General features: G+C 34.2%; 8 protein-coding genes and 1 pseudogene across 14 annotated transcripts in view; 3 read left to right on the top strand and 6 right to left on the bottom strand.

Annotated features, from left to right (window-relative positions):
- Positions 1-925, bottom strand: part of LOC106753615 (pentatricopeptide repeat-containing protein At5g56310-like) — a 1670-nt gene extending 745 nt beyond the window's left edge. Inside the window, exon 1 of the mRNA XM_014635438.2 lies at positions 1-925. This exon is cut by the window's left edge and continues 745 nt beyond it. Coding sequence (XP_014490924.1) covers positions 1-925 — 925 coding nt within the window.
- A 2865-nt stretch (positions 926-3790) lies between these two features.
- Positions 3791-10432, bottom strand: LOC106753599. The gene is made up of 6 exons (XM_014635420.2): positions 9850-10432; positions 9656-9754; positions 8876-9053; positions 5397-5494; positions 4634-4695; positions 3791-4331 (listed from the first exon to the last, which is right to left on the bottom strand). Exons 1-6 carry the CDS (start codon positions 10420-10422, stop codon positions 4211-4213), a joined length of 1131 nt encoding a protein of 376 aa, XP_014490906.1. The 5' UTR covers positions 10423-10432; the 3' UTR covers positions 3791-4210.
- Positions 10433-13093: 2661 nt separating this feature from the next.
- LOC106753561 (probable uridine nucleosidase 2) lies at positions 13094-17219 on the bottom strand. Of its 2 annotated transcripts, XM_014635382.2 has the most exons (10): positions 17096-17219; positions 16934-16990; positions 16601-16716; positions 16434-16493; positions 15768-15953; positions 15574-15678; positions 15374-15470; positions 14455-14562; positions 14242-14377; positions 13094-13384 (listed from the first exon to the last, which is right to left on the bottom strand). In XM_014635382.2, exons 2-10 carry the CDS (start codon positions 16986-16988, stop codon positions 13276-13278), a joined length of 972 nt encoding a protein of 323 aa, XP_014490868.1. In that variant the 5' UTR covers positions 16989-16990; positions 17096-17219; the 3' UTR covers positions 13094-13275. The 2 variants fall into 2 exon arrangements, with proteins under 2 accessions (XP_014490868.1, XP_014490867.1); XM_014635381.2 differs by lacking the exon at positions 17096-17219 and having other exon boundaries at positions 16934-17089.
- Positions 17220-23490: 6271 nt separating this feature from the next.
- LOC106753645 (phytochrome-associated serine/threonine-protein phosphatase) lies at positions 23491-28551 on the bottom strand. The gene is made up of 10 exons (XM_014635484.2): positions 28298-28551; positions 27822-27968; positions 27644-27711; positions 27351-27408; positions 26569-26679; positions 26388-26438; positions 24710-24853; positions 24528-24623; positions 23958-24029; positions 23491-23754 (listed from the first exon to the last, which is right to left on the bottom strand). The coding sequence occupies exons 1-10, from the start codon at positions 28376-28378 to the stop codon at positions 23671-23673; spliced, it is 912 nt and encodes a 303-aa protein (XP_014490970.1). The 5' UTR covers positions 28379-28551; the 3' UTR covers positions 23491-23670.
- An 11162-nt stretch (positions 28552-39713) lies between these two features.
- On the top strand, positions 39714-42464 carry LOC106753626 (annotated as a pseudogene).
- Positions 42465-46287: 3823 nt separating this feature from the next.
- LOC106753562 (protein ASPARTIC PROTEASE IN GUARD CELL 2-like) lies at positions 46288-48359 on the bottom strand. The gene has a single exon (XM_014635383.2). The coding sequence runs from the start codon at positions 48190-48192 to the stop codon at positions 46795-46797; it is 1398 nt and encodes a 465-aa protein (XP_014490869.1). The 5' UTR covers positions 48193-48359; the 3' UTR covers positions 46288-46794.
- Positions 48360-52882: 4523 nt separating this feature from the next.
- Positions 52883-57913, top strand: LOC106753643 (aminoacylase-1). 2 transcript variants are annotated; one of them, XM_014635479.2, is made up of 4 exons: positions 52883-53884; positions 54093-54230; positions 55514-55762; positions 57464-57913. In XM_014635479.2, exons 1-4 carry the CDS (start codon positions 53024-53026, stop codon positions 57575-57577), a joined length of 1362 nt encoding a protein of 453 aa, XP_014490965.1. In that variant the 5' UTR covers positions 52883-53023; the 3' UTR covers positions 57578-57913. The 2 variants fall into 2 exon arrangements, with proteins under 2 accessions (XP_014490965.1, XP_014490966.1); XM_014635480.2 differs by having other exon boundaries at positions 52885-53884; positions 55523-55762.
- A 3389-nt stretch (positions 57914-61302) lies between these two features.
- On the top strand, positions 61303-64605 carry LOC106753598 (pentatricopeptide repeat-containing protein At5g04780, mitochondrial-like). Of its 4 annotated transcripts, none has more exons than XM_022777585.1 (2): positions 61303-61771; positions 62357-64605. In XM_022777585.1, the coding sequence occupies exons 1-2, from the start codon at positions 61558-61560 to the stop codon at positions 64348-64350; spliced, it is 2208 nt and encodes a 735-aa protein (XP_022633306.1). In that variant the 5' UTR covers positions 61303-61557; the 3' UTR covers positions 64351-64605. The 4 variants fall into 4 exon arrangements, with proteins under 4 accessions (XP_022633306.1, XP_014490905.1, XP_022633307.1 ...); XM_014635419.2 differs by having other exon boundaries at positions 61872-64605; XM_022777586.1 differs by having other exon boundaries at positions 61303-61839.
- A 5569-nt stretch (positions 64606-70174) lies between these two features.
- Positions 70175-71074, bottom strand: part of LOC106753556 (U2 small nuclear ribonucleoprotein A') — a 5203-nt gene continuing 4303 nt past the window's right edge. For both annotated transcript variants that reach the window (XM_014635370.2, XM_014635372.2), the window contains one exon: positions 70175-70355. In XM_014635370.2, the coding sequence (XP_014490856.1) occupies positions 70350-70355 (6 nt within the window). In that variant the 3' untranslated portion in view covers positions 70175-70349. The remainder of the gene's footprint in view (positions 70356-71074) is intronic.

Genomic DNA, 71074 nt, shown 5'->3' with positions numbered 1-71074 from the left:
GTAAAGCAAGTCCAGCAATCATGGTTGTCCAGGTTATAATCGTTTTACGCTCCATACTCTCAAACAGTTGGCGTGCTTTAATTATGTCACCCGATTTGGCATACATGTCTATGAGAGAGTTATAAAGTGATACAATCTTAGGCAGTTTATGCTTTTCAATGTAGTTGTGAATCCACACTCCCAACTGGAGAGCACCCAAGTCGGCACACGCAGAGAGCACAGCCAAAATGGCAATTTTATCCGGCTGCACGTTGTGGAGCAGCATAGTGCGGAAAAGCGTGATAGCCTGCTGAGGACTGTGAGTGTGCGTGTATCCCGAAATAAGAGTAGTCCATGAAACAACACCCCTATCCTTTTCAGGCATAGATTCAAACAGATTGCGGGCATTGTATAGATCACCCAGCTTGGCATAACCGGCTAGCATAGCGTTCCAGAGAGAAACGTGTTTGAAAGCGGCGGCATCAAATAGCTTGCGGGCAGAGGAAGCGTTAGCGCAGGAGGAATACATGTGAATGAGGGAGGTGACGACAGTGGGATGGGTGGCGAAGCCGGAAAGAATGGCTTGAGAATGAATCTGGCGGCCGAGACGGAGGGAAGGTGAAGAAGCAACGGCCTTGAGAGCAAAAGGAAAAGAGTAAGAGTCGGGTCGCAAGCCATGGAGGCGAATGGCGTTGAAGAGAGAAATGGCAAGAGTGGGATTGTGTGAAGATAGAGCAGAGATGAGGTTGTTGTAGAGGAAGATGGTGGGTCTTTCTCGAGAGCTCTGGTAAGCATGAAGGCTTGAGTTTGGTGAAGATGGTTCAGATTGGAGCAACGACAAAGCAGCTGCTATAGCATTTGAATGCTTTGATCTTGGAAGCAAGGAGAATAACCGTTGCAGACATGGCCTTACATCACGCACCTTTCCATGTAATTCCAAAACCATAGATGCCCACTGTTCTTCTCCAGGTTCACCTCTATCATTCTTACCATCAAAACAAATTCATATTACATTGTAATTATTCATTATGAGCAAATTTTAAATATTTTTAAAAAGTTATAAAGTATGGAATTTTCAAACATTATTAATTACATTCGAATTGTTTCCGAAATAATTAGAAAACTATTTGTTAATAAAACTTCAAAATTGTTGTAGGAGTAACATACTATGATATTTATTTTAACTGTGCATACTTTGATATTTAACAAATAAACATATATATATATATATATATATATTATTAAAATAAAAATTATTATATTAAAATATTTATTTTGAAAAATGAAATTATTACATATTTAAATACATGTTAAGAGCAGTTTAAAAAAGTAAATAAAAATATATTAATAGGACTAATTATCTATTGAAGAAGTAATAACAATATAAATAATTTTGATAAAAATAAAAATATGTTTAAAATTAAAAAGAAGAAGATTAAGTTAAGTTTATTATTATTATTATTATTATTATTATTACTATTATATATATATATATATATATATATATATATTATAAAATTCAATCTCACTTTATTAAATATATAAATTTATATTCTATTTTTGATGATTTACTATGAATATCAAAATTTACTTAAGTTAGTAGAAAATTGATATTTCTCACTAAAATTATTAATATAATTAATTAGTTTTCTTGTGAATATTTTAGTGTCTATGTTTGGAAAGTTTAAGTTTAATATATCGTTGAAGAAAAAACAAGAATCATGATGAGGTGTAAGAAAGTATTTACCAAGTAAATGAATATTTAGATAATTTAAAACAAACTAGAAGATTTATAAGTTAAACTTGGAACTATAAGTATATGAGATGTGCTAAATATTGTTAAGGTTAAATAGTAAGTATATATCTTTTAATGTTAATAGATAATTGAGTATTTCTTAATAAAAATATTGATATAATTATAATTAGTTTTTTTATGAATATTAATCTTTGTCAAACCACAAGACATATATTTATTTTTAATCCTGGTCATACTGAGTAGATATAAGATAGATACATACTCATTTTTAATCTTGGCGATACTGAGTAGATATAAGATAGTGACAGATTTGACCTATAAATCTTTACTAATAATAACGATGATGATGATATTAGTACTGATAATAATAATAATAATAACAAAATTAAAATATAATATTTGGATATAAATTTGTTTGTTTTAAATTATAAAATTGACATAATTGATTAGTTATGTTTAGTAAAACAATATTGTTATACGATTGAAATTTAGTATTAAACTTTTAAGTTATATATTATATTAAAATGAAATATGTATGCAAATATTGTTGTTAAAGTAAAATGTAGACATATTGTGCAATATGATCCTATAAAAAATAAATATACAAGTTAATGTTAAATTTTTTAAATAAAAACACATGTTCTAATAACCACTCCTTCCATAGTTAAACTTACCTTTGAACGATTTGACATACCATAATTTCTTCTTCAAGATTCACCAAACTTGTAGTTATTTGGTGTTTAGACTGAGTCTAAACCACTACTTCTCTAATAGCTCCCCCACATACTTCTTTTACTTCCCACTCCCAATAGGAACTATCTATTTAGAAAATATTGACATTGGTTATATTTCAAACACCACAGCAATAGTGAACCTCACCACTCCTAGGTGGTAATTATAGTACCTACTTTGGAACACATATAGAAACTCTTCCACAACTAAGATTTTATACGCCTAATTTTTACTTTCCTTTGTCTGACTACTCTGATTCTCATGACACTTTGCCTTCACTTTTCAACTTAATCCTCACTTGATGCAGAACTACTAACTCACCTTCTTTAAAGAAGGAATGTCTCTTAAAGACCACAATCCACAAGAATAAGACTGGAGAACAATCAAGCCACCCTTGAGATTATGCCTTAAACTTGCAAAGGAAACCATCCATATAGATTTTGAATTTGAATTCTTTGAACACCACGAGACATGCCACATATACAAGTAATCTTCACTTGGCCAACACTCTAGCAAAACTACCAACTTAACTCTAACTCCCTCTTGTAGGCAACCATGACCATTTAGCATACAGATGACCTCACAAGTGATATACGACCCCGAATGAAACCAAAACCCTTAGTCCAAGCACAAAATTCGTAACTCGTATCTTTGAATTAGAGAATATGTGGTAACCACTTCATCACCAGCTATTGCGACCACCCATTCAGCTACTTAAGACTTTTCTTTTCCTTTCCTTATGCAGTGTGCTTCTTCTTCTGGTACTTAAAATCCTCCACCTTAACCTAAGATCAAACCTTCCCCGTGCAAACCATTTTTCTTGAAACATTCTTTTTATTATTGACTTTAATGTTGTCACCTACTAAAAAGATCCAACCGTATACTTGTGATTTTTAAACTTATTATAACTTTTATGATACTTCATTCTTATCAGAGACTATGTTTCCCTAGCTTAGAAACCATCACTCTTCAACTGATCTTTAAGTTCCCTACCTTGTTGAACCTTCCATACAGTTTCCTGCCAACTACCTTGTTGGTCTTGATCAGACCTTTCATACAGGTCTCTGACCGACTACCTTGTCAATCTCGATACAACGTTAACGACACGTGCTTTTCAAAGTAATAAAAAAATATTTTTTTTAAGATTTTGATTTGAAGGTCTGGATCTCCTTTACCACAAGGCTATTTCCCACCCATTCATGAAAGTTTAGAAAGTTAAAGAAAGACTACTCCGTTGAGAATAACTTCAATAACCATCCAAGGAAAAATAGCTCAGCCATATTACATTATATAAGACAGTTCCATGTCCAACGAAGAGGTGACTAATCAAAGAAAGCGGTGCCCAACCACACCATTTGAAACTGAAATCAAGACACGAATTGGCTCTTTGTGTGTCAAAGTGTGATACTAAAGGAACATATATGATTCTATATCTATACCCAAATATATCTCTAAGAATTTTGTTAGCGAATTTCTTGAGAGCCAGTCTAAAACATCAATGCCGCTAAGACTGGCCTATAACAGTTATAAGTTATAACAAAAATATCATGCAAATAATAGATCTTGGAAGTATGTAAGCAGTTGCACTGAAAAGTACAAAAAGTAGAGTCCAAAGTAATGACAATCACTGCATTTCCTCTGAGATCTTATCTTTTGGATGGAGGCCGATGATGTTGTACCATTAATTTTCACATCAAGTATTATTTAGCCATTTCGAATGGTAAACACTGCAATATGATTGCACTAAGAGGCCTCGACGTCGTCACTAGCATCCTCTGAATCTGAACCATCAACCATCTTCTCAAGTGCATCAAGACTCCCAGCTTCAGACACCGTGTGGATTCTGAGTTTGTCAGCATCTTCACTGAGAAAGGAAAACAAAACATTCTCCCTTAGTATGTACAATGGTTTGTCATTACTTCCTATGTTCTTATTTTGATGACAGAGACAGTTTGTTCATAAAATAGAAAGAAAAAAAAAAAACATGTTCAAATGGATTTCTAGCATGCTTCTACACATCCTAGTCATCTGAACTCTTTGATGTTTTGCATAAGAATGCTGATAGAGTTATCAAGTTTGTCAATAGAATTCAAGTGAAAGAGCGGTAAGAAGTAAGATTCTAAATATTGATTGAAACAACCATAAAAGAAAGCGTATAGAGCATACTCTGTAACACCGAAGATTTCCTTTACAACCAAGGAGCTATCTCTTGAACAAAACTCTGGCAGCTGGAAACAGATTAGTAGGAGAAAATTTTAATCAAGTCATACATTAAACTCATAACAGACATAATTACTAGTATGGTCATTCAATGCCTTTTAAATGCACAAGACTATCCACATATGGGACTTGGGTATGATAGATGTAGCCTTACTCCCACCAGTGTAGAGGCTGTTTCCAAGACTTTTAACCATGGCTTCAGTCACAAGGAAACAATCCTACGGTGAACCAAGAATCAGCCTCGGGAGCCTTTTCATTAAAAAATTGATTGACAAAAAATGTTTTCAAAGTCACAAGGCAACAGACTTACCATTGTGCCAAGATTAACCCTGCCATGGGCCTTTTTACATTAAAAAATTGAAAAATATAATATCAAACTTCCGGAACAGTAAGCAATTATTTACTCCAATTTTAAGCTAATACACACCCAAGAATAACATATTTCTTCCTGAAACCATAATTAAACTAGGTGCAACGTTTTAAGAATTTCCCTAACACATTTTAAATTACAAAAAAAATAATTTTTCCTGTAAAAATACAACACTTAATTTCAGTGTCATGGTTTCCAAATATTTGTTCAAGAAATCCTAGAAACAAAATAAAACCAACCATATCCAATGGAACCAAAGACATTTAAAAGTGCTTATTTTATGCTAGATAAACAAATAGACAACAGAATTTCTATCTAATTGATAGTTTGGTCACTTACCTCGGACAGATAGAAGACCTTTCCAAAAAGGGCCTGGACAGCTATTTTTCTCTTGAAACCCTTTTCAGTATAACCTGACTTATCCATCACAATAGGGCCTAAAAATAATTCAAATGTAATTGCAGTCAGCGAATAAAAATAATGGGGTCCCGAATTTAAACAGATTCACGTAATTACATTCGTAAGGCAATATATTTCTCAGACTGAATGAAAAAAAAATAAAAAATTGAAGGGGGAGACAGAGATCAGTTCTCTACTCTCTTATAGTCAATACCTGGTCTTTCTATCTCTCAAGTTACTATTATTTAAAAGCATGTTAGGCTCAAAATAGCTGCTGTCTTAAAAACAGCACTTTATAAAAGTTTTGCAACTTCACAATAAGTGCAGCTATTTCAAATTTAAACTCTGATTCATGCTTCAAGAATTAGAGAATAAATATATATGAAAAGATCATGCAGAAATATACGATGCTAAAGCAAATAAAACAAATTACCACAAATATTGGTAAACTAAGGCAAGCTGCAAGATACTGGTAAAGCAAAGTAAGGAGGAAGAAAGAAAAAGAACGCAAGAGGATCTGCATTACTGCTCTGAGACTTTCTAAGAAGGATTTCCTCCAGTGGAAAGAATGAGATACAACTGTGGGAAACTAAAAAACCCTATCTCTTGAGCAAACTCTCCAACTATCAAAACTGATGCTCTTTCTAATTGGTTATCTCCTCTCTATTGTAACTATCCCCCTTTTCCATATTCTTTATTCAGCTAATACAGCAGCGTCAGAGGTCTCTAATTTGGCCCATGTAGACATTCTACGGTATAGAATTTATTAATTGGGGACATAACAATACACCCCTTCAAAATATTTACTTTGTCCTCAGTGTGAAAGACTGGGAATTGCTTCTGATTCGTAATTCCAAGTCATCTATCAAAGATGAAGGAAGAGGTTTGAATCACAGTGGAAGGGGCAACAACTCTCTTTAATAATGATACAGGGAAACCTGGGTGAACAGAGTTCACACTATTGGCAGGAAGCAGCTATTATTGGCAAATTGCTGCATTTTTCCTTTTAGATTTGATAAGGACCATAGTATGGTACACCCAACTTCTCAAACTTTTTACTCATCAAGTTTTTTATTGAGGGTATAATTTGGTCTATCTTTTGTCAATTTGAGATTGGGATCTTCAACACAAATGGACTTTGATACTATCTTAGAAAATAAACTTTAAACATAACCCAACCATACAAAATTGGCTTGTAAAGTGAAATTTGCCCCCACTTATATACTATAACTTGATCATATTTTTAGCCAATGTGAGATATTGAACACATCTCCTCATGTTAGAGAATGGACATCTCAAGTATAGGATTAGATATTTGTGGGTGGTTCGTTAGTGACCTGACAGTGAATGACATGATAAGCTCAACAACCTTTGTTAGAATAAGCTTTATGGCATCTTAGAAAATGGTTTTCAACCTAACTCAACATCACAAAATCAGCTTGTAAAGTGAAATCTTGACCCACTTGTATACTATAATTTGTTTATATCACTCCCCATAGTCTAATGGATCATATAGATGTCATGTCACTCATGCTTGCATGGGTCAGGTGCGATATGTCTTTGGAATTGGGATAGCTCATTTTAGGGTAGGAATTGTTAATCCCCAAGTGCTCTAGATAGTTTAGAAGAAATAATGTTGGATTGCACATAAGCCAATCAATACCCATATGGATCCAAATGTCAAGTTGCTACCATATCAAAGGGAGTCTTTCTAGATTTGGGAAGATATGGAAGGTTAGTTGGAAACCTAAATTACTTGACCATAATGAGACCAGACATTTCATTTGTAGCAAGTGTTGTTATTTAGTTACTGAATTCTCCCTAAGATTGTCATTGATATTTGGTAGCTAGAATTCCAAGATACAATAAAAGTAATTCTAGGAGAATTCCATCATACAGAAACAGTGACCATCAGGACCTTGGGCAAGTTGCCCAGCTGATAGAAATCCATATCAAGATCTAGACCAAGTGCAGAGATTGAGTATCAAGCTATGATTCTCACTTCATTTGAGCTCATATGGCACAAACACCTTCTCCAAGAGTAGCGTTCCTGTAAAATACAAGCTATAACTCTAATTTGTAATAACCAGGAAATCTTGCATATTGGATCCAATGTAGTCTTCAACAGAAAACCAAGCTTATTGAGATTGATTGTTATTTTAATAATGAGAAGGTAATGTTTGAGGAATTGCTAGCTTATTTGATTGCTGCAATAAACAATTAACAAATGATTCAAGAAGTCTCTATACAGAGCAAGGATAACTAACACATTCGGAAAGCATGGTGCATACAATTATAAGAGGTTGAACTTGAGGGAGAACGTTGAAATGTGACGTAAATTTGGTTGGCTTTAGTATTTGATTTTGATTTTATTTGTATTAATAATGAGAGTTATTCCCTATTTTCTTGTATGATCTTATGACAATCTCTGCAAGGCTTACTCCTTTAGGAGATAGTTAGTTGAAAGAAAGAAACCATGAAAGTCATCAATATGTAAACATACACTCTTTTATGTAATTACAATAGCCAATAACAAGATAAAAGGGCATTTAGATAGTGTCTGTGGAAGGAAAAGATAAAATGGCATTTGCAACTCCGTAGGTTGTTTAGAGTCCTGTCAATATTTTTTGCACAAGTACATTCTCTTACTCCATAACCATCCAGTTATTTACTACTAAAAACTATTCCATTACTTAAGATTAAAAAGAGAGAAAATATATTTTGGAGGGCTTGAAAGACCCTTCTTATGATCTTCTATTTATAATGGAAAATCTTATACAAGAGAGCATGGAAGATCAAAGGTCTGTACTAAACACCAAGGTACATCTGATAGATGTTTCCAACACACTACTTCCTACTTAGACTTAATGATTACTCTATCACACTTAGATTTAATAATTACATCTAATAATTATTTCTAACACCATTTACACCATACAAGAATTATTGTCAATGACAAATTTATACTTCAATTCAATGAAAAATAAGCCAAAGAAAAATTAAAATAACAAAATAATTTTGCCTCTGTTATTACGTGGCCACCTGTATATTAGGCCGGCTTTCAATTAACATCAACTATGGCAAGAAGCCTAGAAGGAAATTACGACAATTTAGATTAGGCTTTCTGTTTTACACTTCTTCTCACATTTAAAAACCATTTGAACTAAGCAAGTGCGTGTGGATTGATCTGTAGAAGCCGGAGGTCACAGGTTCAAATTAACATGCCACCACTGTGAAGTTTAACTTGACACCACATACTGGGATACTAACCCCTTGTGAATATACATAACAAAGAGAAAAATAAATCGTTTGACAGTTTATGAGAATTTGATTACTTTTGCTAGATCTTATCCAAAACATACAGCCATTCACCAAGGGTGATCAACTAAACATCTAGCCCAATGTTAAAAATACATTACCTTTGTCTCGCACAATTCGTCGTGAAATTTCATTCAGAATCTCAGCAACGTGTGAATCACTTAACATAGAAGCTCTTCTTAGCTGAATTAAATCAGCTACCATGTCAGGATTAAATGCTTTCTCATTTAGAGAATAGCGGATATACTTGCGCAAAATTTCTTCCAAACCAAAACCTGTCTGCATGTGATATACACCTGTTACTTAAAATCATATGACACATGCACAAGCACACAAAAGTAGTCAGGGCAAGTAAAAAGAAACTATTTTTTCCCATGAGATTTTCCCCGGCAAGCAAATGGAAGGCAAGGAAATATTTCCTGACCAAGACTGATATTAAGATCCTTTACATTGAAAAACTCCAAACAATTTCACCTTGGCATGTATCATGCTTAGGAATGACACAAGCACCAATATATTTTTTCTAAGGTCATACAAGAAAAATTAGTTAGTCTGTGAAGTATCAAGAATATTATCAGGATAAATTAAAAGTTGTCATTATTTTACATTACAAGAACAGCATTTATGGTCAACCAGAAGGATCATTGTTCACATTAATTTTATAAACTAAAATATAATATCAACTTGTGCAAAGCACAAAAGAGGAAAAAGATAATGTTTGCTTACATAAAAATCCAAAGTTAACCATATGCAGAATCACAAAAAAAAGGCAAATTAATCCAATGATTTCAACCAGAGTTATGAATATGAAATCCCCTGTATGAAATGGTGAAATTGAAGGAGTATAAGTGACTGTAGAAGATAAGAATGATGCACCACACCTTGTTCTGAATTTGGACGAGAGCTTCGTGCGTAATTTGGTCTCTTCCGTTTTGAATTAAATCATCCAACGACTTGCACAAGGTGGCGTTTTTACTGACCTGGAAATGAAGGGAAACATAAAAAAGTTAGTTAAAAGGTGCAAAGATGAGACAGAAAAAACGTTGGATTGGAGGGAATGACGAGTATGAGAGACCAGTCTGCGGCGTTTTGCTTTGGGAGAAGAGAACTTTTTGACGGTCTTGACGAAGGCAATGACGAAAGTGAGAGTAGCGTAAGCGAGAGGAACAGCGAGAATCCAAGGGAGGGAGGTGGGACCCACTCTGGGTCCGGGAATGGCTTGGGTAACGGAGCCGGTAAACTCGACGAGGTCCAAAGCCTTCTCCTGAATCCAGGGAAGCTCCTCCTCCACTTCCACTTCCACTTCCTTCTCTTTCTCATGGTTCTTGATGGAATTGGAAGTAGCGTTGTTGTTTGAGTTTGGCGTTGCTGAGCACGTTGCGGAGGTTGAAGAAAGCGAAAACGGTGGGTGTCGTGGAGTGAGAATAGTGGGAAATGCCCAAGCTGTGCATGTTGTTAAGTGAAAAGGGATTGCGGAGTTTTTTCTGGGAGGGAGAAACCGAGAAGCAATGGAACAAGAAGTAAAAGCCATTGTGGCAAAACTCAATCCTTGTTTTCTGTTCTGCCTTCGGCTACTAGGTTGTTTCCCCTCTGTTGGAGCTGCAGCTGCCCCACCTAGGCTCTTTAGGTTTAATTCTACTTTCCGCATTTTATTAACTTAGCCTCATTCCTCCATTCTCTACTTTTAAATTATAACTAAATTAATAGAAAATTTTTCATGACATATTGATATTTTTCTTATTTATAATAAAGTAAATCACCAAATACTAATCTAAATTAAGATAGAAAAATATAATTAAGAGAAATTCATCTCCCAAGGTCATGTCTTGCACTTTTGTTTCCCACCTCTTGTTTTATTCATAGATACATGTTGGTGGTTGGATTAATAAGAAAAACATAAGAATAAAAATGAAAGAAAACCATTGAAATATATATATATATATATATATATATATATATATATATATATATATATATATATATATATATATATATATATATTATATGTAACTAAAGAAAATGGATGACAAAAATTACTAATTAAGATAAAAGCATTATCTCGAAAGTAGAAGGTATAATTAAACTTAACATTTTTTTTAATAGACACTCTTTTATATTCTTATAATTTAAAATCAATACTTTGTTGTTAAAATAAAAAAGAAAAAGATAGGATGAATTTGTTGTTCAGCATATAAAGTCATGCATTTATAAACAAGAAAATATAAAAAAAATGAGTCTAAGCTTATTACATCCAAAATTAACAAGTAATTAATAATATCTAATAATATCTTAATTATATCTAACCTTCTACATCAAATTAATGCATATAAATCAAAGGTATTGAGTTTATTATAAATATAATTAATTATAAGTCTTCGTAAAGACTTAATAAAAATATTTGCTAATTGATCACTTTTTAGTCTTAATGTCTATATATAATCTTTTCTCAAATAAAATGACAACCAATATGTTAATATGAAGAAGAGTATAATAGTCACATATAAGTATCATTTAAGTGACATATGAAATTACAACTCTTTAAGTAATTTTTTAAACCAAATAAGTTCCTAAGTGGTTGAAGACATAACTTTATACTCTATTTCTACATTAGATCTTCCCACAACGATTTGATTTTACTCTTGAAAGAGATTAAGTTGTTACCAATGGATACACAATATCTAAAAGTAAACATTTTTTTAAAAGAGATATTGTTCAATCAACATCTGAATAACATACATCTTTAGTATGATTATTGTGATCATATAGCAAACCTTTCCGAATGATAGTATTCCATTTATCTACACATGGGAAGTTGAAAATTTGACTCACCGTGCTAACTACAAAAGAAATGTCAAAACGATTAATAGTAAGATAGTTCATTTTTCAACTAATCTTTTGTACCTCTAAGGATCTGAGAGATGTCTTCTAGATTAAGTCGGAGTTTGGTATTATGATCCATGGGTGTGTCAACAAATTTTAAGTTCATCAACCCAGTTTCTCCCAAAATATCCAATGCATACTTCCTTTGAAATATAATAATATCATTATTGGATTGTGTAACCTCAATTCCCAAGAAATATCTAAGTTTACAAAATCTTTGGTATGAAAGATTTGGCAAAGGTGTTGTTTCATTTAGGAGATGTCATGGTAGTCACTATCTATAAGAATAATGTTATCAACATATACTATTAAATAAATACACGCAACACTTAAGTGATGGTAAAAGATTGAATGATCTGCCTCACTAGTCATACCAAATTGTTGAACAACACAACTAAATTTTCCAAGCCAAGCCTACAAGACTGCTTCAGGCCATATACAGATTTGCAAAAACAGCACATCGATTTAGAAAGCTTCCCCTAAGTAACAAAACCTAAAGGTTGCTTCATATAAATTTTTGCCAACAAATTTTCATTAAGAAAAGCACTTTTGACATCCAAGTGATAAAAAGTCATTGTAGAAAAGCAACCATGACTATAAATAAGCAAACAAAAGCCATCTTTTTTACTAGAAAAAAAGTATTACCATAATATAATTCAAAAATTTGTGTATAACCTTTAGTCACAATGCGAGCTTTAAGATGATTAATATGATTAATAGTGTCATCAAGACCAACTTTGATAACGAAAATCTACCTATAACTAGTAATAGATTTCCTAGATGGTAATGGAATGCACTCCTAAACTTCACCGTTATACATAGCACTTATTTTAGGGATGCATGGTTGATCAGTAAATATAGACGTTATAATAAATATGTTTGATAAGGATTAATTACTGCTTACCTACTTTATTTTACGTTTTATATATATATTTCAAGGTTGAATTTGTTTTGATAATGAAATTTGGAGGTGCAAGCCTAAAAATCAAATGAACAAGCATGCAAGCTTCTAAAGATCCTTTAATGGACGTTCATAAATAAAAGTCATTCCATGCATAAAAGACTAATGTTCTACGCATGATTCTAAGTGAATTGAATATGTTACATTTAAAAGAATAAAAAGACTTCTAAGTCTTGAAATATAATTGGACGGCTTTAAGAGAGAAAGTTTTCTTTGTAAATCATAAATTAGCCTCTTGAACAAGGAACGGTACTTTTTGTGAGAATTTTCTTCTAATCTTTAAACAAATTTTATTTTATTACCAAGAATGAGATTGTGTATTGAACCAATAGTTGACGTAATAATCACATTTTATCTTAGGACAACACAAAGAAAATTACCATGTTTAACTTTGTGTACTTTTAATCAATTTGATTAGTGGAACTATTTACAGTTTGTACAAAAGAACTAGATATAATGTAACTTAGAATTCAACAAGTAAGATACAAGTGCTGCTCATATATTATAATTGGAAGTCAAATGAAAATTTAACCAATTAAGTAATAGAACTTTTCCTTTCACACTGAAATTGAAATGAAATTCAAGGTAGAGCTCAAGAGCTACAAAACACAAATATAAGAAGGATAAACTAAAGAGCTTTTTGAATGCTTCATAGCTACTTCAAGAGTCCAAAAGGCGATCCATTACCAGTTTCATAACTCTAGGAGCATCAACTGTCACAGCTACCTTTACTGTTGGCTTATTGGACCATTCATGGATCTCACCAAACCTGGCAATGAATGGAACAAAAATGCAAAAGTTGACTGAGTTTGAAGTACATGGTGAAGAAATAAACATTCAAAAAACGGATTGTGTGTAACTCCATTTCAAAAATCATCCATTACATTGTTCTTTTCATTGTTGCAAGCCTTTAATCAAAAAGACCTTCTACTTGGTCCTACAAAGGTTAGCATGCCTCCTCGTTATTTCTTTAAAGTGTTTGTCACTAAATTATTCCCAAAAAAAAATCTAAAACACCAGTATTCATCCTTGTGGAGACTGAATTGGTGATACAAAGCAGTGATATGGTGACGGCTTAATCTTTGGATGAACAAGTAAAGGGTTCATTCAGAGAATTAGCAGAGTATAAAGGAAAAGGAAAGGAAGAGATTTTAGAACAATGGCTTAAAACATGAGAAGACTAGAGTTTTTCTTGAAACTAAGAATAGAAGCTCAAAAGGTAATGCTACGAGCCTAAGAATCCTGATGAAAGATGAGAAGGGAACATATAGAAAAGTTCATTTCTGCACTATTTTGATGTTCTTGAGAAAAAAATTCCGGACAAAAAGAACTCTAATACTATCTTAACAAGCTATTTTGCATGATTTAAGTATTAGAACTATCAACAAAGTCAAAGGTAGCAAGCAGACAAACACAATTAACTTAAATTATACTTTTTTTCCATAACAAAAAGGTGTGCAAAAACATCACTACACAAGTCTAAGATCTTAACTAGGTCAGCATCTTCGCACGTATCAATCATTTTGCAACAAACCATGAAACCCATATATAGAAATAACAAAACAAAACGCATGAAAATTAGACTTAATTCTATAGGAACTTGATCCATTTTCAGGTGGTTTCTACCTTTTCTGTTTGTTGAAGAGTACTGTGAGTCCCCTTGTAATGCCACTCGTTTGGACTCTGACAACACCTTCTATACAAGTTACAAGTGAAGGATCAACAGCTGCAAGAACCACAGTTGGATCATGAAGATAAACCCCTGTATACAAAGTAACAATAGTTAGTAAGATAGATTATTAGATTTCTACCAATTCTGCAAGCACTATGAAGACAAACCTTTGGTATTGTATGACTCCAGATGGTAAGAGAAATATACATCTAAGATTTTGTGCAGGTATTGAGCATATTTTCCATTTGAATTTGCCAAAATTTCTCGATCAGAACCTAGTAATTTTTGTTTTTTAGATGAGTAAACCAGAACAGTGGTCAGTCTGCTGCCACAGAAAGTTAAATGACATACAACATAATTAAAATAGAACCATGCTGATGCTGTTTAACCTATGCTAACTTCTAATCAATTCTAAAAAGTGAAAGTAACACAACAGCAAATTTCAGAGTAGGTTTCACAAAACCATGGTTTCCAAATGTTGTGGATGAACATCATTGATGAACCTTCAGCAAAAAGTTTAAACCTTTGCAAGAGTTGGCCATTGATGACTATCAAAGGAGAAAAAGAGGTTGTTGAACTTAGTCACAGCTTTTGGATTGTCATAAGAACCTTAGGAGAACTATACCACGAAACCTAGCTATTGTAGTTCAAGAGCCTAAGGCCCTATAAGCCCCATACTAGAATCTCATACTTTAAATAAGGGACACCCTCCTATGCCCGGGGTAAACACAACATGCTTGAATAGAAAAAAACTCTTATCCTCCAAAATGTTTTTTGGGGTGTGATAGACAGTAAATGTACTATACAGTAATCTATTTCACTATTTATCCAGCGACATTTCTGTGGATTAGGCTGAGCTAAACTTTATATGAGGAAAGTTATTAAATAATAAACTAAAAGTATTCCTACAAAATGTTGCTAGATCAACTGTGCGTGAACTTTGAAACAAAAATCAAATAAAATCACTATAAATTGAAGAAATAGTAAACTACACAAGACTTAAAACGGAAAGTTATTTCTTTAACTTGGATAAAATGACTACACAAGTATAGCAAATAGGAGGCAAGGAATTTGTGAAAGGGGTACTTGTCAGTATAACTTGATGGGTAACATTTATCCCAACTGCAAGTATATCTGCCCCACTTGTAAATACAACATCTGCAGCATCTGGATCACCAAATATCTAGAACCAAATCCAACCAATGAGTTAGACAGATTGAGTTGTGAATGATATAATATTTTTATGGAAGTTATTAAGAATTTGAATACAGGATGGAAATACTAACATTGGCTTCGGCTGCTGGATTCACATTGCCATTTACTGCAAAAGCTCCTCCAAGAATAACAATCTGGGCAATGTTCTTTGCAAATTCTGGATCCATCTGTACAGCCTGCAAAAATATAACATTGTCATGAAATGAAACTCAGAATGAAGAGTAACATGAAAATGCCTTATGGGGAAATTGTAGATATATTATACCAAAGCAATATTTGTAAGCGGGCCCAATGCCACCACAGTGACTTTCCCAGGATTAAGTTTTGCTTGACGAACCAAAAAAGCAACAGCTGACTCTTCAATGGGCTTCCCCTTTGGTGGAGGAAAATTTTGGTTGCCAAGCCCATCTGCACCATGGACAAAATCTGCAATACGAAGTTTTGTTCCTTTCTGCACAAAGAGACAAGGATGACAACAATTAGCAGAGTCAAATGCAATGAAATACTGCAGAAGAAGAACTTTCAATTTCATGCTGCTAACATGGTTCAACTTTTTCAATGAGGCAATAAACTACAACGCATTCTAAAAGAAATAAAACAGATTTCAAATGACAGCAAAAATAGTTTACTTATCTGCAGTAAGTATGCAAAGTGATAAAATTTTGCCGCTCATTCAGGTTGAAATGAGAAAAATAATAGCTTGTTGACTGTAAAAAATTAGTACTACGCATTTGTTCTTAACTGAAAATTTCAAATGTGCAGAGAATATAATAAAAATAGCATAAACTACCGAAATTATATGATTTTTGTATAGGCATTCAATTAAAGATCAAATATACCTATTCGTTCTAAATGCTCATATATTCAAAACAATACCTAAAACAAAAGCGATAAAGTAAAAGCGATAAAGATCAAAGTATGACAGATTTACAGTTAATGTCAGATGTGATCCTTCTGCCACGGGTATATCTGTCCTTCCAGCAACCTCCAACTGCATATGCAAGTAAAGTAAGAGGCTTTTACCATTATTAAGTCAAGGGTCAATTTCATTCACCATAGAGAACAAACCCTTTTGGGAAACAGTCCCAATGTTCTTACCAAATGCAAGGCATTTCTGGTTGCCAGAGTGGTGTAAACATTTCCATAGATGGTTGTGAGTCCAATAACTTCAACCTCTGGTGAATTTAGAGCAACGAATATTGCCATGGCATCATCTACAGAAACCGGTGGAAATTCTCAGATAAACAAGGAATTGCAGAAATCAAGCAGACAAAGTGTCCAATTGATAAAAGAAAAGAGTCAGTTTTTTTCTGAGATCAGAGCTGAGAAACAGAAACTTACGACTTCAAATTGATTTGGATCAGCAAAACAATAACAAAGTTAAAAGGAAAAAATAAACAAATTGAAAGACTGATATTTGTGTTACGTTACCGATGCCAGGGTCGGTATCAATTATGATCTTCTTTGGTTCCATATCAGGTGCCATATCTGTCAGAACTAATTACTTGAGTTCTTTCAGAACCAAATCAGATTCAGAATTGAAATTGATGCTGTTATCTCTTATTGGAGTGGGGAATACAAAGATAAACATACCCTTGATTACTTATTCTAATTAACAAGGCAATCCACGTGCGATGGTAAAGACGCATGACGTTACGGGAATGTGTTTGTTTGGTCTCATAAACATAAAAAATAATGTCGTACACTGCAATGAGCAATCAACACCAATATTTAAAATCAAAAGAGATTAACCTTTGGTGGAATGCTGGGTTGGTCTTGTTTTGTTTTGTAGTGAAAATTGAGGTAGTGAGAGAAAAGGACTCAAAACTTTGCCCTTTGTACTTTCTCTAATGCCTATGTACCAAACTTTTATTTATGTCGCCTATCCAACCAAAATCAATCTTCCTTTCTTAGGCAAATAAACAAAAGAATATAAATGACAATCCTAATATATTTAATTTGTAATTACACTCTTAATACAAAAAATGTTAATTTTGTTAATTTTATTTAAATATGATTAATAATCAAAATTAATAATTAAAGTAATTAAATATGTATTTTATCTTTAATAATTATCATGTTTATTAAAAAATAATAATTTTAATATATAATAAACATTATGAAAAATCTTTTACTTTTTATTTTTCTTCTTTATAAATTTAAAATCTTGGTATTAATGTTAAACTTCTAAATAAATACATATAGCAAATATTAAATATCAAACCGAACGTAATTATATTAATTATTAATGAATTAAATTTTAAATATTATTAATAGAAATAAAACCATTGTATTAATAATATAATTTTTATTATATTAAGAATAAAATACGTCTACACTTATTCTTATTATGTAGAGACGAAAACATGATAGCATATCTCTTCCTCTACCAAATACAACTTTTCTATACATATTTTCTGAACATATGTTTTTCTAAAAGTTACATCTTTGTCACTCTTCTTTCAAAACTCTCCTAGTTAAGAATGAAACTTTTTCAAAACTCTCCTAATTAAGAATGAAAAATTTATTTGATATAGTTATAAATATGAACCCTTTATTTTATCAAAACACTTTCCATTCTTAATACTTTCTTAAACAATCACTATAATCTAAAATTAAACTCTTATACATGCAAAACATGACAAATCCATAACTCTTAGGTTATCCTAATGATGAATTACTCTAATACCATAAATGAAACATCTCATTTTAATTACATGATACTACTAAAATAACTATTTTTATCATAAATATTTAGAAGATAGATAATCCAATGTACACTGTATGTTAGTACAATTTTATAAGATAAGACTACTATAATATAACTCATAAACATTTTCAAGCTACTATACTATAATTCTATTACAAGACTATACCTAAAATGTATTAAAACAAGATCGTTTATAAGACTGAAATGTCTAAAACTCTCTCATATATTTTGAAGTTTATAAAACAACATTAAACGAAATGAACATATGACAGAGTGTTATCATTAGAAAAGCAATACAACTAAAATATAGGTGGTTTACGAAAAAGCTTTATGAAATCTAAATATCTTAAGAAAAACTTTAATAAACACACCAATACGGGAACAGACGCACCACTAAACGATTTCTCTATTAAATGCGTAAAAAAAAGTCTTGGTGAATGCAACTAGTGTTATACATTTTCAAGCAATGATCAAACAAACTCTCAACATGTCTTGATAGATAAAAGTGTCAAAAGATGTTTTTGAAAAATACGCTAAAAGACTTATACGATGATCCAAAAACTTGTGTTGAAAAACACTTTTTTAAAAGCGCTTTCGAACTAAACAGAGACAACTTAAAGCAACATTTACACAAGTTAGACGATATCATCTGTCAAACGATCTTCTTCATCCAACGATGAAGTCTTCATCAACTACTTGGTATCTTACTAAACACTTTTTTTTTATAACTGTATGTTTATTGTTTTAATCTTACTAAACATTTTTTTATAAACTTTGCAGTTGCACACTATCTTGACCATTATAAAAGCTCTTGTTATCAAATATTTTTTTAAGAGGTAACTTTATCAAAATGTTGTAGTAAACTTGTTTAATCCATTGAAAAATATTTGTTTAAAAACTTTTACATACCATTCCATCTACTCACACAAATAAAATGATCATTACAAAAGAACACACAATATAATAGACAAGAAAATAAGAGAGGATAAGCTAATGTATAAAAAGAATATTATATATAAATAAACCATATTGTAAATTGAGTTCTAATTAATCAAATTTCCTCTTTGAATTTTAATTAAGTAATTTGATACTCTTTGAATTAATCATCATTTAACAAACCTTCTAATACTTAAAAATTTTACATTCCTAATTCGAGTAATGTCAAATTAATGCAATTAAAAAATCTGACAGAGACATCTACAAAACAGTCAGAACCAAAGTTTCCAAATTTCTCATAATTCAAAATTTAGCCAAAACTTGTTAAACCATTTACCTAAGCTGAATTATCAAGATCACCCAAATATATTCTCATACCAATTCTAATATCAGCTTAGACGTATCAAGACGAATTTATGTTCAAATTTCAACTGCTTACAACTATCAATCATGCCAATTGATCAAGAGGAATTCATATCTTTTGACAAACAAATTCTTTTCGAGATATGTTTCTTGCAATCAAAGAGTAAACATATATACTTTTAGTGTTAAATAAGGTTAACTTGTTTCTATGAATTTTAATTGTCCGAGAGATTTCTCACTTCAGCAAACCTAAACTAAGACTGTATAGTGTACATTGTTGTATAATTTGTTTGACAGAACACCTGTATGATTGTATCTTACATAATTTATTTGTTTAGTTTGTTATCTATCAAACAAATATTGATCATGTTTATACTTTGTTGATTTTAACACTTAATCACAATCATGAGTCATTGAGTGTTTTTTCTCCAACAATATGTTTTTATGTTAATTGGTTCTTATGATAGATAAACCAAAATAATCTAATGCTGATGTTGGTGTCCAAATTTAAAATGCAATTAACACAAACAAAAATCTCATAAAAAATACGATAAAATGTGAAGTGAAATTTAAATTTAAAATTTGAAAATATTATATAAACATATTTTTATAATATACTTTCTATGATAATTCACTGATTTGGACGTAAATAAAATAAAATAAAACTTGTGAATGTGAATTTTAAATTTCATAGAATTTAAAAAACTAAAAAATAATATAAAGTTTAACCATTAACTTTATTTAATATTGTTAGAAAACGTTATGAATACAAACTATATAGTATAAATTTGTCTAAAGTATAAGAGTTGGATTTGTCTTTTTATTATGAACATTATTATTATTATTGAAATATTTTTTATTAGAATGATAAAGCACAATACTCTTATTTCTTGCTAATAAAATAAAATAAATGAGAAGAAAATATTGGTTTAAAAGAATTGATAAGAGAAAAATGGATCTATATATATCTTCGTTACCTTTGCCACTAGATTGAAATTTTTTCATAGCAAGAAGTTTATTATTATCTTCATTTGAAAGTGAAAATGAATAGAAATAAAGGAAGTTGCACTTATAAAATTATTATTTTTAATAGAATTGAAGAAAAAACATTTTTGGAACTAAATTATAAATAGATAAATAAGAGTAATATAAACCCAATGAGACATTACCTATAAAAGATTGGATTGAAAAGAATCCTTGATAATAGTAATTTGATGAACTATCATCTGGATTCAACTATCCGAATCTCAAATCCAATTTTGAAAAGACAGTTGCAGCATGCAATTAATCAATTATCTCATCCACTATAGGATGGGAAAACAATCCTTGACAGTAGTGTCATTAAGAGTTTTACAATCGGTGCAAGCCCACAAAGAACCACAAAGTTACCATCTACCAATTTCTGGAATTTTCTCCTTCTGACAAATGGGATACCTGTAAGGTTTAACCTTAACAGGTTCTCAACCTTCAACCAATGGTATGGAATGATCAGGGTTATAGGGAGTGAAACACTTGAAGGAGTACTTTAAAAAGGGTGCAGGTTCGATAGGTTATTTAAAAAACTTGGCTACCCATGGCTGCAAAAACATATATGAGGAACCCATAATATTCCTTAACTCCTTATGTCCAAAATCTTAAATAGGTCACTTTTCTTTTTGGCATATCAATTGAGTCTTTTTTGTGTAAAATTGAAATAATTAGGAGTCTTTCGTTAAATTCAATAAATGACCGTTTAAGTTAGGTCTACTGGTATGGTAAGAGTTCATTAATCTGACGTTTAATTAAGAGTCTTTTGTTAAATTCAATAAATGACGTCTCTCCCTTCAACCTCCAATGCGGTCGTCCCTACCTGTCGCGCCTTCCTTCGTCGGTCAAGAGTGTCGCCGACGACGCCACCCACGTCGGATGGAACAGCCCAAACTTCATCCTCCTTTTCGTGCGCGAGAGAGAAATCTCATATCTCCCTGTGACGTCGCCAGCACGAACTAGGATCACCACCGCCAACGTCGTACTCAATAACCGATCAGAGTCGTGAGGACTGATCTCCTCTCCCACTGTTAAGACTATGCCTTTTTGCTAAATGGATGTGCGTTTGAAAGATCTCACTTTCACCCTCAAAAAGTTGAACCCTTTTGTCCCCTTTTTGTGAGACGGCTTTTGCAGACAGTGAGTAATTGGTGGATGATATGTACTGTGATACATGTTACAACTTCAATGGCAAAATTACCACTAATGCTTATGGTTTCGACCGAGAGTGCTAGATTTAGAGTTTTGATTTATTTGAGATTTGGCACTGACATGTGTGGCTGGATTCCTCAGATGTTAAGCTGTTGAACTTGAAGTGCTTGAGCTTTGTGGAAATTGGAGGTAGCAATTAGTTGAATGATTCGTCTTTCTATTCTTTCTCTGCTTGTCTTTTCCTATTTCATGATTCATTAGTTGAATGATTTCAAGAGCTAGTTTTTTTTTTTTTTTCTGTAGAGGCAACACCCAAAGCGGTAATGAAACTCATGGGAATTTTGGGACTTACTTTGTATCAACTCAAGAGCCATCTTTAGGTAAAAATCATTCGTTTTCTGATTAGGTTTCCCTAGTTTTTGATTTGGGAATTTTTGTAGTGGTGAAAATGTTGGACAAACTCGTGATTGGGTTCCTGCAATTTGCAATTTTGTCTATGGTGGATGCCATGGAAGTGTGATTTAGTTATCGGAGAAGATGAAAGATGGCATTCCAGGAGCAAAAAAGGATGATTTAATTATTCCCATTTTGCCCTTCAAAAAAGCTTATTACATCTCTCTGCATTCAAATTTTTTAATACAAAATTCGTTTGTAATGTCATGTATGATTAATGTACACTCTGACTATGCAACTTTACCAAATATTAAATGGCCGTATGGTGAATTTGACGGCAGACTTCCAATTAAATCAAATTTATAATAAAAGGAACCCAATTGATATGCCAATTAATACGGACTTCTGTGATATTAAACCCAGAATAAACAATAACATTACTAGGATCAACTTTCTCAGGTATCTTAGTCACTCTTTAGTCACACTAGAGTGAGAGTTCTTCTCTTCAAATTGCCAGAAAAGATATTCTCTATTTGGGCACTGATGGCTAAATGTGAACTTATATAGTCACAAATATAGCAAAGTATTATATCCGTATGAAGATGCATCTCTGCAGGACTAATTCTTTTCACATTGTTAGGTCAGGTTGGTGGTATAGTGGGCAATTAAGGAGGTAATGTTTGTTTGGAAACTGATCTAGTGCTTGTATTAGCACAAATCAATGCAGAAGATACAGGTGAAAATTAATATAAGTATTAGGATGCCAAACAATTGGGTATATTTCTCCTCATACAACCTACCCAACGCTACAGCTTTTGAGGTTATAATCAGAGACCAACCTGAAAGTTGCAATTTGAACAAATTGCCCATTGGAGAGTCGAAAGGTGAAAGTCCAAATTGAGCTTCTAACGTGCGAGTAAGCTTAGCACCACAACTTACCAGTCAAATGTAGCAGCATCTGAAACCATGTAACCACCTCTTTATCAAAATGAATGGTAACTGTATGAACTTGCACTACATCGGAAGTGTTATAGCAATTCAAGAACTTCTCAACCTTAGAAATCCACTCAAGAACTGGAGTGTGACAAAAAAAGTGAGGAAAACCAATCCTTGTCACGGACAATCGTAGAAGAAATCGAACCACCATGTGGCTAAGAGTGATTTTGAATCAAAGAATCTAACTGCATTTGAAATTGATCCATACGCACATTCACGTAATCTAGACTTTATTAGTATAATTATTAAGCTGCATTTATCCTGTCGCTCTAACAAATTAATCAATCGAAACAACTTCTAACTTTGAGATTACACTTCATTTTATAAATCCCATAGCATTCTCAATCATGGGGGTAAGTGAAAACACCAACGAAAGAGTAGTTCATTTTTTACCTTAAGAACACAGATCATAGATGGTGAATAGTGGTATTTCCGATGCAACACATCGCACACAAGATTGTGAAATCTTATGCCAAAAATAAAGATCCATCTTTTAGAAAAGCTCCACGATACAATACTATAAACGTTCAATCATAATAGCAAGGCACTTACTATATAATTTTACAATAAATTCAAGAAAAACATTTTCAAGTTATAAGAAATATGGAACGCCTGTCCTGGGGCCTCTCATCTGGTTGTTCTCCTCTGTTTCAGTGAAAAATTTAACTTCTCGCTCCTGTTTCAAGAAAAAAAAGCAAGTCTATGAACAAAATGCTGTGACTTATAAGCAAGATGACAGCCACGAAATCCAAGCATCCTAACAACTGTTTCAACCCTCATAAGCTATAAATAAAAGCCCCGCATAATCATAAGGCAGAATGATGCAGCAACTGAGTTAATCCAGAAAACATTTAATAAGACGAGTTTCAGTTGACTCACCATACTTTCATTGAAACTAAGAATAGAAGCTACATTTCCACAACGGTAACAGTAATTAGGTGCAGACCATACCTGCAAAATTAAAATGAATTACTCAAATGGTCTTGTAAGTCTCAAATAAAACTGTAGTTTATTTTTTTACTCGAAAGTTAAAATGATAGGAACTTGGATATTATGGGACGTGTAAGTTCCATATGAAGTGGTATGGGATGCTCAGTGAAACATTTATGTGTTCAGTTATCTCCCCTTAATAGCTAGCTTTTGAAGACAGGTACTGCAAGAGTTTGGATACTTATCAATTGGTATCAGAGTCACGTTGTTAGTGTTGACATTAAGTGTCACTGAGTGAAGTGTTGTAGAGTGAAAGCCACATCGAGTAGTATGAGATGCTCGATAGAGTTTTTAAGTGCTTGGTTGCTTCCTTAATATCTAGCTTTTGAGGGTTGTTACACCAGTGGTTGGATACTTATCATAAAGACAAATCCTTGCTCAAGGTATTGGCACTGCCCATCCCAATAATTAATTAAAAAAATGAATAATATTAAATTTTGAAAAGAAACAGTTACGTACAGTTACAAGGCCTTTATCCTGGAACATATACTTAAGACCTTCTTGAACAAGTTGGTGTGCTCGACAAACAAGATCAAGATTGTTTATGTGATTGAACTGCACGAAAATAACGCCCTCGTAAAATTTACAGGTAATGTTCAACACTTCAATTCAATAAGTGATTCACTATTGAATTACATTACCTCAGAAGTGACGCGGGATCCAAAAAGCCAACCAGCTCCACGGGGACTGACTGCCCATGTTTCAATATCTTCAGGATCACTCCACATCAGATCACAAAATGGCCCCTCATGAGGAATTTCACAATTCCTTTCAATGATCCTTATCTGTCAAATGGATACTCATTGTTATATTCATCTATATCTATATCTATCCATCCATCTATCTATCTATGTCTATCTGTGTGTGTGTGTATATATGTGTGTGTGTGTGTAAAGATTCACCAATACGAAGCAACACAGATTCAGTTAAAGACATACATGGTTGTCAAAGTCACAAGTCAACTTGTCAACTAGGCCAATAACATTGCTACCCAAGGAAAACAGAGTTGATATCCATGATATGGAAATGTGGCGAGTAGAGTTGGGTGGAAATGGGAAGAGACCCGTAGACTTCTACACTCATGGGCATTTTGTTTCTTGTCTTCACTGTTTGGTTAATTGGGAGGTGATGTACCCTTTGTTGATTGGTTAGTTAGTTTTATGATACTGTGTTTTTCAAGATTGATTGGCTAACTGTGTTGAGTGGTTACTGTGGTTGATTTGCTAATGTTGAACATAAAATATATTAGTATACTATAATGGGTTATAGGGGTTTTAAATGTTTTCTTCTATTGGTTAACCTTTCAAGTTTACTAATCTACCGAGGCACCACAAGTTTGTGTAGACAGTTGAGTTTGACAACCTTGAAAATAATAGTAAATGAACACAACAACCTATGAAATGCCTGTTGATTATATTGCTGAAAAAACAACTTCAATAATTTAGACAATTATCATCAAGAATTATTTATCAGTACTGTTAAATATTAAACTAATAACAAAATGAAATAAGAAAGACCACAGTATTTCTAATTCAAACAAAAATAGATCACATTATTAATTGATTAGTAAAAAGTAGGGAAAATGGAACACAAATGTATCCAACTCGACAAAAAAAATACTAAATTGTTCAAATAGTGATATTTTATTTTCTGAATAAGCTGTGGGAGCGGGAAGCATGAGACATAAGGGAGAATCAGCAAGCTAACTTAAAAGTTTAAATCCACTTTCAGTCCCCATAGTTTCACCAATGCATAATATTGATTCCTCTAAAAATTTAATAGCATGGTTGGTTCTCCAAGTTTTCAAAATTGAGCAATTTTAGTCCAACATGATATATCATCTAATTACTAACAAAAACTGTAACATATCTTTTGTGATAACAATACTAAATCTTAGAATCAAATGTTTTCATTATTATTTTACATAAGTAACTAATATTGTTATCGTTGACGGACATGTAAACATTTTCTGTTAGAAATTGAAAAACATGGTAGCAGTGGACTAGAATTGCTTAATTTTATAAAACTAAAGAGCCAAATGTACAATTAAACTTTTATAGGCACCAAAATTGCAAATTCACAAATTAAAAATTTGAGTTAAGCCAAATCTGAATTAACACTTCACACTATGTAACAAGTCAAGCGGTAACTTACAAGAACATCACAACACATACATCATCCCTAAATATCATGTATCCAAATACAGAAAAGGCGAGGATAGACATATTCGCATAAACAACGTAACAAATTTAAATGAACCTTAAACTAAGACAATATTGAGCTCGACCAGCAACTGAGAGCAAAGGGTAGAGAGAGAACCTGATCAATTGTTCGAATGTCTGGAGAAAGACCACCATGAACACAAAGCACCTGAGTCAACCAAAGCAAATTAAAGACTTATTTTTTTTCAAACAGAATTTGCAATATAAAACCTGGAGCACTGCCTACATGTGCATTTGGAAAATAGAAGGACTGACGGAGAGAGTAAAAAGTGATTTACAGTTCCATCTATGATTGCAGAAAGTGTAAGATAGTCAAAGACATCTGTACAATATCGCCAAGCATTAGCATTTCCGTACTTCCTCTGGCATTCATCATAAAATCCATAGACCTAGTACAACATAAAATTACAATATTAACATAAAATGGCATGAAAGAATTCAACATTTCTAATTTTGAACCTTAGCACTTCCACAATTCGCACCTTATCTTTATGATCCATAAACAGAAATTCATAAAATTTGACATTTTTCACTACAGAAGAAGTTAAAAGGAAAAACTAGGATATAACTCCTAAGTCCCTAAACCACTTGATGAATTATACAATCAATGGAATCCTAATCATTTGAACAGAGCAAAATATCCCATTTTTATCATTTACCTATCCCGTCCATACAGAATCTAATTACATAAGGTAGATAGATATATAACATAAGACAATCCAGTATGATAGGCTCCCACCTAAGGGGGTCAGAGAAGGGTAGATGTACGCAGGTCTTCCATGATCTGAACCCATCAAAGACACAACTTTACCAATATGTTAAGGTTCATCCTCAGAAATAAAAATTGCAGACACAAGCCAAAGTATACTGAATAAACAAAACACCATTAGACATCATGGCTTGTTTGGTTTTAGAAAATGTTTTCTATTTTAACTTTCTATTTATTTTGTATTTTCATTTTCTGAAAACAATTTTCATTTTCATATTGTCAAGATTTAGAAACATATCTGTTATCATGCCAGGTACAAATAGACAAACTTGTGATAGAATAAAAACATACCTGTGTTAGTTGTCTACTTTCATGGTTTCCCCGTAGAAGGGTAATATTAGCTGGGTATCTATAAAGTTAAACAAAAATAAAAGATGCATGAATAAAAAAAAAGGAATTTATAAAATCACAATAATTCTAATTCTAATTTATAACGTTAGAGGTCCAAACATGTTCACTAAATTACTACCATGACTCCAAGAGGAAGCAGAAAACAATCTCCTTAAACGTAAAGATAGTATAACCACAAGCCATGTGTCGTGAGCAAGTTAAGGCAGATGCAAGCATACATGGAAACCGCATACCTAGCTTTTAGAAGTAAAAGGATGGTGAATACTTCAAGACTATTGTAGCCCCTATCAACAAAGTCCCCCTGCCACACATTCAGGGAAGATATAGCACATAAAGGATATGTTGTAAACATGGTTATCCAGTTCCAAAAGATAATCGTACTAGTACATACATACATAAATACATACATACCATAAAAATGTAATTTGTCTCCGGCACATGACCCCCAGTCTGGAAAAGTTTCATCAGATCATGAAACTGACCGTGAATATCACCACAAACCGTCACTGGGCTATTCACCGGCTGCACATTTGACTCCTCAATAAGGATCTCTTTAACCTGACAGGTGAACACTCACTCGTCAGTTCAATTTAAAACTTAAACTGAAAACTAAAGCTGCAACGAGGAATAGCAAAAGTTAATGATAGACCTAGCACCGTAGTTACACAAAGAACACAGTAATAGAAGTGCACATAAAACACGAGCAGAACGCAAACCGGGGGGCAGACAGCGCCAGCCCTAAAGATCGTCTATTATGCATATCGGGTCCTCCGATATGAAAATTGGGTTATGAATGGAGGAAAAGAACATATGATTGATGCAATTGATTTGAAGATTTGAAAGAGAAACCCTAAAAGGTGAAAGAGAGTGTTTGTGTGTGTACATACATATTCGCAAAGAAGTTGAAGCTCGTCTTCAAGAAGGTGCTGGCCATCCTTGACCTTGGAGATCCACTGGTCCAAATCCATTTCACACTTTCTGGCTCCTCCTTCCGCTGCCAAACACAACTCAATCACACTGCTCCCACTTCCCTTCCCACCGGTCAACAATAAACAACTTTTTAGGATCTTCTAATTTTCTTCCTCTTTCCTACACCAAATGAAATCCTCTGACCAATAACAAACCTCACCTGTTCTTGTTCTTATTATTATTTGAATCAATCAATCGTTATAAATATTAAAAAATACTAAGCTAACTAAAAGTAAGGTAATATTGGAATAAAATTATAAATTACTGGGAAAAACAAAAGCCTGGATAAAAAAGTTCCATGCAAAAGTTAGGAAACTAAATTATCATGCATTTAGGGTAAAATCCGTGACTTGGAGCAAGAGAAATTTCTCCATTTTCAAAAATTACGACTCCACTGATCGTGATTAAAGTTTGTTTAAATTTGTATAAATGCTTTGAAGCATATTTATATCATCTTTTTAATAAATGAAGTGGCACGATATTTATACTTAATATCTTAATTATTATTGTTAAATAATTTAATAAAAAATGTAATATAATAATTTTATAGTAAAAAACATTTTTTAAATATAAAAAAGGGATAGATTATCGTATTTTTTGCATAAACTATTTTACATGAAAATACACAAAAGAACATGACAATCAAATATGATGTATTTGAAATCACAAGCAAACTTAAAAAATGGATTTGGATAAAGTTTGAAATTTTGTTCTTAAATTAGTATTAAAGACTCTTGCAAGAATTAGATGATTTGCAAAGAGTGTTAACACTTGAGAATTTTAGAGAACATTTAGAAAGTTAGTAAAATGATAATAAGAAGAATATATTTTATATTGGTTAACTCCAATTAAGTTATTCTCGTGTTCTCTCTTAAACACTCTTAAGGATTTTATTATCTTTGAATAGATATAAAAAGTTTTATTACTCCTAGTTTACAACAAATATAACCACTCTTAGTATAAGATAGTCTAACTGACTATGACGTTTAACTTCCTCTAAGTTAAACAACAAGTGTTTTAAAAACAATTACAGATTGAGAAGCTCTTTTAGAGAGGATTTTAAATCAATACAAAGTTTATCTNAAAACTTGTTACAAAGAGTTTTATTTTTCAAAGAGTTAGACAATGCAAGAGAAAATGAATATTGACAACATAAGAGTATGTGCAATTCATATTCTTCTCTTCGTGTAGTATTCTTTATATAGGTAACTTCAAGAAAGATTTGTTACTCATAAGTATTGACTTTGATGTAGGTTTTGTAGCCTTTTGTACTAGGTTAGATGTTACTTTTCTTTTGCAGAAGCAATTGTGTTGCTTGTACGGATTGGATAGACAGAAGGCATTAAAGAAACATTCCTAGAATGTCTTTGCATCTCTTAACGTTTTTCTAAACCAGCATAAAATACTTGAATAAAGCATTTGTCCTTTATGTATCTACACAGATAAAGAGAAACGACACAACAGGAAAAGAAGTATTATTTGTACATTTGGATTTAAAACGTTAGAAGTTCATAATAACTTTTAGCTTAGTCCTTGTACTATAGTATTTAATCTATTATGTTTATCAAGTCGTTGTGATTAGTGTAATCTATTATGTTTATGCTAGACTTTTCTCTTTAGTCGTTGTGATTAAAGTAATCTATTGTGTTTATGATAGACTTTTCTCTTTAGCATTTATGATAGGCAATGTGTTCAACATATTGTTTAACATATATAGCATTTGGCTTATTATCCTAGATGATCATTTTTATAAACTATTTTCTTATACACTTTTGTTAAACTTCAAAATAAAGGATTCCTAAACAATTTTGTTTTAACAATCTCTCCTTTTTTATGTTTAACAAATACTTATGCTAACGCGAAATAGGCAACAAAGAAAGAAAAGAAATATATACCAGAGCAACTTTATCATGCTAGTCATTTTTCTAGCCTTTTCATACATTTGATATATAAGAAGATTTATTGTAAGACCCTAGTTGTATATTGTAACGCCTTAAATACCGTGATGCCACAGGTTATTACAAAAATCGGTGATTTTCAAAACTTTCTTATATCGCAAAAACGTATTTTCAAAAACCTCAACATTTATACTTGCATCGCATAATAGTTCCAAAATACTTGTCCAATTGCATTATTTAAATAAAACAAAATAACGAAGGAAATAAAATAACTCAATTACATTGTCTTAAAAACTCAATTGCAATAGCTTTAAATTTTGTCCTCCGTCATCTCACAAATCTATCATGTTTTACCTTCATCTATAGTATCATATGCTCCCGTATAACATCACTATATGATCATCGCATTCACATGCACAAACACAAACATGTATGGGGTAAGCTACCAATAAAACAATCATAACAATAAGATACATACATATTGATTGTATCAACCATAATCAAACACACAACAAGATACATACCTTCTGATTATATATATCACCCATAATCAAACAAACAACAAGCTACATACCTTCTTATTATATCAACCATAATCAAACACCCTATACATAGAAGTAATAATAATATGATTCTTAATCCTCTAACATAAACGATTCAATCCTTATTAATTACTCGATCTTCGATCCCCGATCCTCAAACCTTGATCCTTGATCCTTAATGTCATCACTAACAACTCACACATAGACCTTTGGTATTTCACTCATTAGCACTTATGCTAACTATTACTATAACCATTATGGTAACACCACTATCAACATAACATAACTTTGAGCATGTCAAATACCATGATCATCATAATAGACACCACCATCATGATTATCTCAATCATAAATCACACCATGAACATCACCAAACCATGAACTCCATCATGAAAAGACTTAGTCACACTTTTGAACCTTACCTCATTGACTGTAATAGCTCCTACAGCCCCATCTATAGCTTCCTCACACAGATACACTCGAGTCATCCTTCTTCTGGCTTTGGACTTGTTCTCGTATCACACAAGGTAGAACATTTATCCCCCTCACTAAAGAAGATTCAACACTCGAACATCATTCTCTTTTCTACAACTATTTGTCAAAGAGAATGTAGCTCTCTTTTCAACAACCAATGTCAAAGAGAGTCATCCCCTTTTCAACGACCAATGCCAAAGGGAATATCTCTCCCTTTTCAACAACCAATGCCAAAGAGAGCTATTATCCGTAGATAGAACTAGGATTCACTAGGTACAACAAGTAGATTAATCCCTCATCCTCATGCTCATTATCCACACACACTCTTGTGCATTCCAACTTCCACTCATGCTTCAATCTCAACCACAAGTCAATCCTGACCCTAAACAGAAATCCCAAACTCATTCTCCGATTCTCATCACGTTCTACAACTTCTCCAAAATAGAGTTGCTGATGCGAGGTTGTTTTCTCCCAAATTAGACCTCTAGATGACAACCCAAACGGTCAAAATGAAGAACCATATGTCTGGAAGCTACTGTCCAAAATTCAACCTAATCCTATGGTGAACAACTTCACAACGACGAAAACATGAATGTGGATTTTATGAAATTCTCCAAAATAGAGTTGTTGATGTGAGGCTGTTTTCTTCCAAATTAGACCTCTGATTGGAGATCCGAACAGTAAGAATGAAGAATCATATGCTAGGAACCCACTATTCAAAAATTGGCCCGATTCAACGGTGAACGACTTCACAACAACGAAAACACCAATGTAGGTTTTATGTTATGCGGGAATGACTTCTTTCTTCCTTTCTCTTTCACTTGACTTTTTCCTCTCTTCAAATGACTCTAATGTGCCCTGCTAATCTAACTCACCTCCACTAAAACAAAGTGAGACATAATGGTCTACATTATTTTGCCTATTTTCCACATAGGAAGAGATCCCAATAACCCAAAACTTACAACATATATTTGCATGGAAACCCTCAAGCATCATAAATTTGTTCTCCCTTAGCATCAAACCCTTTGTTGAGATAATACAACAAAAACATACATAATACATTCATAGGGAAAACCCAACACAAATATTACATAAAACCTATGCCCATGCATACACAAACTCTTACCCAATAATAATCTTAGATAATCATATAAACATGTATAAAATAAGGAATATCAATCAAGATAATCAATAACACACATAACATACAACAACAAGCAAACAAAGGTAAGCTTCCCCATACCTTGGTCAATCCTAGGGCTTTGTCTAACTTCAAACTACCACAAGTCCTCCCTTGCACCAAGGTTTTCTGCAGCTCTTCCTCTTTTCTCCTAGAAAATGTCTTTTCTCTCCTTTAACTCTCTAATTTTCATTTTCAGGAATTAGGTTAACAATGTGCAAACCTCTTTTACTCTTTTCCTTATTATCTTCCTCTATTTTATCTCTATCTTTTTAATTAAAATCATATTTCTCACTTAATCTATAAAATCACTAAGATTTCCTCTTATTCTCTCTTAACTACTTTTTAAAATATCAACAACCACTAAATCTTTCTAAAATCACTAAATCTTTTAAATTTCAGATTTATTTTATTCACTTACTTCCTACACCCCTTATATTAATTCTACACCAATTAATAAAGATAAAAGACATTTTTGCCCTTGGATCAAAAAATACAAATTAAACATAAGTTTACCTTAACTATTTTGCTTTCTAGAATTTGGTCCACACACATACAAATCATCATATTAACAACATACCAATCATGTGTTCCACTTAATCAACAATAACATTAAATAATTAACATAATAATAATAATTCTAAAAAAGACTCAATCACCAAACATTAATTTCCAAACAAAATATCAAAGTCTTAAAATTACTTTATCTCTAAGACTCCTATTTTTTTAGTCTTACATATATGTCATTGAATGTTTGAGTTGAATGAAAAGCTTGATTGCCTTATATTAAATTAATAAAAGTTCCTTGTTATTTAATAAGTTAGAGATTAATATGGTGAGCTAAAGGTCTTGGAATGTGGTGAAAATAAAGTAAAATAATTAAGTTTTGGATTAAAATGGGAAAAATATGAAATAGACGATAAAGAATGACTTAAAGGAATAATAAATGGTTAATATATCAACGAAATAAGCTTGGCCTAATAAGATGTGTATTGGTTGTGTACATGGCTGAAGGGTGCGATTTTGAATCCGAAAGAGAACAAAAGTGTGTTTTATTTTGCTTTAACTCCTTTTATTTTATAGTGTTACTCCCTGCACCTTCCCATACCTAATTTACCCTTCTGTATCATTTAATCATTGTAGTAAATTTTCATCATTTTACGAACAAAAATTAGTTTGACATGAATTTTTTTTTTACACTCATATAACACGCATGGCCCCACCTTTTTAAATAAAAATTAAAAGTAAAAGGTTAATTTCGGAACAAAAATTTGAAAAATAGCGTGTAATTTGAATGTATTTGTCAGTTGGGCGTGTCAATCTACCAGAGCCCTTTCACGAATGTGAAAATCTGTTGACAAATATCATAATCTGTTAAAAGATAAACAGATGTCTACATCCGTTTCTTAACAGGGGGTGTTCTGATTGATTTTCTGCGCTTTTGTACAATGAAACAGAGAGTGGAAAGGCTTTGGAAAGAAGGAAGGATGGCTTTGGGAAGGTGTTGCGAACGTGTATATCCCAATAACGTGAGATGTAAGCCTTTGGGGTGAAGGGGTTTTGATCTTGTGATTTCCCCACCATAAGCAACCTACATTTGCGATAATAGACCTAAAAATGATGATGATGATTGGATGAAGCAGTGAGAATGAAGGAGAAGTATTATACATCTATGCTTACAATAAGCGTTAAAAGGAGGTTGAAGAGAAAGATTGTACTTATTTTTTCTCTTTGCTTCTTCCTCATTATTGTTGCTTTAATTTTTAATGGTGAAAATCACAAGCACTGGTTAAATTAGCTCTGGAAAAATATTTAGTTACTATTTAGTTATTGATGTAGATACATCCTGTAAAAGGGAGTTTAAGACAACTTACTTCATTTAAAATATTGCTTTTATATTAAACTATAGAAAAAAATTAAAATTGTTTACTGTTGACTAAAATTAGAAAAAGAGCAAAGTGACACTTGGGACGGGAAGAAACGGATATCAAGAAAGCAAAAGAGAGAAAAGAGTGAGAGTTGGGGGGAGGAGGGTGGGAGAGCGTTAAAGTGAAAATGAGATACGATTTAGAATTTCAAAAAAAGATAAATGAACAAGGTTAAAGTAAAAAAATTAAAGTTTAAAGAATATTTTTGTAATTAAAAAAATTGTGAGGAGGTACAGGAAGGAAGTATTGGTGGAGGCGAAGGGAGCAACACTTTTTTTTTACTTCAAGCTTGCTTTGTTGGTCAGATTAAGCCCATAAGCCATCTAGGACAAAAAAGTCCATACATTCAGAAAAGAAATCGCCTTTACTTCTTGATAAAAAATGCGTGAGAGAAGAAATGCAAAAACGCTAGTCGAATAACGGTTGAGATAACCGTCGACATTACAGGAGATGAGAAAACTGTGAAACGTTCTTCTCTTCTCAGATTGTCCTCCATATCATTATTTCTATTTTTTAAAATTTATTTGAAGTACATCTTAGCGCAAAAGCCAATTATGCAGCAAACGTGAATTATGCAGACAGAGCGTATTATGCAGAGAGTGAGGGAAATTGAAAGTAAACTGTAATTCTCATTAGTCAAAGATGAATGTAAGTACAAGGTATATAAACTGGAAAATAGTGAGCTAACTGTCTAAAGAGAAACAGTTATTACAGTTGAAAGGAAAAACTCATTAACTACAATACACCCTCCTTAATTTGAGTTTTCCATTAGTTTAACACCAAGCAAGTCTCGCAGCTTCTCAAGTCTGTTTTGACTCAGTGGTTTAGTGAAAACGTCCGCCACTTGATCTTATGTGCAGCAATGAATCAGCTCAAGTCTATCTTTATTAACTTGATCCCTCAAAAAGTGATACTTTGTCTCGATGTGTTTACTTCTTCCATGAAAAACAGGGTTTTTAGACAAGCTTATGGCATATCTGTTGTCAACTAGCAACTGAACTGGTTTCCTGTAATCGAGTCTTAGCTCATCCAGTATTGTTTCAAGCCAAACAATTTGACAAGTCGTTTCTGCTGCTGAAATATATTCAGCCTCACAGGAGGATAAAACAACTACATTCTGTTTTTTGGAGCACCATGAGATTGTCAATCCCATGTATTTAATCAAATAGCCGAATGTGCTTCTTCTATCGTCCTTGTCCCCACTCCAGTCAGAGTCACACCATACCTCCAATGCTTCTCTTGTACTGTCAGACTTCTTTGGAAAGAAAAGTCCAAAATCAATTGTCTCCTTTAGATAGCGTAAGATGTGCTTGGCAGCAGCTAGGTGTGGCTGCCTAGGATCATTCATAAATCTACTTGTTATCCCAACTCCATAGTTAATATCTGGCCTACTGTTGCAAATGTATCTTAGAGAACCTACTATCTGCTTATAGAGAGTAGCATCCACCTTCTTTTCATCAGTTTGATTGGAAAGTTTCAGATTTGCCATCATTGGGACTGCAGCACCATTGCATCCTGTCATATTAAATCTCTTAAGAACTTCGGATATATATTTTCTCTGGTGGAGAAACATTCCATCTTCCTTCTGCATAAATTCCAACCCCAAAAAATAACAAAGACTGCCGAGATCAGTCATCTCATATTCCTCTTTCATTCTCTCCTTAAACTTTCCAACTTCATCCTCTGGAGCACCAGTTATGAGCAGATCATCAACATATAGGCAAAGTAGTATCATACCTTGCTGTCCAATAACTTTCACATAAACGCCAAATTCAACACTGCATCTCTGGAAGCCTAGTCTGTTGAGTAGAGCGTCAATGTGACTATTCCAGGCTCGAGGTGCCTGTCTAAGACCGTATAAGGCTTTGTTTAGCATATACACTTTTTGCTCTTGACCTTCCTTTTCAAACCCCGGAGGTTGTTTTACATAGACCTCTTCTTCCAATGGTCCATTTAAAAACGCAGATTTAACATCCATTTGCCAAATTCTCCATTTTCTGAAGTTTGCAACAACAACTGCTAATCTCACAGTCTCAAGCCATGCAACTGGTGCAAAGACATATGTGAAATCAACTCCTGGTTTCTGCAAGAAACCCTTCACTACTAGTCTAGCCTTGAATTTTGCAATATCACCATTCGGTTTATATTTAGTCTTGAACACCCATCTCCCAGGTTCTGTTTTTCTCAATATCCTTCAGCTCCTTTACCATAGCTTCCTTCCATTCTTTCCTATCAATAGCTTGTCTCCAGTTGATAGGCTCTGCATCAACTAGAAACGCTTGATGCACCAAGTCTCCCGAATCTGTTATATCACAATCTGCAAACACCTCATGGTCATTCAATCTTGTGGAGGGAAACCTCACTCTTTGAGACCTTCTATTACTTCCTTCTCTTTGAGATCTTCTATTACTCTCTTCATCATCACCATCAATCTGTTTTGCAGAAATACTACCATCTTCCAGCCAACCATATACAGCTTCAGATTTATCATTTGCTCTCTGCCAATCAAACACGACCTCTTCATCAACAATTACATCTCTGGTGATGATCACTTGCTTCTTCTCTAGACTGAACAACATGTATCCTCCTATTGAATGATACCCCACAAGAATAAAGATTTCACTTCTATCATCGAGCTTTTTTCTCTTCTCCTCTGGAACGTGTTTATAGCACACAGATCCAAAAACTTGTAGATGATTCACAGTTGGTTTGTCCCCTGACCAAGCTTCCTCAGGAGTGCAATCAGACAATGATCTTGTTGGAAATCTATTTAGTAAATATGTTGTTGTAGACACGGCTTCACCCCATAAGTAGTGTGGTAGTCCTTTTGCTTTAAGTAAACATCTGGTCATATCAAGCAATGTCTTATTCCTCCTTTCAGCCATGCCATTATGTTGCGGTGTATACGGTGCTATCACCTCATGTACGATGCCATTCTTAATGCAAAAATTGTCCATCTCATGAGAGTTACACTCTCCACCACCGTTTGTCCTGAGAGTCTTGATCTGCAAACCAGATTGCCTCTCCACCATGGCAGCAAATTTCACAAAACATGAGTACATCTTTCTTTTCTTTAATCAGATAAATCCAAACTTTCCTAGTCAACTCATCTACAAAAAGCAGGAAATATTTGTTACCTCCTATTGATTCCACATTGAAAGGTCCACACACATCTGAGTAGACAACAACAAGAGGTTGTTTGGCTCTCTTGAATGTGGTTTTCTTGAATTCGGTTCTGGTTTGCTTTCCAACAACACATCCTTCACATACCCTGTCAGGTTTTTGAATTGTTGGAACCCCTTTCACAAGATTCTTGGATTTCAGCAAGCTCAAACTTCGAAAGTTTAGATGGCCGAAACGATAATGCCATAGCCAAGCTTCCTCCTTCAAATCTACTGCAGTTAAACATTGCACGGCAACAACATCTAACCTTACTTTAAACGTTCTGTTCTTTGCAATTGGGGCTTTGAGTATGAGTCGTTGCCTTTCGTCAAACACCTCCATGTGCTTCTTATGCATATTTATTGTATACCCTTTCTCCATAAGTTGTCCCAAACTCAACAAATTACTCTTCATGTTTGGGACATATAGCACGTTGTTCATATACGCAGATCTTCCATCCTTCTGTTTGATCAAGATCTTTCCAGCCCCTTCAGCCATGATAACACTATTATCAGCGAATCGCACTCTACTTTTGACTTTCGGATCAAGATCCAACAGCCAGTCCCTTTTTCCCGTCATGTGATTAGAGCATGCTGTATCTAAATACCAGCAAGCCTCGTCTTCTGCATGGTCTGTTTCATTGGCCATCGACACGTGTACCTCTTTTGCATGACACCTGTCTTCGTTGAATGTTTTGTTTGCCTTATCTTCGTGACACTTGACTCTGCTGCATGTTACCACATTGCACGCATTCACATCATTCTTTTGCACCAAATTCAATTGCTGCATTTCTTCATTTGAATCGATAACATTCATTAATAGCACGTGATCTGAGTCAGAACTTTCTGCATTTTCAACAAGATTTGCTTCTTGTTTTCCTTTATTCTTCATTGCCTCTTCATTATGCCAGCATTCGGATGAGTAGTGTCCGAACTTACTGCATGTGTAACATTGAATGTTACTTTTATCAGTCTTGCTTCTTCCTCTGCCTCTTGAACTCTTTCCACCTCTCTTGTTTTCACTGCTTTCACCTCCATCGTTTTGATCGACACCATTTGAATTTCTGCCTCTAGCTCGACCTCCTCGAGCACGACCTCTTCCTCTACCACGGCCTCTTGCTTTGTAATCATTTCTTGCTTGTAAAGCTTGACTCACACCTTGAGAAGCTTTTTCAGCATTCCTTCTTTCAACCAATCTCTACTCAAACGCTTTTAAGGAATTCTGCAATTCCTCCACCCTCATCTGTTCGAGATCCTTGGTTGCTTCTATGGTCACAGTTATATGATCAAATTGAGGGGTTAGTGTCCGGAGTATTTTTTTTCAATGATTTTCTTGTCTTTCACTACCTTGTTGCATCCTCTCATTGCATTCACGATCAATTGGATTCTTCCAATATATTCTACAACTATTTCTTGTTCCCCCATAGCGAGAAGCTCAAATTGCCTCTGGAGTGACTGCAATCTAACTTTCTTGACTATCCCAGAATTGCCATAGCCATCCTGTAAGATGTCCCAAATCTCTTTTGCCGTAGTAGCCTTTGAAATCTTCTGGAAAATTGTTGCGGATACGCACTGATGTAGTAGCATTCGCGCTTTACAATCCAATTTCTGATTCTCTTTGTATTGCTTCTTGACTGCTTCTATGTCATCCTTGGAGGGTTCTTTGAAACCTTTTCTTACGATCTCATCCACTTCTTGGAAACTGAGTATCGCATCCATCTTGATACACCAGTCGTCGAAACCTTTGCCATCAAAGACAGGTAGATTGTTATGCATCATCCCAGCCATTACGTACGAACGCTATTCTTCTTGACACGTCTTGAACTGTCCTCGCCCGATTTCGAACCTTGCTCTCGATACCACTCTTAATGCAAAAGCCAATTATGCAGAAAGTGAGGGAAATTGAAAGTAAATTGTAATTCTCATTAGTCAGAGATGAATGTAAGTACAAGGTATATAAACTGGAAGAGAGTTAGCTAACGGTGTAAAGAGAAACACTTATTACAATTGAAAGGAAAAACTCATATTAACTACAGTACATGAATCAGTACATGAATCAAATACTGACACCTACCATTATAAAAAAGTTGTGGCCAGTTAAAAGAAATTATTTCCTTTATAATGAGAAAGACGAATAATAGGTTTTTGATTTTTGGACGATATATCAGTAATAGCATGATGTGAAGCAGCAGAGTATGGGATGATAAGATTGCTCACACACGTCTCTTAATCTTTCGAATGTCATTCTCTTTTATTTTGTTTCTTTCTCGCCTTCTCTTCACTCCTCACCATAAGCACAACCATGCCGTCTTCAACCAAAACTCTCCTAGAACGTGCTCGTCCCTTCCTCCGCGGGGAGCTCCAATCCATCGATGAAAACCTCCCTTCGCTTGTCGGCGTCCTGCAGAGCGTGGGCGCCGGAGAGTGCTGGCACAAACATGGCAACTTCCTTCACCACCTTCTTGACATATATCGCATTCTCACCCTTTAGAAAGCCCCTCACTCCGTCTGCCTCTGCGATCTCTTCCACTCAGCCTACTCCAACTCCTACGTCAACCTCGCCATCTTCGACCCTTCAACTGGCCGTGAAGTCATTCGTCGCCACGTGGGCCACCAAGCCGAGGCTCTCATCCACCTGTTCTGTGTAGTTCCCCGGCAGCCCCTCATCCACGACAACCTTCTCTTTCATTACTCCGATCAAGAACTCGTGCAACACCTTGCCGAGTCAGAAATATCTCTCAGGAACACGAAGGAGAAGGGTGTCTTCGATGGGGAAGAAGGATGGAGGATGAAACTGCAGGGTCTTGTTTCGGCGGAGGGGGTTGAGTTGAAGCACATTTGAACGGGTGAAGGGGTGCATGTTTCTCGGAGGATAGTTGTTGTTTTCGTGATGATGACCATGGCCGATTTCTGTGACCAGTTATTTGGTTTTCAGGATGTGCTGTTTGATGACCGAAACGGTAGGCTTGAGTTTTCTGGGAACAATTTGGGGGCTCTGTGGCCGGGAGATGGGAAGCCGGGTCTGTGGCTGAATTCAATTTCAAGGATGGGAGCAGTGTACAACTTGATTGCAAGGGAAGAAGAGATTTTGATTGAAGAGAAGAGAAGGAAGGTTGGTGGGGTGGTGGTGGATGTGGAGAGAAATAAAGATATTGAGCTGGTGTTGCCGCCAGTGTTTGATGACTGCACAAAGGTTTTGGAGGCGGAAGATCAAATAGTTGCAAGAGATTTGTACTGGGAAGCTGTGTGTGAGAGGGGGCTTGGGAAGGTTGAAGATTTGCTTGTGGGGTGTATAAGCAAAAACCCTTTCGTTGGAGAGCCATATGTGGTGTTGAGTGATAACTTTTTGGCAAGTATACCAAATCGTTACAAGTAATACAGTGATAAGTAAAGTATCGTTCTCCCAAGGGACTTGTGCAACACCTGACAGTTCTTCCTTTTATAACTCAATTAGACATCAAACTACACAAAACAATACAAGAAACACAGTTGGTGTGCCAGGAATTGGTCTTTGACTAACATTACAGTAACATCCTGGATAAAATACGTTCTCTGTTCAAGCATTCACATAAGCGTATCTTGATTTAATTCCTTAAAGCAAGTTCTAAAATTATCTATTAAATTATTAATTCCTTAATTAATTCAACAGATAATTTTGCATTAAAATCAGATGTTTAGAATGACCAAAAGTACATAAACTATTCCTAGCATCGTTCCTTTTCGTTTCTTTTCTTACGTTTCTGGTTCTAAAAATACTTCCCAGTACAAAAGAACCTTTTAAAAAAATTATACTTCCGTATACTCTAAAGCAAGTCAAGAAAAGAACAAGAACAGAGACATATATTGCACAGGAAATTTACATTACTGTATTGTCATACAACCAATTCCAATAAACAGAAAAACTAGCCTCTCCTAGACATCTAAAACGTACTCTTTACAGCAATTCCTTGCAGAAAGTGAAGTCTTGATGTCTTGAAGGGTCTCCTGATGGTCTTCTCCAGTTTCCCAGAGCGTTTTTCTATTTTTCGTGTCAGGATCTCCTTTCTGCCTTTTCTGTCACGTCTTTTAAGAGCCACTTAACTTCCTTAATTCGCTCAGCGCATAAGAGTGTGTGCGCTGTGCGAATTTATTTTAATTGTTGCAATGTTATTCGCTGAGCGCACAAGTATGTGTGCGCTAAGCGAATTCCAAAATTTCTTTTTTTCAACTTCTCTTATTCGCTCAGCGCACAAGTCTTGGTGCGCTATGCGAATCTATTTTTTCTGGCTCTGCGAATTTGGCTTGCGCTCTGCGAGAATTGGTTGATATATTCCCATTTATACATCTTTTCCTGCACAATAATTTACGTAACAATCTACTTCCTATTACAACTTTTCACTGAGTAATAACATAAATAATTATAAAATTGAGATCATTTATAAGTGTAAAAATAACTCATTTTCACACTTATCCCCAGGTTTTTTTGGCAAAGGAAAGGTTTGAGGAGGGTGAGAAACATGCAGAGAAAGGACTGAGACTTTTGCTGGAATGGGGATGTCCCTGGGATAAGAGAACTTCTTGGGAAGGTTGGGTTGCGTGGACAAGGGTGTTGCTGATGAAGGCTAAGGAGAAGTCTTGGCCTAAGACTTCATGGGGAATCCTTAATTTGGGTCTTGTAAAGTAGTGTTAATTCACCTTCAGTTCAGATATCTCATTGCTAGTTTTATGTCTTCTATTTTAGCAGAAAGGATTTGTGATCGTTACTGTTATGAGAAATTGGGTTGTAATCGAAAGAGTGTGGATAAGAAGAGCAGACAGAAACCTCTATAACTATTATAAAAATATTCCAATCATGTCTTTTCTTTCTTTTCGTTACAGGGAAATGATATTTTAACAAAATTTAACATTTTCACCATGTTATTAAACTTACGTGTTAACTCTCGGACGAGTTTACTCATTAATTCATGAGTTTACGTGTTCACTTATGATTTTAATTAACTCGAAAATAATTTTTTTTTTTGTGAATTTGGTAAAATCGGTAAACTCGTATGAAATAGTAAGTTAGGAACGTGTGTGCAAGTGTATGAACTTATCGGATTAGAGTTTGTGTTTAATCTCTTTTTCCTCTTAATTTTGTCGCACATTTCCTTACCGTACATTGCATCACTATTTTTGGCTTTGTCACTTGTTATCTCCGTCAACCGTCGTAGTTGTTGTTGTCGAAGATAGTTGTCGCTTGCCATGGGTCACCGTTGCTCGTCATGGGTCGTTGTTGCTCGCTGTGGGACGTCGCGGTTCATTGTGGGACATCCTGCCTCGCCTTTGCTCGTAGTGGCTTCCGTTTGCCCTAGTTATGTTTGTCATGGCCGCTGGCCTTGTTTCGCACTCACCTCTTTTGTTTAAGTAAAAACGAAAACATTTCTTTGATAATTTGTCAACTTTTTTACAACACCAGGTGGTGATTGTCAATTGGAGCATTTCAAATTGAATATTTATAATGTGAAATGTAACGATGGGGTATTTTTGGAAGGCAGAGAGAAAGATTCAATTCCTTTTCACGGTTTTTTTTGTCTCTTCGTGGTTTCTCCTCTTCTCCTCTCCTTTTATGATTTGTTTCTTTTTTTTTTTTCGAAGGTTGCGGCTCTTGACAGTATCATTATTTCTCTTTGGCGTTCTTGCACACTTTCTCCAACAAATCACATAATGTCTCGCATTCTCTCACACTTTTGCGTTCTTCCACTCTCGCGTTCTTCCCACACTGTTTTTCCCGCTTTCCATCAACAACTAAAGGTATGTCTTTTTTTTCAAGGTGAGGCTTTTGACAGTGTTGTGGTTAGAAAGAATTTTTTTTTTGTCGTTTGTAGTTTTTCTCAGTGATATTGTTCTTGATGCTGTGATTTTTCATTTACTACAGTATTGTTATTGTTTTGATTCATCAATGGAAGGAGGAAATAGAAATGTAAGTATAATTGTATTGAAAATAACTTTTTTGATATTTTTTTTATTGAAGAATGGTAGTTTTTGATAATGTTTTATGGATATTATATAGTGGCGTCTGCGAATATAGATGGATACATCCTACATTGTGGATATGAATGTCTTACTACGAGTCTGACATGAAAGGCGCATCTCTACCATTCCATTTAGGTGGTGTTTGGACATTGTTAGTCCGTTAGAGGTATTTGTTGAAGGAGATGGTTTACCTGTGGGTTTGGCACCATCAATCTTTTAGAGTTAGCCAACTGATGGTGTCATTCAATGTGGTGGATATATTCATAACTTTAGGTTTATGAGTAGGGGGTTTAGAAGTGTCCTAAGATGAATCTGTAGTTGGTATTATAAGTGAAATGTTTAACCGAAAAACAACAACTTTGAAAGACCTGATAAATATGTTTAATATGATTGTACATAATGATGATATTGAGGTAGATGTGATTTGTCATTTGTATATATTAGTATGTTTTGTGGTATTCTATTTTCCTAGGAAGTTTAAGTTTATTTCTAACATATCTTGCTCAGAATTAAATGACTTAGACAGTTTGTGTAATTACGATTGGGCTACTGTTATACATAATTATATTGTACATAGTCTAAATTAATGTAGTAAGAAAATACTCTTTAGAGCGATAGCTGAATCATTGAGTATCAATGGCAACACGACTGTGTTGCAAGTAATATGATTTATTGATTAGGTTAGTGGTAACTTTTGTCATTCTTCTTGTGCTTCTTATTCTTGCTCCATAGAAATCCACCATTATCCTATTTCTTCATTATTTTATTGTGTCTGCAATTGAACGAAGCAAAAGAAAAAACCTAAAAGTCTTTTGCGAGTAAAAGCGGCAAAGCAGGCCTCCTTATTTTTTTTCCACCATTATCCACTTGTAATAAAAAATAACTTTCTACAATTATTTTTGCATATGTTTTTAAATTCATACTCTCTTAACTCATAAAAATATAGATTAAACATTATTTAAAAGTTCATTCCAACAAAGGAAATTTGGACCACAAATGTTGTGGTTCTTTTCTATGGTCTAGGTTACCACAATTCACAAATAACAACACTGAGTACTTTCATTGAGTCCCTTTTGTGAAAAAAAAAATTAAATTAGGATTGATACATAAGTAGGAAGCAAAACAACTTTTTAATGAGGTTTAACAAAATTTCATCTAATGAACCAATGGGATGTAATTCATATCTACCATAAAGGTCATCATAGTGGTCATACAAGAACACAAAATGGTTGAATGTGGTGACTATTTTTCAAAAAAATTTGTCAAACCAGACATGAAACAAAACTAAGTGAAGACTCTCACTGAACATTAAGATAACAAGCTATCTAGATGTGAAGATTCACTTTAAGAAGTTATGGAGAGGTGGATAGTTTATTTAAGCAAAACAGCAAAAAGAAGGTAGCCTTCAAAACACAATAGATTTTGAAACAACAAGTAAATGGGAAAGAATGGAAAGACATGAAATTATAAATGGGAGAGGGGATAACACGCCACGTGAAAGGGCCCTAAGAGTGGTGAAGTGTCACCAGTTGAGCTTGCTAAAGATAAGGCAAGGGAAGCTTCGTTCCAAAGGAGAAACCTCACACCAAAGGTTGAATAAAAGGTCTGTATTTCTTCAAATTGATTAACCCTTTTACAAGTTAAGTAGAACCCCTTAAATAGGTGAGTTGAGAGGTTTCTAAGCAAGGAAAATATGACCTAGGAATATCTATACAAATAACAAAAATTAGTTTCTAGAAACTAGGTTAAACTTTAGGTTTAAAGAAGACAACTTTAGTGTGGAAGAATTGTGGCTCCATGTTGATTTTTGTCCCAATAAGTGGTGGTTGTGAAAGGTACATGTAACATTGTGAAGTTGCTTTATGTTTTATACTTCATGCTTTCCTCTTTCCTCCACCTCATATGTAGTTCATATTTGTTGTGTCCCGTAGAAACACCATAAATCATCTTAGTTAGTGTCATTCTTTTCCTGATTGAGCTCAACTTAACTTGTCAAGTTTCTATATTGTCGACTCTCAAATGATCTTGATGTTAAGTTGTCTAAACTGAAACCTTTAAAGAAATTTTACGAAAACAAATTAAAATGAGAAAAGTTCATATCAACTATAATAAACCCATTCATACCTACTTAAGGAACTTAATATAAAACTAAATCAAAAAGTGAGAAAAACTTCCTTCTCAAGGTGTTTATTATCCTTAAACATATAGCATGTGCTTCCACCCTCAGGGATTAGGGACTCATCACAAAGGGTTAAAAAAGGGTTTCTAACCATGCTTAAAAAGGGGTTAAAAAAGGGTTTCTAATCATACTTAAAAAAAGGTTATTCAGTCTTTGCATTTGTTTAAACATCCAGTGTTGATTTCACATTAGTTTTTGTTTTCTCAGCTGCCTTCTTCTTTCTTCCCGTCGTCTTGCAAGGTTCTCTTCTCTTTAGTAAGTCACTTTACTCTCTCATTTTCAAGTGTATATTCAACAACTTGTTACCTTCTTCACTTAGTTGACATTTTTTTTTAAGATCTCTTTCAGGTCCATACTTAAAAAGCTTGTTAATTGGAGGATGATAAGATATGTTCTCTTCGAGAAAAAAAAATCACCCCCTTTTATATGAAATAATAACCTGGTTAGTAAAAACACATACATGCTTAAATTTCAAAATAAACTTAAAAACAAAGAAGGTAAATCCGAAGTCCAGAATCACTATTTGAAAGGGATTGATTAAATAAGAAATTAAGCTACCAAAAAGTCTGCATGCATTCAAAAATTATAGAAGTGACGGTTTCAAACATCTCAAACGATGGTGAACGGTGATTATTCAATTGCTGCACCCAGCACCTTTATCTCTCTCTCTCTCTTAGAAGCTCACTCCTAAACCAACAACATCAACATCAAAGCAACCTTTTTTCTATGTACACTGTTTTCTGCGTCGACCGAAAAAGCAAACTTTTTTTCTACTATACTTTTTCCATGATTCTTTTGACCACATTATTACTGCGGCGGGAAGAGTAACTAGATTCCCCGGCGATGCAGCTCTGCTGAATTGCACTGGCTAGCATTACACTAGAATTAAAGAAGTGGGAAAAACTGGCAGTGACATTGAGGAGTTTAGTTATTTTGAGAGGTATAATACATGAATGAAGTTATGAAATGAAATGAAAGGAGATGAGATGGGTAGGAGAAAGGAAAGGCGAAGACTTAGCAAAACTCGGATGGTGGGTGCTCAAGAATATTTGTTTCCCTAAATCAACAGACATTGGGTCCAAACCCCACAAAACCATTGTCACCATCAATCGAAATCTGGATCCCCTCTTGCTGAATATTCCCTATAATGGAAAGCCCCGAAGGCGAAGCCGCAAAGGCAAAACAGAAAGTTCCGGCATCATCTGCCGGAATTAGAAAGTTTCTGGCCGGAAGGGTCAAGATCTGTCCACCGGAAAAGTAAAAGGAGACGGTGGGCACCCGAACCGTAACAAAGCCGTTCAAATCGTAGCAGGTGTCGAAAATGGAGAGTCCTGGTGCCCGGGGCAGGTTGGTGGTCTGGGCAAGAAAAGCGTCCCGGAAGGCATGATACGCCACCGTGGGAAGCCTGGTGACGGCGGTGCCGGTGTCCATCACGGCCCCTCCGTCGCCCAGATCAGTTACCCGGAAAACATCCTCCGATATGTTCAGCCGCGAGCCCCCAACTCCGAGACCCGAGAGCCCAACGTAGTAGAAGCTGGGAAAGAAGGGGTTGGGAATGAGTGGGACCCACGCCGCTCCCAGGGGCAATGCCTGCCGGCCGAACTGGAGCGAGCCAGAGGAGGCGCTGCCGCGAGAGAGCAGACAGTATGCGAAGGCGCCGCCTGTTTGGCCACCGAGCTGACCCACGAAGGACATGGGCCCGGCTCCCAGGCCCAAAAGCCCAGCCGCTCCCACGAACATACCTTGGTTCCATGTGCCGCAGCCGATGGCCGTGTTCCGGATGAGAGTCCGCCCCAGCGTGATTGTTTCGAGCGCGAGCGTGCCTCGGGTGTAGGAGCCGTCGCCGTAGGCCACCTCGTAGCGACACCTTCCCTGGTGGCAGCCGGCATCGTCGAGCTGGTCGCAGACAGAGGAGGAGCAGGAAACGCCGGTGAAGGAGGCGGAGAGGGCGGGGTTGAATATTGGATCGGACTGGTTGTAGCAGTGGTCGCATGGCTGGCACTGGACCCAGACGATGTCACTGCCCGAGTCTATGACCATGTACTGGTAAGTTGCAGGGCTTCCAATTCCTATTCTCACAAAATACTCTCCGCTACCTTCCTCCGTTCCCGAAACGACGTCGGATCCAAAGGACGCTTCTTCCGCTGCTTCCGTGTAAGCATGGCTGTTACTGTTAACGATAGAGGATACCCTTTTGAAGTCACGTTTCATTCGTTGGTTGAAACGGGTGGTGTGATCCTTGGCAGGGGCGGTGCTGATTTTATCTCTGTGAACAATCTGAACTTTCCAATTTCCCTGCTTTTCTTCTAAATCCTCTGTTTCTTTTGGTGGGTTCTTAAGTTTTGTCGCTGCCATTTCTTCCTCCACGTTGAGCTGTTCGAAGTGGGAAGCCAAGGAGCTGCAGGTGGTTGTGGTTATGGTTAGAAACAGGAAGAAGAGCAGAGTTTTGACAACGGTCATGATTGTTAGTTGGTTGGTGAGGAAGGACTCAGAGCTCCACGTTCACTTTCCGTTTTTCCTTCATTATATTGGTGTTTGGTTTTGGGGGAAAATGGTCCATTCAGAGAGAGAGAGAGAGAGAGAGAGAGAGAGGGTACTGTTATAATTGAAACCAAAAGTACACACAAATCTAATGTAGAGTCCCACGTTAATTAATGTTAGAAAAATGTTAATATGTGTTTTCAAAAGATGGTTGATAAAACAATAAACTGTGATTGATTAATAAGCCGACAGGAAAATCCTCTGCTACACGTGTTTGTTTTGTGTTTGTGATTTCCAGCAAGATGCCACAGAAATACCTCGTAAACCATGCTGCTTTTTTATTGTTTGGTTAAACCACTCGATTTGAAAGAGTGGTTTGGTAGAGTGAAGGATGAATATGCAATGAGAGTGAAAACGACAAAAATGTAGTACACAATACAAGTGTGAAGAAAAGTCCATCCTCTTTCTAATTCCATGTAGATTACACATTAATGTGTAGTGAGAGCAGAGGAATGGAAAATGATTTGGGTACTTTCGGTGGGATGGTTCATTAGAATGGAATATATAAAAATAAAGAGAAATAGGAACAGAGGTTAACGTTGTGCTAGGATTTCAAAAAGCACGACAGCGTGCGGATTTTCTGCATTGTTTGTTGGGGATAATGCCTTCTCCTCGTGCACCATCATCACTATTTCTTTCACTTACTTTTCTTCATTTATGTTATTTTTCTATTAATTTACACATAATTTAAATATTTATTTTTTATTCTTTGAATTTTTACAAATATAATAGTGATAAATCAAACAATATTTTGAATACACAATTCTCAATCTTAATTATGATTGACAAATTTAGAATCAAAATATTAACATTTATTGTGGAATTGATAACGAAATTTTAAAACAGTCATGTTTCTCTTAAGTTTTTCATTAAAAATAAACAATGAAACTGTCATTTCTCTTACTAAGAAATTTATATTTCTATCACAACCAATAAATTTATGTTGCTTAAGAGTTAAAGATAGTTTAAATATAATATATTTTTTATAAACACAATTATGAGAGAACACCCTAATTTTAAAAAGAACGATATTTTAGATGCGTGATAATTGATTTTACGATATCTAGCTTCAGTATAATAACAAATATAATAGTACTTAAAAGATAGAAGATGTGTCTTTCGAAGTCGAAAAATAATTGACATCTTAAACAAACATCTTTCTAGGTGCACTAATTCCAAAGTAATACAGATAAAAAGAAGAGGAGTTTCAGAGTCATTGTGGGTAAGGAAAAGAGTTTATATATAATTATAGTTTCGATTGATAAGTATATTTACAAATTTGCTAACAGCTTAATCTCTAATCACAATTCCGCATTTTAATTCAAATATAGATATTACAATTTAAAATAGATTATAATCTGGATATTTGAAATATTTTATAACATTTTTCTAATGTATCAACAAATATAATGACGTATAATATCTACGATAATTAATAAAATATTAGTGATAATGTGATATTATACTTAATTTACTAAATATTTTATAAATATATGATATTAAAATATATTATGATATGATTATTGAGATTTGATCATATATAACAATGATGTATGAATATAATATATACATCAACAAATATATTTTAAAATGTTTTTTAACTATTTTAAGTTAGTATAGTTGAATTAACTTTATTAAATTATATGACTTATCATATTTTTTAGACTAGATATACACAAAGCTCCTAGTTTCGGGAGTTTAATTATTGTGTGAGGGATGTTTATTGTAGTTATGAATGCATTTTTTTTTTTCTTTAATTCGTGACATGAAAACAATACTTGTCCGTTTGGGAAAATTTCAAATTAGAAAAGCGCATGCTCTGTTCATACAGTTTTAGTTTATCTTGATCTGATTTTGACTCTTTTTTTTCTACCTCTCTGTATTTCTTATTACATAATTATCATGTGTGTTAGTGTTTTCCCCTCTTTTAGGGGATTTTTTTTTCGATTTAATAATATAGTAATGAGGAGTTTAAATAGTTCGTAAGGAATTTTATAAATTGAAAAACTTTCTTCGATCTTAAATTCCAAAAGAATAAATCTATGAGAAATTCTCCTTATTGGCTAAGGCAAAAATGTCCTTTACATATATATATTATCAGTTTGCTGAACATAATGATTGAAACAGATAAGGGTTGGGATGATGGAGGTGCTTAAGGACACAAGGATGTGGTCCTAAGTTCAAGCGTGAAGTGTTAAAGGTGAAGTGAGCAAACTAAGAAACATGTACGTATATGAGATACAAAGTGCGAATTTGTGGACAAAATTTGGACAGCAAATGACAAAGAATTGCAATACCCTTCATTGAGTGGTGTAGGATGCAACTGCATTACTTTATGTGAAGATGTGGAACAAATGAAATTTAGGTTTCCTATGTATCCAGAATTCAGTTTCCGAAACGAATTTTCAACAATTCCAGAAACTAAACTCCAAAGCATATTTCTGGTTAATAGTATATGCACCACGATCTAGTTTCTAAAATCTTGGAAACTAAATTTCAAAGCTTTAATCATAAAACTTCCTTTACTCCGCAAAAATAAGATCCTGAAACTATAGTAGTCTAAGCTTCCGGATTATTTTGCGGGAGAAAGAGAAAGAGTAATGATAGTGTTTCGATATGTAGGGTAAAGTTCAACTATCTAACCTTAAGTGATTTGTCTCAAGTATAAAATTTGTTTTGAAGTTTAAGATTTTCTTTAACAGTTTGTTCAACGAAGGAATTCTATATCAAAGTCAATTCAATATAATAGTTCAAAGTATTAATAGTGTACTATATTTATAATATTTGAAGTGAGTTTTTTATTAACATCGTCGATTTAATTCTAATCCAATTGTGGATAATCTTACTTTATTTTTAAGTTGGTCAGAATTAAAGTTAATTGTTCTCACCCATGATTGAGCAGTTCACTTTCTTAACCATCTTCGCTCACGAATTTAAGTGTAGGTTGATCATTCACTATGTGGCTGACCAGATGGTCATATGGTACATAGACCTCCAAGCTCGAGCCTAAAATGACTGACAAAGGGGTTTAAAGTTGGTTAAACGTTTGTCGTCGTCAATGTAGATCGAGGGTGGTTAAGATCCTTCTGTCGTCATTCATTCAGGAAACCTTTAGATCGTTCGATGTGTTGGTTGATTACCCATCGAAGTGTTTGAAAATATGACCGTAGGGGTGATCGCACGTGGTGCTTCGAATCCCGTGCCTACAATAATTCAAAGAGTTATATGCTTTGAGTCGTTAGATTTGGCTTGAACCAATAATTGAGGGTGATTGGTAGTTGAGGCCTTCACGATTATAAATAGGGGTGAGCCTCACCTATCATTTTCACCTTTACTCTTGTACTCTCCTCTACATGCCAATTGTTCAACTTACTTCAAGTAATAATGCCGACGTCCAATTGTCTTCGCTTAAGGAGTCCTTAGGAGGGGGTGATCATGGGTCGATCAATGTTTTTTCATCATCGTTGTCACTGTCAATCTTTTTGCCCATTTTAGGATCAATCGAGCTGGACACGGACTCTGTCTACAACTATAGATAAAAGTAAGGTCGCACATGACGATGATTTTGGTCAACGTGGTGTTGGAAATCAACACGTACAATAAGGGGGATGAGGTTGCTTAATCTCTTTGATCATTTCGAGTTATGATTGGACGTTTCTCGAAGTTGAGGAATATGTAACTTGCTTCGAGATGGAATTTTAGTTAAGGTGTGGCCCGAGTGAACCCACTTTGTTGAGTCCAACGAAAGTGCCAAAACCTGATTATTTGCATGGGAAACGAAAGGGTATTTCATGAAAAGGGAAGTTGTCCTATGAACTTCTTCTTCATGTACACCTGTCTCTTCAACGATTTGGTCGTTCATCTTCCCTTTGAAGATTTTCAGATGGGCCTATTGCAGGAGCTTAACGTGACATCCATGTTAAGATAATATCGTCTAGAAACACTGGACTATTTAATAACTCTAATTTTAAACAATAAACATTAACGAAATATCTTTTCAAAAAAAATAGTGTCTACTTGATTTGAAGTGTCTTAGCGTTTGATCAATCAAATGAACCGAAACAATAAATCCTAAAAATTTCCCTTCAAAACTTAATGTTTCAACTCACAACCTTTTAAAGAAAGTTTTTATGGCTTTAATTCTATCTAGAATCGAGACAATAAATCTTTTTCTAAAATTATCAGTTGATACATCATATTTGTGATACATCATATTTGCAAGGGATAAATGGGATTCTCCAATGTCTATAACATCAGTTCCTTTAGAACCAAGACAATAGAGCAATTCCCAGAAGGTTGATAACTGAAACATCATATTTGCAGAATAATAAGTGGAATTTGCAGAGTTAATGAGTTCAATTGTGGAAGAAACTGAGACTATAAATCCTTTTCGAAAAAATAATCAATTGAAAAGTCAAATTTATCGAGATTTTACAAGATAGGTTACTCTTATAACAAAACCATAGACCTTTTAAGCATTAATTCTTTTTCAATAATAAGTTGTATAATTTCGTTAAAATTTCAAAAATATCACCGCAATTCCTTCTAAACCGTGACCTAATGAGCGTTAAAAAGCTATTTCTACATATGAATTATAAGCAGTGATGTCTAGTATTTTCGGACGGAATGTAACTATTTACTGTCTCATTTAAAACAAAATCTTGTTGATAAGTTATATACTGAAGTGAGGGCACACATAGAAGCCAACCGAACAGAAGAGAAGACGGTGAAGGCGAAGTAGTGAGCAGCGATGATGGAGTTGTTGAGTTGCAGAAACATCACGTTCATCTTCCTCACAGTTTTGATATTAACTGCAGAAGCGTCAGAGTCAGAATCAGATTCAGAAGAAAGCAGCATCATATCAAGATTCCAGCAGTACCTGAAAATCAACACTGCCCAACCCAGCCCGCGATACAAGGAAGCAGCGGAATTTCTGATATCGGAAGGGAAAAGGCTCTCTCTGGAATCCCAAAGCATAGAGTTTGTTGAAGGGAAGCCTCTGGTTCTTCTGAAATGGGAGGGCACAAATCCCCACCTTCCCTCCATCCTCCTCTACTCCCACACCGACGTCGTTCCCTCCGAGCACTCCAAGTGGACTCACCACCCCTTCAGCGCCCACCTCGATTCCCAAGGCCGCATCTTCGCCCGCGGCTCTCAAGACATGAAGTGCGTCGGTATGCAGTACCTCGAAGCCCTCCGCCGTCTCAAGGCCCGAAACTTCCACCCCCTCCGCTCTATCTATCTCGCCTTCGCACCCGACGAGGAGATCGGCGGCCACGACGGCGCTGAGAAGTTAGCCCAATCAGAGATCTTCCAACGGATGAATGTGGGCGTGGTGCTTGACGAAGGGCTGGCTTCCCCCGACGCCCATTATAGGGCCTTCTACGCTGAGAGAAGCCCCTGGTGGTTGGTCATCAAGGCCGTTGGGGCTCCCGGCCATGGATCCAAGCTTTATGATAACTCTGCCATGGAGAATCTCCTCAAGAGCATTGAAGCTATCAGAAGGTTTCGCGCCTCCCAGTTCGACCTCATCAAAGCCGGCTTCAAGGCCGAAGGCGAAGTTGTTTCTGTTAACATGGTCTTTCTCAAGGCTGGAACTCCATCTCCCACTGTAAATTCACCACTAACTTTTCTTCTTCTCATACAATACATACACTGCAACACACAGCAATGTTCCCTAACATTTGACTGTGTTTCCTCAACATGGTTACAATTTGATTAGTCGACACATTCCACATGTCTCACAAACCATCATCATCATGGTTGAGTGAATGGCAGTATCTGATGATTGTATTCTATTTTGCCTTTTGCTTTGCCAGGGTTTTGTCATGAATTTGCAGCCGTCTGAAGCAGAAGCTGGATTCGACGTTCGAGTGCCACCTACTGCTGATCCGGAATCCTTGGAGAGACGCATTGCTGAAGAATGGGCACCTTCGTCCCGCAATATGTCATTCTCTGTAATTAGCTAATTATCCACTCTTTCCTCTATATATTTCTTCCGTCTAGTGTATTTTTTTAATGCACCCAGCTTAGTAGATTCACTGCTTGACTTTTTGACCTTTGAAATTTGCACTCAGGAACCTTATCTTCTTTCTTACAGAACTTATGCACTAGAACATATTAGATATGACCTTCACCTTCTGCAACATTTTTTCACCTTATACAGATATGATCAAATTATAGGATATCGACTAGTGATATAAGATCAAATTATAGGATATTGACTAGATATATGATCAAGTAATAGGATATAAGTAGTTGCAAACTTCTTTGCAAATTTTGTGGTAATGAGATATTGAGTTATGTTTAAAGTTCACTTTATCAATGTGTATCCTAGTAACCTTTCATTTCATCAACTATTGTTTTGTGACTTTAAGTTAAACTTAAAGTTCCCTTTGTAGAGAACCTTTTCAACTAGGAAAAGAATAAGAGAAAGTCAAGGGTAATGCTTGCTGTCTAGTGCTTAGATCTAGAACAAAGAAAACAGAAAGAAAGAAAACTAAACGACAGAAAAGCATTGAAAATTCTGGGGACCTAAGCATTGAAAACAAATAGTAGATAAACCTCTATTTTCATTACCAAGTATATACAAGCACTAAGGAAAGGTAGATATGTGCCTCTTACTTCTTTATATGGCTAGATATTCTGGTATCTAATCATTCTTTTGTGTGGTTTGTGTCTAGTGAAGTATGGTGTACTCGGTTCATTAAAAGTTTATTTTGTATCAGTTGTTTCAGTTTTGTTCTGGTCCTTACTTTCTGATCATTTCAAGTTTTTTTCCCGGTGATCACACAACTCGTACTTGCATATGTATATGGAATGTAAAGCTTATGCTCGAAACAAATGAAACAAAATGAGTTGAAATTGATAAATAAATTTAGATTGTTATAGTATTCAAACAAAGGCTGAAGACATGAAAGTATTTGTTTGCTTGTAGGATGGAGTTTAATTTTGAATTGAAGTATAACTTATTTAAAATGGGTGTTCAATTTTTCCCAAATTGACCTGCCTTTATGAAGGTCGTTGTGATGATGGTTATGACATGGATATATGTTGTTTTTGGAATAAACTGACTTTTAAAAGGATGGGTATATAGTGCCATGCTGTTGTCTTTGTGATGGTATGGGTGATCACTTTTGTTCAAATTCTCATCTGCATACCACATGATTGACCATTAGACTTTCCTCATTTTTAGAGTAGATCACCCGCCTTAACGGATTCTTCATCTAATTTAAATTAGCTTGGGCAGTTCAAACAAAAGGCTTCCACTCACAGCAAGTCTGGGAAACCACTCCTCACAAAAACTGATAGTTCCAATCCTTGGTGGAGCCTTCTTGAAAAGGGTGTCGAAATGGCTGGTGGTAAACTTGGTAAGCCGGAGGTCTTTCCTGCAGCTACAGATTCACGCTACTTCCGTGACCTTGGATTACCAGCTATTGGATTCTCACCTATGGCAAACACCCCTCTTCTACTCCATGACCATAATGAGGTGATGCCTTTAATTTATTGTATGCGTAATTGCTTGTTTTGTCAGTGAGCTTATTTGCATAAGAGTTATCATTGTCTTTAGAATCATATATCTGATTTGTTATTTAGAACTGAAGCTTGCATTAGACCTCATACACTGGCATCCTGGGGTTGACTTTAGCCTCTTGCAAAACCCCTGTCTGCCAGATCAGAGCATAGTTTTGGTAAAGAAAGTGTAACCATAAACATGTAAGAGTCGGTGAATATATCTGCTTGATTCTAAAACAATAGTCTTTTCAGGTTCAATTCTATTAATTCGAATTTAGTCAAAAGTACCCTTAACTTTTCCAACTATTGTTTTTGTTAATTTTTTTTTCAATGTAAGTATTCTTTATTGCTTACTCTTAATTATATGTAGAAATATTGTTGTGAAAGATAACTTAAAAACTAAAAGTACTATTGTCTTGGAATAGAGGGAATCATAAGAGAAGGTAGGTGTTTAAACAAAACTGTCAGAATTTAAGGACAATGAGATAGCCCAATCCAAAAGACTAGTCCATTAGGTGAGAGAACTTCAAGATCTAGTACTACGTCGAGTAATTCATTATGCTTTATGTGAATCTTCTAACATGTCACTTCCTTTAAATGCTGACATCAACAACAGCTTTCACTTTTCTCTTTGACAACTTCACTCATATATCATGTGATAGCAATCAGCACATAGTAGGAGAAAAGATAAAAGAGATTCTTATATTATTCGTCACTCTGTCCAAACACTACAGAGGAGAAGATCCACTCACTATACGTGATACAATGACCTCAGTCCCAAGTCCCAAATTCCATGTCCCTGCCTACCCCCAACAGACGTTCCCCTCCCCTCTATATTCTTCCCTTCTCTCTCTTCAAAACAGAAAATATTCCTCACTAGATCCTCCCATCTCCAGCCCACCTGCCATTCAACAATTCTGTTAAGATCCCGATCATTGGATGTGTACTAGTGGATTCCATGAAATAGGTTTCCACTTCTTCCTTTCGTACACCATACACCTTACTAAACTTCCCACGTTGCGTTTTTTCCTTTAAACTTATACTTGTATCATCATATATTTTGGTTTGCACTTTAATCCAATTTACTCTGTTCTCAAGTGAATATCGTACATTAAATATCTGAAGATGAAGAAGGAAAAAGTAAGAAACTATTATAAAAATGGGAGGTTGATTTGAGAGTTTTCAATTTTCTCATGTAAAAATTGCATGTTGAATAATAAAATATTTTTTGAGTGTTCGTGAATGGAAGTTGAGGTGTCAAAATTACCTAAACTGACTGTAGAATTACCTAAAACTGGTTGTGTATTTGTCTGAGCGTGCTTCAATTAGTAGAAATTACTTCTTATTGATTCCCAAGGTAACCTAACACCCAAATGAATATAGAAAACATCAATTATCAATACTTGAACATAAAATAAGAATGTAACCCGAATTATTTCTGTAAAGTGGGAGAGCCTCAGATCTTAAGTACGACATGGCGGGACTCAACAAAACCAACTTTGTTTTGAAAGATTGTCTCACATATCACTGAGATAGGAATTGACATTGTTTTTTTTTTTCTTCTTTTTGGGCATGAATTGCACTGATGTCCTTCTATCAGCATCTCTGAATTTGTTAACTGTATTTAGTTTGGAGTTCAAATTTGACATGATTTTTTTTTTTCTCCTTTACGCAGTTTCTACACAAAGATGAATACTTGAAAGGGATTGAAATTTACGAGTCAATAATCAAGGCATATGCATCATTCAATGACCATGTAAGAGATGGAGCATCCAAAGATGAGTTATGAGTATTAAACGATCATGCAAGAGATAAGTTACGAGCAAATGGTGCGGCACCAACAAATCTAGTTCACACTTTCTGCCTTTTCTCGATCCATGTAACAATGCAGAGGAAAAATAAACTTAGAATTGACTGAGTAGATTCTGACACGTGGCATTAAAGAGGAATCGAATGAGATGGTCACAAACTTAGCTCAGAGCAACTTGGCACTTCCATGAATGCATTCGTAGAAAACATTTCTGTGCATAATATTGTTAAAAGTCACTCCTACGATTCACTGCATTGTTAACTACTTTTTTCTTAAAAAAATAATTATGTTCTTTTAAAGTTTTTCGTTTCTTGACCTTTTGAGTTAAACATAAACTTGTTACTTTTTATTTTGTAAATTATTTTTCATAGGTTGATTGAAAACTTTTTCGTTTTAATTAAAGGTGAATTGGAGAGAAAGAGTGTATAACATTTCAAGAATAATATACGTGTAATTTAAGTATTAATGAAGTGTTTATTTTTGCGAATAATATACGTGTAACTTAGATATTAATGAAGTCTTTTTTTTTTTTGTTAATAACTTAGTTATGTTGTTTTATTGCAATAATATGTTTTATGTTTAGTTTTTTTTTTTTCTTTTTATCATTAGCTTACATAAGTTATTTAGAGATAAATTTCACCCTCATCTCATTTCAAGAATACAAAAATTATATATATATATATATATATATATATATATATATATATATATATATATATATATATATTTTTTTTTTTTCACTGGAACATGAGCACAAACATGTCAACTAGTAAAAAAGATATACAATATTATTACATATATTTAAGAGAGACTATTGTAAAATTGATCAATTAGTGACATTAATGATTATCAATGACATTTTTTAAATAAAAATAATTTTTTTGTTTAATTTTTTATGATCAGATATAAAAAGTTTCATGTTAGAGTATAAGAGTGTAATGTAAATGAATATTTTCAAGTTTGATCGTATAAGATTCATCCTAAGTGATATTTTAAAAAGTTGTGTGAAACTTTACTTTCTCACTTAATTTTTTAAAACATGTGTGCATAACTTTTCTCTTCATTTATAACTGTCCTAGACATAACGAAGACTTCATCATTTTCATAACACCATTCAACAAAAATCATTAAAGGAGAATTGCAAAACTTTAATATTACCTTCTATGAATATAATATTCCTTATAGAAAAAACGCATTTTATTGACAAATATTTATCGATAATCTTAAATCCGTGAATAAATACAAATTATCAATAGAATTATTGACGGATACATGTGTTATTTGTGGACAGACATTTTTTGTTGTAATTTATATTTATCGACGAATTTACTAACAGATCTGTCCATTAGTAAGGTATTATTGATTTAATTTTTTGATAAATATAAATTCTTCAATATGTTTTGTGATTAAATAAGGTCAAAATTTGATATTTATGTAACATTCCAATTTTTGGATGCTACAATTATGAGTTAAAATTTAAAATTTTTAAAATCATAATACCTTTGGAGAAACTAAATTAATAAGTCTTTATAATTCAAGAAAACTAAACCAAAATTGCAATTTAATTATAAAATAAAATTCCGTATAAAATAGTTTATTCAAACAACCATAAATTTTCCAACTCTCTCAATCCACTTGTCGCATTCTACAAGATCAAACTAACTGCATGATCATCTCCTCCCGTATAAAAATGATCGCAAATGGAAACCACAATCACAACATGCAAGGGTGAACTAACACAAAAAAGTCATATAAACATACATACTAATTATATCAACCACAATAAATTACACAACAAAATACAAATCTTCAAATTATATCAACCATAATCAAACACACCATATAGATAATTAATTCAACAGGATATGTATATAATGTATGGTATAAAATGAGGTGATATGATATATTTTAGTGATGGGCAACTAAAATGTGGTTTTGATTTTATGAATATAATAGTGCGTTATATGAAATAACAACATTTGTTGGTTGCTGATATTTATCTGTGTCTTTGTTGTAGTGATGAAATTATTATGTATTTGAAGTTATTTTATTTAGTTCAAAATTTTTTTTCTTTGTTCTGTTATTTATATTTTTGGGTGTTGATTTAAAATTGGAATGTTGTTGTTGTTTAATTGTATAAAATACATGTTGTTGGTTGTTTTATTCATGATTGTTATCCACTGTATTATTGTTTAAAATACATGTTGTTGGTTGTCTTATTCATGATTGTTGTCCACTGTGCTCTTGTTTAAAATGCATATTGTCTTAAGTGTTTTGTCAAGTTGTTTTGCATGTTTTTAGGTGTTTAAATCTACTGCCATGCTATTTTATGTGTTTTGTCAGTTGTATGCTGAAAGATGTGATTGTGTGATGGCTCGTTGGTCCAGTTGATATGGGGAGGCAGAGTTATGTGTTATTTTTTGTTGTCGTAATTATAAAGGTGGGTATGGTTCCTGTTCACCTGAGGCTTTAATAAGTCGAGGAAGATGGAGGTTGTTTCACTCATAAAGCTTGGGGCTTAAGTAGAGATGATACTAGTAAAGTTTATGGAAGAAAATTGATATTTTAACACCATTTTTTGACATCATTTTGACACTGCATACATGTCAAAATGTGATTGGACGATTTTAAATTAAAAAAACAAACTTTGGTTTTTCTCTTCTAAATATACTCCTGTCTCAACTTTTTTAATTTGAAATCGTCCAATCACGTTTTGACACGTGTGCAGTATCAAAATGATGTCAAAAAATGGTGTTAAAATATCATTTTCCTTTATGGAAGTAGGAAAAATGGGTCATGACTGGTAAAACTTTGGGCTTAAACAGAGATGATACGTAAGACTTATAGAAACAGGAAAAACATATCATGACTATAAGGCTTTGGGTTTATACTTGTAAGGTTTATGAAAACAGATAAAGTGAGGTTTGACCATAAAACTTTGAGCTTAACATAATACTTATGGAAGTAGATAGGATGACTCTTCTATAAGTTCTGGTGAGCAGCTAAAGTGATAAGGTTATGAAAAAAAAAAAGAGAACATGTTATTCGGATATTACTTGATAGTGATGTTTTGTGTGATGTGAATATGGTTTAAATTTATGGATTATAATGAATATTTTTAATAGTGTGGGTGTGGATATATTATTATTTCTTATATTATTTCTTGGTTAGTTTACTTGTGTCTGAACAATACAAGAACAGCAACAAATAATGTTATAAATTATGCTGTTAAAGTCTAGAATGAGGATATGCGTGGAAAAGTCTTATAGAGTTTTTGAAATAAATTTGAAATACTGTTTTGTTTTAATATTTAATTTTTAAACAATATTCTTTTTAAGTTTTAGAATTGAAATGATGTTTGTTTATGCGAAGTTTTAATTTTAATACGATAATTAAATAAAATTTTATTCGTTCACCGTAACATGGTACGATAGTTTAAATTTTTTTAGGTTAATAAATATTTTATCAACTACACGTAACATCTTGAATGAAATAGATGTTACACGAAACCGTTAATATTTAATGTTAAAAGAATTTCATATTCAAATCATTATTTTTATTAAATAAAATACTGTATTTTATTTAATACTAATAAATCTAAATAACTAATAATATTAGAATAAATCATTATGTTTATCACATGAATTACTTGAGTGAAAATAGATTCCCGAACTGTTTTTCATTTTTCATCAAAAAGAAATAAACAAACCCAAGTTTTTTGAGGCAAACACAATCAGAAAACAGAAGCAGCAATGGAGTTGAGTTGCAAAAGCATCGTAATCATTTTCCTCGTACTTATGATAGCAGCAGTAGAAATCTCAGAATCAGTGTGAGAATCAGAAGCAGAAGAAAACAGCATCATATAACGATTCCTAAAAAATCTCAAAATTTCTCTTCATACATTGAGAGAAGACGCCTCTTTCCTTGGCTGTAACTAGAGCAATTGCAATAACAATATCATGTTGTCAATGAACAAAACATCTCCAAGGTTTTGGGGCATCAATTTCCTTCCTCACAGTACTCTTCAACGTCTCTATATGCCATTCAAAACCCCCACTGTGCAAACCGCGTCTCCTGCCGCCATATTAAAAGATTCACAAAGCCTCACCAAACTCCCTGTATCCTATTCAAACCTCTTATCACAATGTGTTGCTGCAAAGTCGCTAACTTCAGGTATGAAACTCCATGCCCACTTGATCAAGTTTGGGTTTTCCCGCCATCCAGGTCTCAGAAATTACCTGGTAACTCTCTATTCCAAGTGTTGTCGTTTTAGGTATGCCCGCAAGCTGGTTGATGAAAGTTTTGAGCCAGATGTGGTTTCTTGGTCTTCGTTGCTATCTGGGTATGTGCAAAATGGGTTTGTGGAGGAGGCACTGTTGGTGTTTAATGAGATGTTCTTGTTGGGTGTTAAGTGCAATGAGTATACCTTCCCAAGTGTGCTTAAGGCATGCTCGATGAAGAGAGATTTGAACATGGGGAGGAAGGTTCATGGGATGGCTGTGGTCACGGGGTTCGAGTCTGATGGGTTTGTTGGTAACACTTTGGTTGTTATGTATGCTAAGTGTGGGTTGCTAGATGATTCTAAGAGGTTATTTGGAGGAATTGTGGAGCAAAATGTTGTTTCATGGAATGCCTTGTTCTCTTGTTATGAGCAAAGTGAGCTGAGAGGTGAGGCTGTAGATTTATTTAAGGAAATGATGAGGAGTGGAATAAGGCCTAATGAGTTCAGCATTTCCATCATATTGAATGTCTGTGCAGGGTTGCAGGATGGTGGTCTAGGAAGGACGCTTCATGGACTTATGCTGAAGATGGGGCTTGATTTGGATCAGTTTTCCGCAAATGCGTTAGTTGACACGTATTCTAAAGCGCGGGAGATTGAAGGTGCGGTTGCTGTTTTTCAGGAAATTGCACACCCTGATGTTGTTTCTTGGAATGCAGTTATCGCTGGTTGTGTTCTTCACGATCGTAATGATTTGGCTTTAATGATGTTGGATGAGATGAATAGCTCAGGAACTTCTCCCAATATGTTTACACTTTCGAGTGCTTTAAAGGCTTGTGCTGCAATGAGGTTCAAGGAACTGGGTAAACAGTTACATTCTTGTTTGATAAAGAGGGTTGCTGATTCAGATTTGTATGCTTCTGTTGGACTCATAGATATGTATTCCAAGTGTGAAATGATGGATGATGCGAGAAGAGCTTACGATTCGATGCCAAAGAAGGACGTTATTGCATGGAATGCTTTGATCTCTGGTTACTCACAGTGTGGGGATGACTTCGAAGCTGTCTCACTTTTTTCTAAAATGTACAATGAAGATATAGATTTCAATCAAACTACTATTTCAACAGTTCTCAAATCTGTGGCCAGCTTGCTGGCAATTAAGGTTTGTAAGCAGATTCATTCAATTTCCATCAAATCTGGAATTTATTCAGATTTCTATGTTATAAACAGCCTTCTTGACACATATGGAAAATGTAACCATATAGATGAAGCTTCAAAAATATTTGAAGAGCGCACTTGGGAAGATTTGGTGGCTTACACATCCATGATAACAGCGTATTCTCAATATGGCGATGGGGAGGAGGCTTTAAAGCTATATTTACAAATGCAAGATGCAGATATCAAGCCAGATGCATTTATCTGCAGTTCTCTCTTAAATGCATGTGCAAAGTTGTCTGCATATGAGCAAGGGAAACAATTACATGTCCATGCCATCAAGTTTGGATTTATGTGTGATATTTTTGCCAGCAACTCTCTGGTTAATATGTATGCAAAGTGTGGAAGCATAGACGATGCTGATCGTGCCTTTTTTGAGATACCAAACAGAGGAATAGTCTCATGGTCTGCAATGATTGGAGGATATGCTCAGCATGGCCATGGCAAACAGGCTCTTCAGTTGTTCAATCAAATGCTTAGAGTTGGTGTGCCTCCCAACCATATTACTCTAGTTAGTGTTCTTTGTGCATGTAATCATGCTGGTTTGGTAAACGAGGGAAGGCAATATTTCGAAAAAATGGAGGAAATGTTTGGTATTAAACCCACACAAGAGCATTATGCTTGTATGATTGATCTCCTTGGACGATCTGGGAAATTAAATGAAGCAGTGGAGCTTGTAAATTCCATTCCTTTTGAGGCCAATGGCTCAGTTTGGGGGGCACTTCTAGGAGCTGCGAGAATCCATAAAAATATAGAACTTGGTCAGAAAGCTGCAGAGATGCTTTATGATCTAGAGCCAGATAAATCTGGTACTCACGTTCTCCTTGCAAACATCTATGCCTCTGCAGGGATGTGGGAAAATGTTGCTAAGGTTAGAAAGGTAATGAAAGACAGCAAGGTGAAGAAGGAACCCGGAATGAGTTGGATTGAGATCAAAGACAAGGTATACACTTTCATCGTTGGAGACAGGAGTCATTCTAGAAGTGATGAAATATATGCTAAATTGGATCAGTTGGGTGACCTTCTAAGTAAGGCTGGATATAGTCCCGTTGTAGAGATTGATATACATAATGTGAACAGAAGTGAAAAGGAGAAACTCTTATATCACCACAGTGAGAAACTTGCTGTGGCCTTTGGATTAATTGCTATGCCACCCGGTGCCCCAATAAGGGTGAAAAAGAATATACGAATTTGTGTTGACTGCCACACCTTTCTCAAATTTGTATGTAAAATTGTCTCAAGGGAAATTATTGTTAGAGATATTAATAGATTCCACCATTTTAAAGATGGCTCATGTTCATGTGGTGATTACTGGTAATATCATCATCCTCCATTCTTTCAGTTTCACAAGATACGTAGATTCTTTATCTTTACTACTGCAACTGTTTCATGACTATAGTCACTATTGAAAAACACACTGATGGCATAATTACTCAGAAGTCAAATATCCAATTTACTGGAGGTTCATTATTATTTCCCTATATTTTCACTGGATTAATGTTGGAGATTGTAAGGAAAAGAGAAGAGAGATGAAAGACATTGGTTAATAAGACAGGATTCGGTTTCTGCTGAACTGGTTCTTTATCACATTCAAATTACTCCACATTCGATGTTGAATGCACCATTTTATCCCATTCTCCAGCTGGAGATGTTTGGGTGGCTCTAGTGACTGATTTCATAACTCAATATTTTCTTTTGTATAATAGGTTCCTTTTCATCTTGATAAATTAAAAATCGGATAATGATTTCAATGGTGGTTATTATAATTATCGGGCTAATATACCTCTGTCCTGCTACTGTTAAAAAAGAAAATATAGAAAGATGATAGAGGATTTTGATTCAGTGTTTTGTTTTCACTTTTTTTCATGAAAATTTGCAGCTACAAGAACAAAAACGTGCATTAAAAGATATAAGATAATGAAAATATGATATATTCACTATAAGTTCTGTTGTATAAGTTGGCTCAATTTCATATTGGCCATTAGTTTGAAGGTATCTCATCTCCATTGTTTTTGGGTGTATAAGGGCGTGGATGTGTCCGATTACTGTATAATCGCTTGATTGTTTATTTCTTTCCAAACTGTGCCGTGTATGTGGAAATAGAGCAAATGGCAAAAATAGAGGAAACGTGTTCAGATTAACTAATTAATCCAAATGATTAATTAATTACTCAAACTAAAAGGAAAATTACAAAAGCTAGTATGGGAGTGCAAGTGTAATATGAAATCTCATATGTTGGATCAAAATGAGTTAGATGAAAAACATGTCAGTAACAAAAAGATCCGTAAAAGTGTTCAGATGGGTTCCATTGAAAAAGATGTTTTGGTTGATTTTTTTTGTTCTTTCATAATTTCTATATGAAACTGCACTAGTGTTTCTCCATCCTAGTTGTCTCGAGTCTCCAATATAAAGTTTCTGCATAGAGACGAAAAGTTGAAAGGGATTGAAATCTAGGTTCACGCTACTTCTGCGAACTTGGATTGCCAGCAATTGGATTCTCACCTATGGCAAACACCCCTCTTCTACTCCATGACCATAATGAGGTGATTCCTTTAATTTATTGTATGCATAATTGCTTGTTTTGTCAGTGAGCTTATTTGCACAAGAGTTATCATTGTCTTTAGAATCATATATCTAAAAGTATTATTGTTTTGGAATGGAGGGAATCTGGTCCTGCAAAAAACTGTATGCATTTTACCAAAGACAAAAATGTGAAGAACTCTCTTGACCTCAAGTAAAGTACATAGCACTAAGACCAAAATAGTTGTCTCTTGACTCTGACAGTTAGCATTTTATTTATTGGCAAATAGGTTACAAATTGTTTTTACTCCTCATCAAAGGAGAATATTACAATTACAAGGATAATAATAAAAGATAAAGATACAGAGGTAACAATTACTTATCTAGTCTACCATATTAACAAGATAATAATCACATATAAGATCTCTCTTTGTGTTAATAAAATTTAAATTAAATATAAGATGAATTTAGGCTGGATTTCTGGGCTCATAAACTTTAGGTCAGCTTTTAGGCTTTAATATTCATCTTTGAGTTTCGTGTCGGGCCTTGAACAATCGGGATAGGACACAGCCCTCCAACCTTGAGTTCTCGGCTTGTAGGGATGAAAAGGTTGTCATAAACCGTCCACCATCTTCCAGTATTGGGTCGGGCCTTTACTTTTTCTCACACTATCTTTAGGTAAGTTTCTCCATTTTTTCTAAATTTGACGTTTGTTTCTAGTGGTATAATAATTTATGACCTGATTTACTTTAGCTACAAAATATACAAACTCTTGGTTTTGTTTTAGTTTACCAATAACAGTCCTAGTCATGTTGAGTTAGTGGGCATTCCTGTCCCCCAAGCCGAGCTTGGAGTTTTTTTCGTCTTGTGTTATCATATTAGTAATTCATGAACTCTTAATGACGAGAAAAACAATATAAATAACATGTATATATAAATGACAAGTTTATAACTCAAGATCTACAACATTCATGAGCCTCAATGAATAACTAAGTGTGAAAATGTACTTCACATATGTCGGTGATGTTTCAACAGAGAAAAATGATGAAATAAAATACGAAGTTACTTTGATAAGTCAAGAATAATGCTCACTAGCCACTTGAGTTTTTAACTCGCTATCATTTTTCATTAAGGCCTTTCAATAATAAGGAAATTAATTGGATAATAAGGAAAGTAATTGAACAAGTTAACATATCTAGACTACTAATTTATGAGTTGTTCGTGATAAGATTTCCATTGAAGATCAGGACACGATTAACATCTGAGCATTGCAATTTTTCAAAAATAAAAATATATAAAGTAATTATACATTGTTTCAGCCCTTAGCATACAAATATTATAAACATCCTTAGAACAAAAATGCATAAATCTTATGTATCGCTTGCCTTAGCTTGAATCTGAGGAGAGTAAATAGTTAATGAGCAACATACAAATATTATAAACATGCTTAGAATAACAATGCATCAATCTTATGTATGGCTTACCTCGGCTTGAATCCAAGAAAAGTAAATAGTTTATGAGCCCATTTTAGTTTTACTGTTGAAAATTTTCCCAACAACTAAGTGACTCAATTCAAGTACCAACTCTTTTGTCTCTTTCGGCTTTGATAGTTGAGTTTGACCTTCCAATTATCTTTTATAAGGGTATACATTATACTCATAATCCTTTTCCATATTATATTTCTTTGAATTATCATAGATTATCTTCACCTTTTTATACTTGACTTTCTTCTTCTTCTTTTTTGTCCATTCCCAAATCTATTAGTGATGTCTTAGCCCATCTTGGTTGGCGTTAGATTGTACTTGATGAACTAAGTGTTCTTTGGAATAGTGAAACTTGGATGTTTGTCCCATTGTTGTTTGGGAAATCTGTTGTTAGTTGTAGGTGGATTTTTGCTATCAAAGTTTATCTTAATTGATACACTCCTCCAAATAGCATTTGTTGCTGGAAACCGTGAGCAAGGGATGAACCACCATAGGAGACGAATGGAGGCAACGAAAAACAAAGAACTAATGGGTGCAAGATGGAAGAAGATGGCTTTCGATGCAATGGTGTGGTCGTGTTTGGGATGAGTTAGGAAGCTTATCTAGGAAAGGTGGCTAGAGGAGGTCAAGCTTTCTCTTTCTCTAGTTAGGACTTTGCAAAAGAAGAAAGCTTGAAGCGAGCTCAACAGAGTTTTCTTATTAAGTTGACAAAATGTCTACAATGGAGTGGAGAAGGTGGATTTATAAACTCATCCAAGCTTTCCCATGATCCTACCAGCTAAGGTTGATCATCAGTTGCAAAGTTTGGATCAATTGACGCATATACATCATGTTTTTATTGTGGAAAATGTGAAAGAACTCGAGCTGCACTCGCTGGCTGCAAAGAAGTTCCACGCACACGTTGGGTGAGAAAGGTTATGCACTGATCGCGGCCCAATCTAGAAGTCATCCTAGACATTGGTCTAGATTAAGTAGTTCTTCACTTCTACTTGCTTGGGGGTGTCTTTTAGGTCCTCTTGGATTCTTCTAGCCATACCTCTAGTGATGGAGCCTTGATTGAAATATGGTATCCGTCCTTGATTAGTAGATGGGCTTGGGCCCAAGCTATCACTAATGGTATTATTGACCACCTCAAAACTCATCTTGTAGCCAAAGGTTACACGCAAATTTTTTGTTTGGATTATGGTCATATTTTTTCTCTAGTGACAAAGATGGCTTTTGTTTGCTTATTTATAGTCATGATTGTTCTTCAAAATGGCTTCTTTATCAATTGCATGTCAAAAATGTTTTTCTCAATACAGATTTGCAGGATGAGATTTATGTGAAGCAGCCTCAAGGATAGGGGAGTCTTCTGAGTTGGTATGTCATCTTCGCGAATATTTATATGGCCTAAAACAACTCCTAGGGAGCAACATTGTTCAATAATTTAGTATGACTCAGAGTGGGATAGATCGTTCAATCTTTTATTGTCACTCAAGTACTGAATGTCTTTATTTCATAGTATATGTTGGTGACATTGTTCTTACAAATAGTGATCATCATGGCATCTTCCAAATGAAACAACAACTTTGCCACCATTTTCAAACCAAAGATCTTGGCAAACTTAGATATTTCTTGGGTATTGAGGTAACACGATCCAACAATGGTAATGTTATATCTTAAAAGAAGTATGCATTGAACATTTTGAAGGAAACTAGGTTGATGAATTCAAAATTTGTTGAAACATCCATGGATCCTAATACTAAAACTCCTATTAAATTAAGGAGAGTTTATTTCAGATCCTAAGCAACATAGAAGATTAGTTAGAAAATTAAATTATCTTATCGTTACTCATCTTGACATTTCCTTTGTGAAGATCATTGGAATGCAATTATTCCTATATTAAAATATATTAAAGGATCTCCTAGAAAATGTTTGTGATATTGTTCCAATAACTATACAAAAGTTGTTTATTATTAAGATGTTAAATGGGCAAGATTTCCTTCTAATAGAATATCTCTACTTTCGAATATTGTGTCTTTGATCGTAACTTGATCTCTTGGAAGAACAAAAAACAAAGTGTCGTGACAAGACCTAGTCTAAAAGCATAATATAGAGTTATGAACTTAGTTACTTGTGAACTTGTTTAGTTTAGCTAATTGTTTAAAGAATTGCAATTTGAATATATCCCTCAAAAGACACTTATATTTGACAATTAGGTTGCTCTTCATATGAATTCTAATCTTATCATTCTTGAGAGCACCATACATATTAAGATTGATTATCATTTTATTCTCTTAATCTTATCTTTTTTTAAGATTACTATACATATTGAGATTAATTATCATTTTATTCAAGAGAAGATTATATTTGAAGACATCAAGAGAGTTTGTTATCTCAAATTATCAATTAGTATAAATTTTCATTAAATCCTTATCAAGATCGAAAACTGATTATATTTATAACAATCTTTAAACATATGATTTATTGAGAAAAAATATTAGAAATATTATCTTTTAATTTTTTATCTTCTATGTTTTTATAATTATCTTTATCTATCATTAGTTGTATTTCAAACTTAATCCATACTATTTTTATTATAAATACAATATTCAAATTATTTTTATCTATCATTATTTGTATTTCATACTTAATCCATATTTTTATTATAAATACAATATACCATGTATATTTTCTACAAAAAGGTTAATCTTATACTTATTATACTTAGTCCATATTATTCAACCCTTTCCTTAAAAAAAGTATAATCAAAATATAAACATCCAAGCAGCATGCAAGCTGTCAAAGCTACACAAACTTGCACTCCTAAAAGTTTAGTAACCTTCCCCAAGTCTGCACTCATTAGCATAGCTGAAAACAAATTATCTAAGAACTTAATTCTAAAGGTAAACCAATAAAATCTGCACAATCGGTCCTAATGTTAGTGCTGAAAAAAATTTCCACAATTAGTTCCTCTAAAGATCACTGAAATTGGCTAAAGTTGCCACCATTTTGTGTTGCTTACCCAAAAAAACATAATACTATGTTTCCTTTTAAAGTATTAAAATAAGCTCCTCGTATTTTTACATGTTCTGATTTTTAAATCAACAAAATAAAACATTCCAAACTTGTTTTGATTAACCAATTTACGCGTGACACTCATACACAATTTTAACTTAAGGAATAAAATGAAATTAGCGTCTGAGAATCTTGTATAAAGTAAAATTACTAACACTACACATGCACTGTTTAAACAAATTTAATCCATTCCAATCCAATAAAACTATGATCAAACATCACATTAAAGTGCTGAGGCATCTTCAAAATCTTCACTCTAATCCTGCACAAAAATAAAACGAAAATTTAAACGAAAATTTAAGCACGCTTAGAGCATTACTACAGGATGAAACAGATACATTGAACAGAGACAAGATACACTATTTTCAGGACATAATATGTACGGTATTTATGCCATACAGTATTACTTTTTCGTTCGATCCTGTCCATATTGTTCAAATATTTATATTTTAATAGATACATGGTGTTATGCAAGTTTTACCATGCTTCATTATGTTGTACATAAAATAGTGCTAGCTGCAATTTGCAAGCATCACATGCATTAAATCCGCTCTCATGAACAATTTTTATCATTAAATGCCACTCACTTAGCTGATTATTATATATCATTTCTCTGTATACATCATACAGATGTTTAGTCCTCAAACTCATTAAGCAAGTTTGTAAACTAACTACTTATGGTTCTCGTCTTGTGTTTAGTCAATTAGAATGTAAAAAAATCATGTTCTTCGTCAAGGATTCACATTGAAACATGAAAAATCATGTCAAAATATCTGTTCAAAAGTTTCGTTTCACGTTAAGAAATAGGAAATTGAATTGAGTTGAATTCAACTTAAACCACTACTAGTTTTTAAGTCAACTGGAGTTTCAAGTAAATTTTGTTTCTAATAGGCTCTCCATCGGTGGCGAGTTCACATACAATAGCATCCCTGTTCCTGTTAGACAACAACACACGCTTGCTGAATTCTAGCTACATCCTCT

This window comes from Vigna radiata, unplaced genomic scaffold, assembly GCF_000741045.1.
Source record: "Vigna radiata var. radiata cultivar VC1973A unplaced genomic scaffold, Vradiata_ver6 scaffold_134, whole genome shotgun sequence".
NCBI lineage: Eukaryota > Viridiplantae > Streptophyta > Magnoliopsida > Fabales > Fabaceae > Vigna > Vigna radiata.
This window is presented reverse-complemented; position numbering and strand designations above follow the sequence as displayed.

Bases quoted from the DNA above. Each gene is read 5' to 3' on its own strand.
- LOC106753599 (XM_014635420.2), bottom strand. From the start codon at position 10,422: ATGCGGAAAGTAGAATTAAACCTAAAGAGCCTAGGTGGGGCAGCTGCA. The intron at 9,755-9,849 runs GTCTCTCATACT...CTTCATTTCCAG, and splicing joins AAGCAAAACGCCGCAGACTG to GTCAGTAAAAACGCCACCTT. The intron at 4,696-5,396 runs GTAAGTGACCAA...ATCTGTTTCCAG, and splicing joins AGGTCTTCTATCTGTCCGAG to CTGCCAGAGTTTTGTTCAAG.
- LOC106753561 (XM_014635382.2), bottom strand. From the start codon at position 16,988: ATGGCACCTGATATGGAACCAAAGAAGATCATAATTGATACCGACCCT. The intron at 15,471-15,573 runs GTTAGTATTTCC...ATTTGGTTCTAG, and splicing joins ATCCAGCAGCCGAAGCCAAT to ATATTTGGTGATCCAGATGC. The intron at 14,378-14,454 runs GTTTGTCTTCAT...CTTTGTATACAG, and splicing joins GGAGTCATACAATACCAAAG to GGGTTTATCTTCATGATCCA.
- LOC106753645 (XM_014635484.2), bottom strand. From the start codon at position 28,378: ATGGATTTGGACCAGTGGATCTCCAAGGTCAAGGATGGCCAGCACCTT. The intron at 27,969-28,297 runs GTATGTACACAC...TTCACCTGTCAG, and splicing joins TTCAACTTCTTTGCGAATAT to GTTAAAGAGATCCTTATTGA. The intron at 26,439-26,568 runs GTAAATCACTTT...TGGTTGACTCAG, and splicing joins CTGCAATCATAGATGGAACT to GTGCTTTGTGTTCATGGTGG.
- LOC106753562 (XM_014635383.2), bottom strand. From the start codon at position 48,192: ATGACCGTTGTCAAAACTCTGCTCTTCTTCCTGTTTCTAACCATAACC.
- LOC106753643 (XM_014635479.2), top strand. From the start codon at position 53,024: ATGATGGAGTTGTTGAGTTGCAGAAACATCACGTTCATCTTCCTCACA. The intron at 53,885-54,092 runs GTAAATTCACCA...TTGCTTTGCCAG, and splicing joins CTGGAACTCCATCTCCCACT to GGTTTTGTCATGAATTTGCA. The intron at 55,763-57,463 runs GTGATGCCTTTA...TCCTTTACGCAG, and splicing joins TACTCCATGACCATAATGAG to TTTCTACACAAAGATGAATA.
- LOC106753598 (XM_022777584.1), top strand. From the start codon at position 61,558: ATGTTGTCAATGAACAAAACATCTCCAAGGTTTTGGGGCATCAATTTC. The intron at 62,267-62,356 runs GTGAGGCTGTAG...ATGTCTGTGCAG, and splicing joins TGAGCAAAGTGAGCTGAGAG to GGTTGCAGGATGGTGGTCTA.